The 72,089-nt window shown below is 41.2% G+C and overlaps 1 protein-coding gene across 1 annotated transcript; it reads right to left on the bottom strand.

Annotated features, from left to right (window-relative positions):
- Positions 1-48,326: 48,326 nt before the first annotated feature.
- Positions 48,327-49,439, bottom strand: ATP5PB (ATP synthase peripheral stalk-membrane subunit b). Its single transcript, XM_070477230.1, has one exon. It carries the CDS (start codon positions 49,370-49,372, stop codon positions 48,602-48,604), a length of 771 nt encoding a protein of 256 aa, XP_070333331.1. The 5' UTR covers positions 49,373-49,439; the 3' UTR covers positions 48,327-48,601.
- Between the last annotated feature and the right edge of the window lie 22,650 nt (positions 49,440-72,089).

Genomic DNA, 72,089 nt, shown 5'->3' with positions numbered 1-72,089 from the left:
GTACTCTCCTCCAGGGGATCTTCCCAACCCAACCCAAACCCCGGTCTCTTGTGTCTCCTGCATTGGCAGGCGGGTTCTTTATCATTAGCGTCACCTGGGAAGCCCAACTCTATGGATCTTCCCACAGTATGTTGTTGGAAGAAAATATTTTATTGAGGGAAAAAAATACCATTGTGGGTAAAGAAGAATATGTAGAACCAGAGAAATTGGGGTTAGAAGGGAATAAAATAAAAACATCACTTAGAATAATAAGAAAACAAAGCACATACATCTAAGATGGGTGTCTAAACGGTATTCCTCAGCTAAGGCAAGATTCTAGAAGCGGACCACCCATCAAGCCGTTAAGGGGAAAACACTGTACATGCCATGGTGGGGGAAGCCAGATTGTGTTGTGAGAATTTAAAAGAGAAAGAAAGTTAGACAAGGAAAAGATGGGGTGAGTTAAATATAATAAACCCAGAGTCTTCTTTCTGGGAAAGGAGCTCCTTAATAATTCAATTCACTGTGGACTCCGAAGTTGCAGGTGAAGCCAGAGAACACTCAGAGGAAACCAAATTAAATTTTTGCTGGAGAAAGAAAAAATGGAAGAACTAGACTGCCATCCTGAGGCAGAATGCTAGGAGACGGTGGCTAAAGTGCTGCCGGAGATTTTGCAGCCCAATTTGGCACCTACTGTGGTATCGAAATACCCTTAAGCTGTTCTATTTTCCTAAGCAGTAGTTTTATAAAATTGATCTTAAAGATCAATGTGGATATATGGTAAAAAAAAAAAAACTATATAAACAATGCAAAAAAGTCCACAGGGTAATTTAAGACTCTCTTTTTCACTCCAAGTTTCCCTTACAAGAGGCAGTTATTCTTTCCAGTTTATTGTGCATCTTTTAAAACGGATTCTGTGCACTTATAATTAGCTATGTACTGCATACATTCCTTTGGAACCACCAAGGATGTCTACTGCTCTGCACTCTGATTTCGGTTTAACTGTAAAGTCTTGGAGCTTGTTTCCTTCCTTTTCTTGATTGCTTCTTCTTTTACTAGATGAAGATACCAGAAATTATTGACTCATTGTTACACTAATGCACAGTTTAGTTTACTTTCAGGATTTTTGCTACCATAAGCAATGCTGGGTATAACTGTTGAAAAAATTCCTAGAAGTGGAAATATTAAAAAAAATAGTGTATTAAATTTGTAACAGGTGTAGTAAGACTGCACACCAGAGAGATAAAGCTATTCTATCAATCATGTTTGAGAATGAGGGTCAACACCCAACAATCTTAAGGTACTTTGCCCAGAATTATTTTCTTTCTGCATTCTCTGTATTTTTCAACACAATTTTCCCGTGTGTGTGTGTTCAGTAGCTCAGTTGTGTCTGACTCTTTGTGATTCCATTGTCTATAGCCCTCCAGCCTACTCTGTCCATGAGATTTTCTAGGTAAGAATTCTGGGGTGGGTTGCCATCTCCTCCTCCAAGGGATCTTCCTGACCCAGGGATCTAACCTGTGCCTCCCGAGTTTCCTGCATTGCAGGCAGATTCTTTACTGCTGAGCCCCCAGGGAAGCCCCAGTTGCCCTGTATAGTGAATCAAATGACCTTAAACTAAAAGAGAGCAGATTATTTGGTCAGTGCAACCATTTCACCAGCATTTGGCTCTTATGGTTTAAAGGAATCACTGAGGAAGCATCAGAAATCATTCTTGGCTTTCAGGAACTTCCAGTGTGGTTGTAGAGTATTTGAAGCTGCCACTGATGAATGGAAGGCAGCGGCTGCTAAAATAGTAGATGGATAAGCTAGAAGCCCCCAGATTGGGGTGGGGGAGGAATTGGGAGAGTAAATCCAGAAATACATATGGAGCATCTCCCCTCTGACCTAACTCAACAGATAAATGAAGATCTATATGTTAATTATTCAGACAATCTTGTGCACCTGTTATGTACCAGCCCCTGTGCTGGATGTTGAGGCTAGAAGAGTGAGAAAGATATATTTCCTGCCATAATTTTACTTGCTTATTCTTTCTGAGAGCACACTTGTTTTCTTGTCAATAGCACAGTGCTTAGTTATATCTATACATAATTTATGTTGTATATATTATTATATATATATTATATTATTTATGGGCTTCCCAGGTGGCACATTGGTAAAGCATATGCTTGCCAGTTTAGGAGATTCAGGAGACGTGAGTTCAATCCTTGGGTTGGGAAGATCCCCTGGAAAACGAAATGGCAACCCACTCCAGTATTCTTGCCTGGAAAATCCCATAGAGGAGCCTGGTGGGCCACAGTCCAGGTGATTGCAAAGAGTTGAACACGACTGGGCACCCTACACACACACACTACATTATTTATATTGTTACGTATATGTTTTGTCATATGCATTTTTATTTTTGTCTTTTCTTAATAAATAAAACTATCCCAACAGGCAAATATTCATCATCAGTTTTGCTACTTCTTTACTTCTACTCTGCACATTTCATGGAGTTCAAGTCCTACTTCACTCTTGAATCCAGACATGTATGACCACAGTAACGTAGGCCCCAAACCTTATACAGGCATGTGACACAGCTGTCCTGAACTCACACCCTCCTTGAACTCCAGTTGCTGAGATCAGGAAAAGACTGTTGAGGCCTTAAATAATACCCTGGTCCAGAGGTCCCCTGATGGCAGTGGCTATGTGCCTAGTGGAAGGCAGCCATCTGTACACGTTAGCTGAATGAGCACATCAGTCTACTCTGCTTTTGGCACTACTATACTTGAATGACTAGTATGCATATGACACGGTGCTTAGTAAATACCTTCACTTTTTAAGTGTTGTCTGAGATACAAGGCAAAATGGTCTCCAATGCCAGTTTTTAATGGATTTTGGATTTTTTCTGAACTTTTCTGGGCTTTACCATGTCTTTTGGTAACCTACTTTCTTATGTGCCCCCCCCCCCCCACCCAGCCCCCAAGAAAGATGCTCTCTTTAGGTTCTGATGCTAACATTTCTGCACCAACACCTGAAATTCAGGCTTTACAAGTTTTGTCTTAACACATTTTGCCCGGTATGTGCATTCACCCACAGACAGGAGACACACACACACACACACACACACACACACACACATCCCTTTCTTATCACTATGGCATGCCAAATTCATGCCTTTGGAGGTCATTTTTCTGAGAACTTGTAACTAATTCAGAACACAGAGGAGCTCTTAGATATATTTTCATACAAAAGAGAAGGAAGCAATTTGTGACCTAACAAGAGGGTTAATATCAGCTGGTCATAGTTTAGTGAGTTTAATTACTGGAATTTCTATATAATATCACCCCAAATGACATCTGGCTTGGAACTGAGCATGAGATTCCTTTTGGGTGAGCAAAAGAAAACAGGCCATGCCAAGCTTTCCCCTATCTAATCCTTGTGCCTGATGCACATGAGCTGCAGTGACATTTCTGGGACTGATTTGTACTTGGTGAAGATAAGCTTGTTAATAAAAAGGCAAGATAAAATTGGCATTAGCTACTTTTAACAAGGAAGCAAAATATACAGTTGCAAAGTGAGAATGAAAAATGCTTAAGTCAAAGACCAAGGAATTCTTTGTTTTACACCCACCTCATTTCCTGGGTTCGTTGATAATCTATCTTATTCTTCAGTAAATACTGGCCTCAAATGGAAATCAAATGGATTTTATTTTTGCAAACATTGTGAGTTGGACTAATTTCAAATATATTTTAAGTCAAACGTAAGCATTGATTAAATTGCTGGAAATCAAGCCTGGTATAGGGTGACTTGTGTAGTCGCAAAATTGTGTCCGACTCCTTTTTGCGACCCCATGGACTGTAGCCCGCCAGGCTCCTCTTTTCACGAGATTTCTCAGGCGAGAATACTGGAGTGGGTTGCCAATTCCTTCTCCAGGGAATCTTCCCAACACAGGGATTGAATCCACGTCTCTTAACATTGGCAGGTGGGTTCTTTACCACTGAGCCTCCAGGGCAGCCCGTAGGGTAAGTCAACCCTATGTTTTGCTAATCCCTTTCATTTCAAAGTGTGGCTCATGAACCTGCACCATGAGCATCATCTGGGAGTTTGCTAGGAATGCAGAGTCTTAGGCTCTACACACAGACCTAATGAATTAGAATATGCATTTAGCAAGATATCTATGCACTTGGAAATTGAGAATCACTGGCCCATAATGTTGCCTTTATTTTCTTTAAATCTTTTCAAAAGCTGTCTTGTATTGGGATACAGTCGGTTAACAATGTTGTGCTAGTTTCAGGGGAGCAGTGAAGGGACTCAGCCACACATATACAGGTATCCCTTCTCCCCCAAACTCTCCTCCTATCCAGGCTGCCACATAACATTGAGCAGAGTTCTCTGAGCTATACAGCAGGTCCTTGTCGGTTACCCGTTTTAAATATAGCAGTGTGTACATATCGATCCCAAACTCCCTAACTGTCCCTTCCCCCATCCTTCCCCTCGAATGTGGCCTTTCTTCTAAAGGGCCTCCCCCCATAGAATAACTGAAAGACCATTTGCCTGGGTAACATAAACCAAGGGCCAAATTTGAGACGTTTCCAGCCTTCCAGCCGCATGGAGAGGAATGCACAGATGCATGCTCCATTCTGCAGTGCCAAACTGAAAGGCTTGCCATTTGTTCTGACTGTTTTATTGCCCTCAAACTCTGCACTCAGCTTCTTGTGAGGCTTCCAAAACACGGCAAATCCATGGAAAAATTAATAATGTAAAGGTTTTCTAAGGCTCTTGGCAGCAGAAGGAATTTCCAGTGGGTTCATATTGAGGTGGGGGTGGAAAAGGAAGGAAGTCTGACATACAACATAATAGCAAGGAATTCCTAAATATTTGTCCAGCTTTCATCATCTCAGCCTGTTGAATAATGAATTTGTATGTGATGGTTCTAGGATTTGTCCTTAAGAAATTCTGACCACTTAGCAGACAAGAGGATAAATATTTTGAGCAAAGGTCTTGTGCATATAAGTTGCTTTATATCTTGAGTTTTGTGTGCTTTAGTGAGAAGTAAGTTGATTCTGCCATCCCCATTAAGATATATTTAAGTTAGTATCTTCATCTCTTCCTGCTTCTAGCATTTTCATTTGGAAAGTAGACAGGTGAAATATTGGCCAGTGAAAGAAAACTGATTTCCCAATGAATAGTTGTAGTCCATGAAAAAATGAGGTTAGAGGGATGCCCAAACTAATTCCAGGTTATTACAATCTTCATCTCGAGCCTAATTTTCTGTGGTTTCACTCCTGGTTTACAGACAGAAATTTAAAGCCAGTATATTTTATCATCTAAATCATTTAGTTCCCCTTTGACGGAAGCCTTTGCAATGTTCTCTTCAATTTCCATGAGGATGAATTTCACCTTTTATGCCATTCAAAGACAATTATGGTGTCTTTATGAAAAATGATGTCACTCTGATACCAGCAATAAAATAACAATGTCCTAGTGCTGATAAATGTATTAATCATACCAGTCATCTTTCAGCTTTTCTGGTTTTGCTTTGGGAACTACAGAAAACCTTAAGGTTTTTAATTTGTGAGCTCTCTAGAAATATGGCCAGAATACTCTACTCTTCCTTTGATCGAGTGCTCAGAAAATGGAGTAGAATGGAGTGACCATCCTACTAACAGGCAGGGTTATTTGGTCACTGCCTAAATCAGAAAGGATGCTGCAGACTCCCACACATCTGTATCTGTGAGGTGGGGCAGTGATGGGGAATGGCATCTCAGGTGTCCTCTGGTCTGTTTCCATGCAATCCACTGCTATTCCATCCCTTGCTTTTAAGATGCTTTGAGTATTGCCCTCTGGGAGACACTGAACTCCTGTTAAAGTGCTAGCCCGAAGTCCTCCTGGGACCAGGAAGAGGCCTGGGACTGCTCAGATTCTTAGGTCCAACTCTGTTCTTGTGATAAGACTGCCAAGATTTGGAATAGGCTAAACAATGATAGATTTTTTTTTTTCATATGAATCAGTCAAAGTACAGATTGAATAGAGTGGCTTGCTCCAAACAAATCAACATATGGAGTGCTTACTTTATGCCAAGACTCAAATAACAAGCTTCCTGGATATCAAAAACATGTAACACAAAGCCTTCTATGTGTAGCTTATTGTTTTGGTTGGGGAGAATATGCTTATGGCAGGAAATAATTGCAGAATGAACAGTTTATACTTCCAGTTAGCATGCAGGCTTTTCTGGGATCCAAGCATAATCCATTTTAATCTAGCTGAGATTTTTATTTCAGAAGTCACAGTCTCTGGATACAGAATTTCAGGTGTAGGCTTTCAGAGATGAGGGATCACTGTGGGCTTCAATACAGGAGAAGCTTCTTGGCAGAGACAGGACCTAAGCACATTTGTGAGACTAAGTGGGAACTTCATGAATAGACAGCAGGGAAGTCATCCAAAATGGAGTGGTCAGAGCAAGTCACAAATGTGAGAGGAGGCTGGCATATGTCTGGAAAAATGAGAGAGTTACCTGATAGAAAAAGTACCAACTGGACAATAACGGTGGAGGTAAAGATAAGGCCAGATTTTAGAATTCATCAACTGCTGAGCAGGGAATTTACTTGATCCTGTGAGCTGTTATTCAGACATTTTTTACCCTATAGAAAAATATAATGCAGATGATACTGTGATGCATTCCCATGAGTTACTCAGAGATTTTCGCAATTCTCTGTTTTCTAATTATAATCCCCCCACTCAGTTAAAACAATACATTGAAGGTCAAGTGAGAGCTGTTGAAAATAACAGAACGGATTCATAGTTAGGTTTTTTTTTTAAAAGTAAGTTCTTCACCATCCACTTATGATAAAAACATGCAAAAAGTGGGCATAGTGGGAATATACCTCAACATAATAAAAGTCATGTATCGGAATTGCACAGCTAACATACTCAACAGTAAAAAACCTGTAATTTTCCCTCTTAGGAACAAGGTAATGGTGCTCACTCTTACCCCTTTGCTGTTGGCACTTTGTTACTGAAAGTTCTAGCCAGAACAATTAGGCAATAAAAAGAAACAAAAGGACTCAGAATTAGAAAAACTAAAAATGTCATTATTCACATATGACAAGAGCTTACAGAATACCTTGAAAATCCATCAAAAAACCATTAAAACTAATACATGAATTCAGTAAAGTTGCAGAATAAAAAAAAAAATCAATATATTAAGTTGTCTGCGTTTCTACACAGTAATAATGAACTATCAGAAAGAGAAACTAAAAAAAAAAATCTTCCTTTGACTGAGTGTAATCTACAGTTATAGCACAAAGAAAATAATACCTAGGAATAAATTTAACCAAGGAGGTAAAAGACCCATATACTAATGTGTAAAAGACATTAATGTAAGTAATTGAAGAAAATATAAGTAAATGGAAAGATATTCTGTGCTCATATTAGAAGAATTAATATGATTAAAATGTCATACTATCCAAAGCAATCTACTAATTCAACGCAATTCCTGTCAAAAATCCCAATGGTGTTTTTCACAGAAATAGAACAAACAATCCTAAAATGTGTATGGAATCATCAAAAAAGACCCCAAATAGCCAAAGCTATCTTGAAAAAGAAGAACAAAGCTGGAGGCATTATACCTTCTGATTTCAAGCTATTCCAAAGCTATGGTAATAAAAACAGGATAGCATTGGCATGAAACAGAAACACAGATAAATGGGACAGAATAGAGAGCCTAGAAATAAGCACACACATATATGGGCAGTTAATTCATGATAAAGGAGCCAAGGATACACAACGGAGAAAGGACAGTCTTTTCAATAAATGGTGTTGGGAAAAGTGAACAGCCACAAGAAAAGAATGAAACTGGATTACTATCTTATGCCATACAGAAATATTAACTCAACATGGATTAAAGACATGAACATAAGACCTGAAGCCATAAAATCCCTAGAAGAAAACATAGGTTCATGATAAAGGTCTTGGTGGTGATTTTTTGAAGCTGAAACCAAAAACAAACAAGTGGGACTATATAAAAAAGCTTCTGCACAACAAAGAAAGCCATCAGCAAAATGAAAAGCTAGCCTACTGAATGGGAGAAAATTTTGCAAATCATACATCTGATACATTGAAAATATATAAGCACTCACACAACTCAATAAAAAAAAAAACACCCAATTTGATTTAAAAAGAGACAAGTAGATGTATTTCTAAAGAAGACATATAGATGCTCAATAGACACATGAAAAGATGCTCAACATCACTAGTTATCCAGGAAATGCAAATCAAAACCACAATGAGACACCATCTCACATATAACAGCTATTATCAAAAAGACAACAAATAACACGTGTTGGTGAGGATATGGAGAAAATGGAATTCTCATATACCATTAATGGGAATGTAAATTGGTCAGCTGCTATGGAAAACAGTACATAGGTTCCTAAAAAAAAAAAGAAAAACAAAACTACTGTATGATCCATCAATTCCACTTCTAAGATTTACCTGAAGAAAACAAAACGCTAATTTGAGAGCACACATACGTCACGATGTTCACTGCAGCTCTATTTACAATAGGCAAGATGTGGAAACAACAAGAATGCCTAATGAATGGATAAAGAAAATGCACTATCAATCTATTTAATCTATCTGCCTAGACAATGAAATGTTATTCAGCTATAAAAAGGTGAAATCTTGCCACTTTTGAAAACATGAATGGACTTTGGGGGCATTATGCTAAATGAAATAAGGCAGACAGAGATGACGAATACCGTATTATCTCACTTATACGTGGAATCCAAACACACACACACACACACACAAACCCATAAAAAAGAAAACAAAGGAAACAAGTTCACAGATACAAAGAACAGACGGGTGGTTGTCAGGGGCAGGGGTGGGTGAAATGGGTGAAGGGGGTCAAAAGGTACACACTTTCAGAGGTACACACTTATAAAATAAATAAGTCACGGGGAGGTAATGCACAGCATGGTTAAAAATACTATACTGCATATTTGAAACTTACTGGAAGAGTAGTTCTCGAATTATCACAAGAACAAAAATTTGTCACTATAAGATGATGGATATTACTTAGACTTGTGGTGATCAGTTCATAATATAAACATTGAATCATTATGTTGCACGCCTGAAACTACTAGAACATAATCTGTTAATTATCCCTTAATAGAAAAATAAGGAAAAAATGAATTAGACATTTATGAACACCTACTACGTGCCACATACAAAATACTTGACTTATGTTGTTTTTTCCTAATGTGGCAGAGAGTTTTTGAAACAACAGTTTTACTAAAATATAATTTATAAGCCATACTATTCACCTTTTAGAAGTGTACCATTCAGGGATTTTTAGTATATTCACAGAAGTAACTTTCCACACTATCTAGAACATTTTCATTACCTTAAAAAGAAACTTCATACACTTTAGCAGTCACTTTCCACTTTCTCCAACATCTCAGCCCCTGGCAACCTCTAGTTTACTTTCTCTGTGATTTGCCGGCTCTGGACATACCATGTCAGCAAAAGCAAGCAAACCATGACCTTTTTGTCGACTGACTTCTTGAATTGAACATGGTATTTCCAAGGTCCATCCATTTGCAGCATGGATATACATCATTTTTAAAATCCTACGATTATTTTCTAAACTAGACATAATTACCTGTTCTTCTGATAAGGAAACTGAAACCGTAAATGCTTTGCCCAAGGACTCACAAAGTTAGCAGAGAAATATTCACACATAGGCCCCTGTCTCGTGGTTCAACCATTCCCATCACACCACACTGATTCTCAAATGCCTCAGCATTCTCCCTATTTTTAAAGTGGAAACCACAACACCTTGTAATACACAAGAACTAGCAAAATGATCTTTTTTCTTCCTGGCTCCATGCTCTCTTAAGACGAATTTGCATCCAAAAACAAGGAGACTGGTCTACTATTCCTGGGGGTGCCATGACAACCCCGCTACTTTTGAAATTGCGCTGCAACTCAAACCCAATAGAAGACTGCGGGTAGCACCATGCTGTATTCTTTCAGACAAGGGGGTATTCACTACTCAGACCAGCAAGTAGCTTAAAGTTCCAATAAGAAAACAACAAACAATGAAAAAAACCAGCCTTTAGTTCATCAGTCACTCACCAGGCAGCTGAAGCGTGAAGCTCACAAACACCATGAATTGAAGCCATAAACAGAACCAAGACTCCTCCACTGCACATCAGCATGCTCTCTGCCAAAATGAACCTTGTAGACAGTATCTGTATCCTTCATTCTCACCTCCTTGTCTCCCATGTGCCCTTTCAGATGCACCAAAGCCCTTGGTGAGTTTCCTGCATGGCTTCCACATCCTCAGGATCCAGGTCAAGGTAATCCACCGCATGGCGACCTGCAGGGCCCGGAGCCCAGTGCTCTGAGCTTCATGTAGATACAAGCATTCCTTGCAGTTCTTCTTCAAGCCAGGCATTTCAGGAAGGCAAATGGTAGATCCCTCCATGCTGGCAAAACACAGTAAACAATTACATATGTTGAGACTTCTTAAACTCTCAAAAATGGGAACTGGCCCCTTATTATTATGAATTTTAAAAGTCTACTGCTTTTCAAATAGCCTGACAACTCTGCCTGAAGTTTCAAACCAGCAAGGTTAGCTGATGCCATGACTAGGCAGACTTCAAGGGGAAAGGAGACTGGATCTTTCAAAACAAGCAGCAGAACACAAGTGATCTTAATTCACTGCAGCGGGCTAAAGGTCACAGCAGATTCTTCTAGAGCTTGTAATTAGAGGCAAAGTAGGCTTTGCATCATATTGCGTGTGTACTGAAAATTACACAACAGAATAAAAAACATTAGGAGGTAAAAGAATAAGCACATGGGCTGCAGATAGGTTACCAAAGTAAAATATTTCTTCAAATTATAAAAGTAAGTTCATAAATTTTAGTATGCTTTTAATTCTACAGTTGTTTTTTTTTTTTTTCTCTAATTCAACAACTACTGATTAAGCACCTTCATGCTGTGGGCTGTTGGGCAAGCTAAGCCAGGTGGAAATGCCTCTGTTCAGCTTTAATTCTTCGATGAGGGAAGGGAGATAGACCACTGCTTCACCAACCTAAGGTTGTTCATCAACCTAAGGTTATTCCATAATGTGAGAAGGACTGAGATGATGAAAGTTCAGGCTGTTACAAGAGTCATGCGAAGGCCATCTCATCTGGACTTGGCCTTGACAACTGACATACCTAGCAAAGGAAGTGACACTTAGATTGAGAGCTAGAGAAGGTGGTGTCATCAGCCAAGGGAAGAGGGGGCAGGAATGCTTTCAGCAGAGTGCAGCTGCACACGCAAAGTTCTGGAACTTAGAGTGAGCTACGTCTGAGGATTCTTCTGTGTTTGGGGGGCTGCTGTTACAAGCAACAGGGAATCAGTATGGAAGGAGGCCATGAAAAGAGTAATATTGCTTATTTATTGAACAAAGAGCTAATACACATTTGAGGCTATGTATCTTCATTAAGTGATGCTATTACTTGAAAAAAAAAAAAAAAAAGAAAAGGCAACGGAAAATCTAGTCAAAGAAGCTTGAAGCCAAAGGGCAAATTCATCACCTTTTAAAATATACCAACTAGTCCTGAGAGGAAGGTGACAGCAGGTGATTCTTGTTCCATAAACAAACAATTGGGTTTGGAGAGAAGGCTAAAACCTCCCTGGGGGAAGATGACGGCTTCCTAGTGGCCTGTCGGCGGGTTAACACAGCACTAGCATTGCTCCTGACAATACGGAGTGCCTTGCAGAGAACATGTTTGTCTTTGGGGTATAATCACTTGGCCCACTTAATAGAAGCCTCTAATAGGGCTCTCTCCTTTGAGCAGAGCTTGAACAGAAGGAAACTTAAAATCATTTAGAGGGAAGGAATGAAACCTATATTTGTCCTTCTGGAGACAAAGGATGTAATGCAATTGGTTAAAATTCAGGGGAGTAAAAACCTCTGGGGTGGCGGTGGTGGGGGTGCGGGTTGCCGCCCTCAGGCACAGCCTTCGCTCCAAATGCAGGCTCATGCTGCCATCTCGTGGTGCAAAGCCTCGCTCCCCCTCAGCACCGGCTGGGAAGGCCTGCTGTTTCTCCTTGTGCTCCTTCTGGCTCCGTCAGCAAGACGCATTAAACAAACACAAGGCAGAGAACCCAGCAGGGGATTTAACACTTCGTGGCCTGCCAGGAGTTAAATTCCCCGCTGACAATATTCCCTTCTTCATCCACTTCCTTTGTCTTGAAAAAGCAGAATTTCGTTCTTTCAGCAGCGTGATTGGAAGCCAGCCCGGGCTTGCTCGATGAAGCCACAATTTGACCTTCTAGAGCATGCTGGAGGGTGGTAGTTCAGGCCGTTAACTTCACTCTGCTCCCCCTTAGGAAGGGCCTCGTGTTTTGCCTGAGGGGATCTCCTGAGGGTGCTGTTCATGGCCTGAATTCAGGAAAGCTGAAATGCTCTATGGAGAAAATCCTGAAAGCACATTTTCCCTCCCTCTCCCCACCAAGCTCTCCTTTTATTGTCCCATCCTATCTTTGAGAGATTTTCACCTATCCACCAAATTAGCTCTAATTTAATCGAATGATTCACTGACTGCCTGTTTGGTATTAATCAAAGATGCCCCTGTTGCCAAGTCAGGTTTCTAGTTACTTGGCAATGACAAACTCAGCCAGCCTGTTAATAATCCATTTCAGGCCAAAGTGAAAAGGTTTGAAGTTCTGGCAGCTTGTGCAGCCTTACTGTGGCTACACAGGCTGGATCTGTCAGGCTCGGGAGATGCTGATACAGGCCACCTACTCCCAGCGGCATCTCTGAAGAAGCAGGTTGGAGCGTCTGACCGAGGCGTGCGGACCCCAGGCCTCTGCAGGGGCGGACCACGACATCTATTCTGCTGTCAGCGGCAGTTCTTCTAATGCATGGCCAATGCGGAGTGTGAGACTAATCACCATTCACGAGGACAGCCATCTGTCTAACATGTGGACGTGAGCTGGTAGACCTCTTCAGGCCAGCCGGTTACCCCAAGATCTCTGACACTGTCTCTTTGTGCCTCTGGGTCTTTACCTCTCTTTAAGAGAGACTGAGAAGATTTTCTCCCATTTTCCCCCCTTTCTTTTTTAAACCCCGAGGAAACTAACCCAGAGAATTAAAGCAGGTTTATTCCGAGCTGTCAACATCCCTGTGACAGATGATGGTATATGAGGAAGTCTGAGGAACGAGCAGGAGAAAAGAGACGTTTTATGAGCCATGGAGGACAGGATGAGAGGAAGATGTTGTAAAGGTCCCTCTCTGGGGCTGGGCATGTTGGGAGAGACATAGAAGAAAGAGTAGTTTTAGATCTTATCCTGGCCGTTTACTCTGGGCTCTGGGGCTGATGTGGAAGCTCGCTGGGCTCAGCTGCTCAGAATTAGAGAGGGTGTCCCTCGCCCCCGTCCGGGGACAATCTAATGCGCCTTCCACTAATTCTCTAAATATCTCCCTTACCATGACAGTCACTCGTATATCTTGTCTTTCTCTCCTATGCCCAGATAAATGCAAAAATAGCATTTGGGAAGGTTACAAGTTAAACCCTCAGAATAAATATGGAAGACATGATATATCTGGAACATAGTAGGTGGTCAAGAATTATTTAATACATAATTTAATGAAAGTGTTAGTCACTCAGTCGTGTCTGACTCTTTGCGACCCTATGAACTGTAGGCCCACCAGGTTCCTCTGTCCATGGAATTCTCCAGGCAAGAATATTGGCGTGAGTAGCTATTCTCATCTCCAGGGTATCTTCCCAACCCAGTGATTGAACCCAGGTCTCTTATACTGTGGATTCTTTACTGTCTGAGTTGCCAGGGAAGGATGCATGAATAAGTGACGAGACAAGCAACCAGATAAGTAAATAAGATGAGGGAAGTAACACTTACTGAGTGCCTAATCAGACCTTGTTTGTTCCACCCAAGTTAGCTCAATAAAAAACGAAGCTGTTCTAAGGATTTCCATAGACTGGAAATGGAATCAGAACAGAAAGCTCAGGAACTGAGAGAAAGTTGCGTCTGTTTTTCATTCTCTTTTTCTGCAGGTCTACTTTGTTCTCTTTCTATAGATGTCTTTCTTAGTCTCCAGTCTCAATTTTCTGCTTGTTCATAACATATGCCTATCCATGATTTTGGCATGTCACACCACCAAAACAGCCCTCTTGCTCTCTTTTTTAAACCTCCTCCTTCATTGTTAATTATTTCATCCTCCTCTTTTTCCAAATCTAAAAATCCAGAGAGAAGAATTTGATCAGCCCGACTCGCTAATTTGTATGCTTCCTTTTGAATTGTGCCAATGGGCTATGGCTGCTGATTAGCCTATGCGTTGTCTGCTTTGGGGTCAGATGACTACTTTGGTCCAATCACTGTGGACTAGTGGAAGGTGGCATCCCAGAGCATCAACACAGACGTTATACAGTGAAACTGCAGAGACTACAGGGACCCAGTTTCCCTTTGTGGGAGGGATGTGGGGGGATGGGTACTTTAAGTATGTCTGGAAAATTAGATGCCAAGGTCTGTGAAAGTATCTTCCCAAGTATTGCCATATTTAATCTTCACAATGACCTGTTGAGTATAGCTGAGTTTGCTCTGCTTTATAGATGAGGAGAGCAAGGCTCAGCTAGTGAAGTAACCTGCTTGAGATCAGAAGGCTGTTAAGTGACAGGTCCTGGATTTGGTCCAAAGTGAAAATGAAAGATAGTGAAGTTGCTCAGTTGTGTCTGACTCTTTGCAACCCCATGGACTGTAGCCTGCCAGGCTCATCCGTCCATGGGATTTTCCAGGCAAGAATACTGGAGTGGGTTGCCATTTCCTTCTCCAGGGGATCTTCCCAACCCAGGGATCTTGCACATTGTAGGCAGACGCTTTTACCATCTTAGCCACCAGGGAAGTCGCTGAAGCTCTATTCCCCAATCCCTCCCTAAACAGAGGGAATAGGATGTAAATAATATTTACAAAGATGCTTTGGGGTCCCATGTAGTCCAGGAGGTTTGGAATCTGAGAGCCCTTCTGAGGAGTCTGAGTTGGCACAGTTTCATGGTGATTGACATCAACTCCCAAGCCCAGCAAGGAGGATGACCTTGGAAAGTACTGCAGATGATCCCTCTCTATCTTTACGATTAAGTAGTCAAAAGGATCTGGATCTGAGAATGGCTCTGCAGGCCGCAGATCTTTCAGGCTCATTTGACCTTGGTGGATCGTTCTTTCCCAAGGGCTGTCATACTGCATGTGTTCAGTGTGACTGACCAGAATGGAAAGAATTGACTGAATGTGTTCATCAGATTTGCTCTCAGGAGGCTAGTAAATGGATAATTATTGGAACAAGAATCAGATGGCTGGGTCGGGGGCAGGAAGGGGTGTTGGGGGAGGAGGAGTGAAGACTAGAAAAGCATCAAGATATTTTCTCATGCTCTCCTTCTATATCCTTAAACTTTTATTTCAGGTGCTTTAATTGGTGTAATTGTTCAAAAATGCATCTTGATGTACCTGTGGTGCTACCATTTTATGTTTCCCATCTTTCTGTGGAATTACCTCATTAATCACTAGATCCTGCTGATTGTGATTATTTTCAGTGTCTTTAAAACAGTCTGACCTTATTCTTCCTAATTTTCTTTTTCTGTCTGGTTTAGTAGGATGGCTCAACAGCTTGTAGGTATTTGGGCAAACATGCTGACCGTTCTGTCCCCGCTACCTGGCAAAGTGCCTGGCACGGGTACACAACCAGTATCTGCTGAATGAATGAATGCAATAAGTCTTCACCTAAAAACACAATGTTCATTGCTAAAAATAAGACTGTGTTATTCTAAGATCATTACCCTTGCAACATTCCCTATTAGATTAGAAAACAATCCCAGCTCCATTTCTTTTACAGGTGGAACATAAGAATAGCAAAAAGATTAATAAATCTTGATCCTAACATGCTGCCTTCATGGAGATAGTTAAATTCCCATCCATGTGGACCTTACTGAAAATTTTAAAAAGGGGCTTTTATTAATAGAAACATACATCTTAATTTAAAAGACTGAAACAGATCACCAGCCCAGGTTGGGTGCATGAGACAAGTGCTCAGGCCTGGTGCACTGGGAAGACCCAGAGGGATCAGGTGGAGAGGGAGGTGGGAGGGGGGACCGGGATGGGGAATACATGTAAATCCATGGCTAATTCATTTCAATGTATGACAAAAGCCACTGCAATGATGTAGGGTAATTAGCCTCCAACTAATAAAAATAAATGGAAAAAAAAATAAAAATTAAAAAAAAATAAAAATTAAAATTAAAAAAAAATTAAAAAAAAAAAAGACTGGAGATTTTTTACTGATTAGCATCATATTAGATAGTTTCACAGGATTTCAGGGTGGGTTAACTAAGATTAAGGGCTTCCCCAGTAGCTCTGCAGTAAAGAATCTGCCTGTAATGCAGGACACACGAAGATGCGGGTTCCATCCCTGTGTCAGGAAGATCCCCTGGAGGAGGGCACAGCAACCCACTCCACTATTCTTGTCTGGAGAACCCCATGGACAGAGGATCCTGGAGAGCTACAGTCCATAGGGTCACGAGAGTCGGACATGACTGAAGTGACTTTGCATGTATGCACGCATGCACACATTGGCTCTTAAAAGCTAAGTTACCATCTGGGGGATAATAATACCGGAATAACGTCTCCAGTGAAGCCTTTAAAAGACCCCTTTTCTCTCCAAGGAGGTCACAGCTACAGCCATTGCAATTTGGAGGCTGCAAACTTCCACTTATCATTTTAGAGCCCCCAGGAATACATCAGTTGTTTGGAGGTTTTGAAAATGCTTTTACAAATTGCTATCTTCTTTACCTGCTGTATGATGTGTGTTTCCAAGTGGGCACTGTGCCCTTCTCCTTCTGAAAACACTGAATAAATCCTTTGACTCACTTCGTGAAATGATAGGTCTCTTTGTCAGAATTAGTAAGAACCCAGCTGCCCCATTAGAAAATGGCTTTTCCAGAAGTGAGAGCTGATGTATAACTGCTCACAAGAATGGCCCACGGTGATTAAGAAGAGTGAGTCCATCGTCATTCACGGAGGTGGTGCTGGGTGGCAGTCCCCCCAAGCTTCCCTTCCTGCTCTGTAAAGCAATCTTCATGATATATTGGGATGCTTCATACAGGATCTATTTTAAACTGTGTGAAGTGACCCTGGCTTGTGTCTTTTTTTTTCCCTTGGGCACTGCATTTTTTTCCAGCTCAGTATTTCTCTACTGGAAAAGAGTAAAAATGTCAGGACCTTGCACAAATTGTACTGACTTGACCCTTGGAAGGCAACAGCATGCTTTCTTCCACATCATTACTTTTTATTACACTCCCAGCCACATCTCTGCAAAGGAGGGAGACGGGAAACCTGGTGCACTGCTTGTTGCCGGGCTGAATGAGTCTGCGGTTTGACCCTGCTTCAGCATATTTGGATGTGTTCATCATCCGCTCCACCTCTTAAGCAGGTTCCATGATGGATCTGCACTCACTGAAGTTGCAGCTTTGGTGGTGGCCAGCAGTTCTCTAAGAGCTAGGGTGCAATTAATCACGCAAACGATGGAGGACAAGAGCTTGGATAAATGGAAACTCATTTGGGGAATCTCCTCCATGGGGAATCTCCTCCATCACTGATTTCTCACCAGACAAGCTGACAAAGAGCCAAACAGCAATTGCGGTTTTACCTGCTGGACCACTCTCTCTCTTTTTTTAAAGTCTTTACTTATTTAATACGTTACAATATTGTTTCTATTTTATGTTTTATTTCTCTTGGCCCCTAGGCATGTGGGATCTTAGGTCCCCAACCAGGGATTGAACCTGTGGCCCCTATATTGGAAGGCAAAGTCGTAACCACTGGACCACCAGGGAAGTCCCTACCCACTCCTTCTTAAAGGGCTAATGAAGTCACAGGTCTATGAGGGAAGTGGGTGGAACAGGGGTTTAGTGGTCAGACCTGAAAGATACAGAGTCTAGTCAATCCTTACAAACAGGTTGTGGCATGACCTTGGGTGAATTATCTGCATTCATCTCCTCAGGCTTCTCCTCTGTGAAATGGGACTAGAATTACTGATAAATTGGGTCCTGGTACCCACTGATCATGGAAGAAGCATGAGTCAGAGAAAAGGCACAGTATTCTTGCTAAATATGATCTCAATGTGTTCAGAGCACAATCTAAGAAGATCATTTAACATAAAAGTAGAGACAGAAAGAGGGACAGTGGTCTGGGACTGTTAGGATGAGACGGAAGCCCAGAGGAAGGGAAGATTATGAAGTTACTTGATTATTATAGTTTTAAATCTTGGTCAGGCTGTACTGACTCATTGGAACAATAATTCTCTATGGGGAGGGTACCACCCCCTAAAGAGTGTTTTGAAATTCATGGAACTGTTTTGGTTATTACAATGACTATGGAAGCTCTTGGTGGTTGGGGCAGAAATACTGGAAATTTTATGATATGTGTTATACTCTTGCCCCCAAATGAATTGTCCCTTACCCATCTAACTTTTGAAAGTCCACCTGGGCATTTATTAGATAAAGAAAGCCTATTTATCATTTTCCAAGCCTAGCAACTAACTTATTTTTGCCAGCACAATGCACAATGCATTCTTTTAATATACACTGAATTTTCTAAGAATTCAGCAGAAGTTACACTTCCACTATATAAACTGAGAGAACATTACATTTTGTCTTTTCATAACATCATTAGGATTTGTTTAGCTCAGAAAATTACATCATCAGTGGCAACACCACTTGTGAAGTGTGAGTTGCCAGTATTATAGACTTGTGGGTCAGCTGGCTTGTAGCAGTGTGATTCTATAAAGAGGTACAAGCTTCTGCTTATTTCATTTAATATCCCAGTGTTATCACCTCCCAGCTGTTACTTTATGAAGTGCAAAGAATTTTATTATAAATTACTTTCCTTTTTACTTCTTCTTATTTCAGGTAGGCCATTTTATTGATTTTAAAAAAACATTATGTACGTAGATAGGTCCTATTATCTCTGAATCTCATTTCAGGATGAAATGAAAAGCCTTCTGTTTTTAGTGGTCAATTGTAGTGGCTCTTTCTCACTAAGATTTTTCTCTCTAGGGGTTCAGTATTCTTTTTCTAGAATCTGACTTCCACCCATACCAGTCCAGTCAGAGAATTATAACTGCATATATTTAACCCCCAGTTATAGACTGGATTCAAGTTTTCTCTGTGTCTCAGGCAAAGAGAGGATGCACACAGAAAACAGAGGCAGTGTTGCCCAGATTCATATTCTGGGATGTCTGAGCCTTAGCCCTAACCCAGCTGTTCTAGGAACCTCTATTACTATGAACTTTATTATTCCCTGGTGGATCAGCAGAAAAGAATCTGCCTGCAATGCAGGAAACCTGGGTTCAATCCCTGGGTCAGGAAGATCCCCTGGAGAAGGTAATGGCTACCCACTTGAGTATTCTTGCTTGGAGAATTCCATGGACAGAGGAGCCTAGTGGGCTACAGTCCATGGGGATGCACAGAGTAGGACATGACTGAGTGATTTTTACTACTACTTATTATCCCCACTCAGTATATGTTCAAATCAAGGTTCTGAGAGGTTCATGACATTCCCAAGGTCTCAGAGGATGTCAGTGGTAGAACTAGAATTGAATTCCATTCTGTCTGGAGCCCAAGTCTGCTACATTATTCTACCACGACTCATACCCTCCAATATGAAGGGAATGACCTCATTGTTACCACACATAGCAATGGCAAGAACGACTAAAATAATTACACACACTTGTGTGTATAGACTTTAAATGTTTTCAAATGTACTTGAGAACTACCAGCATATTTGATCCTTTCTATACATTTGAGAAGACTGAACAGGGATTGGTTCCCATGGTAGAGAGAGGAAGGAGGTCTTTTGGAGTTACACAAATGGGCACTCAATGTCAGATCCACAACTGGAACACAAATCTCTGAATTAATTCTAACTTCATGCTCTTTCTACCATATTGCATCCATGAAAGCTTCATTAAAAATAATACACATTTGAAAGATGCCTAGTGTATAGCAGATGTGCTGCTAAATCCTTTACATATACCATCAGATTTTTGAAATTAATTCAGTTCAGTTCAGTCGCTCAGTCATGTCCCACTCTTTGCGAGCCCATGGACTGTGGCACACCAGACCTCCCTGTCCATCGCCAACTCCTGGAGTTTACTCAGGCTCATGTCCATTGAGTCGGTGATGCCATCCAACAATCTCATCCTCTGTCGTCCCCTTCTCCTCCTGCCTTCAATCTTTCCCAGCATCAGGGTCTTTTCAAATGAGTCAGTTCTTCCCATCAGGTGGCCAAAAGTATCACATTAGGTGGCCAAAGTTAATTACATGTATTTATTTTTGGCCTCGCTGGGTTTTTGTTGTCGCGCATGGGCTTTCTCTAGTTGCGGTGGGCAGGACTACTCCAGTTGCGGTGCACGGGCTTCTCGTCGCGGTGGCTTCCCTTGTTGCGGAGCGCAGGCTCCAGGGCGCCAGGGCTTCAGCAGTTTCAGCTCCAGGGCTCTAGCGCACAGGCTCAGTGGTTGTGCACATGGGCGGAGTTGCTCTGCAGCTTGTGGAATCTTCCTGGACCAGGCATTGAACGTGTCCTTTGCATTGGCAGGCGGATTCTTACCCACTGTATCACCAGGAATATCAAATTTAACCTTCAAACAACCTTACGGGTGGGAACCTCATCTTGTAGGTGAGACAACTGATAAGAGCAAATGATGTGAAATTCTAAATAGAATCCAATTCATCATTATCGACAATGATAATGTTGCAAATAGACAGGACAATGCTCAAATCCCTGCCTTATTGGACTGAACAATACCCAACAAGTTACTAGGTGTGACTGGTGAGAAATTTTTTCCCCTTTCATCTTGGTGAGAGTGGTGAGAGTAGAATAACAGAGGGGAAGGATTAAAATGGTCAGAACTGCAGAAAATATTAATTAGATGTGAAGCATGCCAGGAAAATGGTAAAAGATTGCAGAGGAGAAAGAAAAAAGAGTTTTATACAGAGCTAGTCAGAGTCGCAAGAGTCTATTTTTGATAGCTCGACAGAAAATGTTTGCTATCAAATCTCATGTGGATTCTGCAGAGCATTTTATTCAGAGCCCTAAGACTCCTACCACATTTTTTTTTTTTTTCACTTAACTCTGATTCTCTCCAAATGTTTTGATGAGTGAGGAAAAGAATAGCTTTTGGTGAGGAAAGGGCAGACCTTGATCTCCAGTTCAAGGTCCTTGAAATTCAGTCTCTGGGAGACCATGTCAACTCTTTAACCTCGCTGGACCTTAATTTGGCCATCTGTGAAATGGGGCGGACAAAATTGAACTACAGAACCACTTTGGTGATAATGAGCTTCAATCAGTGCTTGGAAATGCCCAGTTACCGGTCCCTCTCCAGGGAGTGGAACTTAAAAGCTAACATAGGGGCTCAGAGCTGATGATTTTCAGATAGGGCTGGTGGGTGATCATTTTTTTCGTACGTGATCTTCTCTCTAATTGCAGAAAGATGACAGACAATAGAAAAGCTGTGGCATGAGCCCAAGGTTCTGCAGTTCGGATAGAAATCTCCTTGGTTATTATATGCATGTGGAGAGCTCAGCTTCAAATCCCAGTGCCCTTATTCTTAAATTACAGCTATTGAAGCACATCCTAAATTGGCTCCCCCAAACACTGCAGCATTTGTTGGGCTGCATAGAATGACTTCTGATCCCCTCAACAGCTGTCACAGGGCCAGCAAGTTCCCCTCTTCCGCTCCTTTTAGGATATCACTTTGCTTTGGATCCCAAATGTCACTTCAAATCTACATTCCTTGTTTGCTACTTCTTCAGTTAGCTAGCATTTCTTTTCTATGTTCTGTGCATTCTTACCCTATTGTGATCATCATTATTGTTTCAGTTCAATAGGACTTGTGAGAGACATTGGCGCATCCCACATGAAATGTCGAGATGATGAAAAAAATGAAATGATCACTAATATGAATGAGTGTAATACAGAATATATGTAAATATGTCCTTCTGTAAGGACATTCAGTAGGGTCTGTGGTATAAAGGCATAAGGAAAAAGCATAAAGGAATTCTTCGTGTATTTGTGGTTATAAGATGTAGATCAGTTACCCTGTGATTGAATCCACATATATACATTCTAATACACTCTCATGTTGACCTCCCAGCTGTAGCTTGTATTTTCCTTCAGACAGGTAGAATATCAGATTTACCTCTATCCTGTAACTTACCAAACAGAATGCAGAATAGAAGCACAATGCAACTGAAAGCTTGTTTTTAGTGTTACTGATTGCATGTCTGTAGTACCAGCATCTACCTGAAAAAAAAAACCGATGCCTGCCCTGAGGGCCTAATGTAGAGTATGCTATGGACAAGAAAGTTCAAATGTAAGTTCCCTAAAAAGAGAAGGTGGCTAAATCTTAAGTGAGGAGAGGAATACATGCAATGGAGGGGAGGGAAGTCCATTTAGCCCCTTCTCCAGCTGAGGGTGAGAGGTGGGTCTGGAGAATAGGCTTTGGATCCAAATCTGACTGGAGGCAGATGAAGGTCAAGGACAAAATTCTGACCAAGGGAAAAGACTAAGGGTCAACACAGGGGGAAAAACAATTTCTTGTCGGGTCCAATCCAGAAATAGAGAGTCAGGAGATTCTAGCAACTGTCTCTGTTTTTTTCAATGTGTGATAGTAGTCAGGTCTCCAGAGAGACATAGATCAAAGCAAGGCCAAGGTTAATTAGAGGATCTCTTGGGCATGACCAAGAGAATTGCTGTTCAGTCGCTAAGTCGTGTCCAACTCTGCAACCCCATGAACTGCAGCACACCAGGCTTCCCTGGAGTTTGCTGAAACTCACAGTGCACTGTCAGTGATGCCATCCAACCATGTCATCCTCTGTGGCCCCCTTCTGACCAAGAGAAGGACCACACCATTTTCAGTCCTCCCCACTCCCTGACACAAGTGTATACAGACACAGCCCTGATACCCAAATTCACTTATGCAGGCTCTAAACATGTCTAAGCATTTCTCCTTATTAAAATAATATTATCAGACTCTAAAATAGTTCATTGTCCTGATACAGGCCACCGGATATCATTAAGATTTTTATTGCCTGGAACTAATTTCTTGACCTTTAAAAATTTATATCATGCAACTTGGTGTAAACTTGCCATTAACAAGTGGGTGGGTGGATTACTTAAAACACAAAAAGCTGACAGCATGGTCTAGGGAAGCCTGTTTTGGGAAAACACCGAAGTGGAAGGAATGGCTAGCAAAAGGAGTCAGTGAAGCAGCTCTTCCATTCAAGGAAAAGACTCAAAATTAATACAGAAATAAATGAAGAAGGATCTGCAGACCCTAATCGTGGACATGCTCTTCTCGGTGATTGGACTAGTCAGGACTTTTACAATAAGTCCATGTCCATAGCAGTAGTAGCCTGGGGGATCAAACCCCAAATGTGTCAGGAAAGTAATGATTTGTATTCACATAGCTGTGCAGTGTGCCCTCAGCATGTGCAGTCTGTTCTTCCTCCATGTGCCTGAGCAGTATCTCTAGAAAGCCCTGCTTGTGTTGACTTAAGCCCACTAATGAAGGATATTAGTGCATTCTCTATATTACCAAGCCCCATTTTCAAATGGGAGTGTAGCATCTGACTATGAACGATGAAATCAATCCTGTCAAGGGGAACCCTTCAGGTTCAGGGTGATTCTGGAATACCCCTTCTTCCAGTCTCCTACCCTGATCTCCATCACTGACATCCAAGTTGATGCTAACCAGTTAGTTCTGCTGCTGTCCCCATCCATGCTCATTTTCCATCCCCATGGTGGTACCTATTAGGGTAACGGCTTCTGGCCAAAGTTAGGGCTCTGTGCCATTGGGCCTTTAACACTCCCAGTCCCTTTGGAGGGTGAGTTTACCATCCTGACTAGAAGACTGGGTAGATCCCAGCAACAGCACAAGCTCAAACTTCCTTTTCCCCCCCTCCCCTAAAACTGGGCATGGCGGGCAAGGGCTGCAGGCCAAGAATGAGGTCTAATTGAGGAGAAGATCCAGAGGAGCTGGGCTAAAGTCTGGTCAAGGAGGGAGTCTTTGTTAATGAAAACCCACACATCATTTTTGCATTTAGTTTTGGGGAGATGTCACAGACCACCCATGAGCATTTTGAGGGAAGATGAAATATTGTGATTCTTTGATCTTGTTTCAGATGCTCTTCTCCATGTTGGGTGTACCGTTCCTTGCTTAGAAAATAGGCAGCTACTCTTAGCTGTTTACAAATGTAGGGAAGCATTGCTGGAGAACCAGGGCATAGACTTCTGGTCAGATGACATGGCCTTGACACCTAATACTGGTGTCATCTTAAATGATTTCAGACACAAGTCATTTCAACTTCTGAGCCACAGAATCTCATCTGTAGATTGAAGAAAGCGCTATGACCAGAAAGTGAAAGTGAAAGTCACTCAGTTGTGTTAGACTCTTTGTGACCCCCATGGACTATATGGTCCATGGAATTCTCTAGGCCCGAACACTGGAGTGGGTAGCCTTTCCCTTCTCCAGGGGATCTTCCCAACCCAGGGATTGAACCCAGGTCTTCCGCACTGTAGGCAGATTCTTTACCAGCTGAGCTACAAGGCAGGCCCAAGAATATTGGAGTGGGTAGCATATCCCTTCTCCAGCAGCTCTTCCCATCCCAGGAAGGAATCACACTGAGGTCTCCTGCATTGCAGGTGGATTCTTTACCAACTGAGTTATCAGGGAAGCCCTGGAGTTGGCTAACTTTGGCTCATGGGTGAAATCCAGTCCACCTCCTCTTTTCATATGGTCCATATGCTAGGAATCTTTTTTATATCCTTAAATGGTTGAATAAAAAGAAGAATGATATTTTGTAACATATAAAGATCAAATTAAGGCACTTCCCTGGCAGTGTAGTGGTTAAGAATACATCGTGCAATGCAGGGGATGTGGGTTTGATCCCTGGTTGGGGAAATAAGGGGTTTCCCAGGTGGTGCTAGTGGTAAAGAACCCACCCGCCAAGAGATCCCTGGGTCGGGGAGATCCCCTGGAGGAGGGCATGATAACCCACTCCAGTATTCTTGCCTAGAGAATCCCATGGACAGAGGAGTCTGGAGGACTACAGTCCATAGGGTCACAAAGAGTCAGAAATGATTGAAGTGACTTAGCACGCATGCACACAGTTATGGGGAACTAAGATCCCACATGCCTTGGTGCAACTACTGAGCTCGCACACTCCAGAGCCTGTGTGCCATGACTGGAGAGCCTGCATGCTGTAACCACATCAGAGCGTCTGTGCACTGCAATGGAAGATCCCGCATGACTGAAGATGTGACACAGCCAAAGACATAAATATTAAAAAAAATTGTAAAACAAAAAAATCTGATGGAATTCAAATCTCAGCATCCATAAACAACATGTTGGGGGAAACACAGACATACCTGTATCTTTACATATTGTCTGTGGCTGCTTTTGTGCTCCAAAAGGGATTGAGGGAGAGACCATCCGGCCCACAAGCCTAAAATATTTACTACTTAACCATTTTATAGGAAAAGTTTGCCAAACCCTTCACTATACCCTCTTTGCCTAGCTTAAAAACTAGTTGATGGGAGAAAAGTCTGCAAAGCTTGTGAAAGAATTTTTCATCATGCAAAGCACTTATGACTCTGGGAAATTATAATTATTACTGTTGCTTTTGTTTTTATATTGGAATCACATTTATGGGAGTCTGAATATCCAACAGTATGACTAACTGATCCCTAAACAATTTGACTCTGCAGACTCTTCATTGACTTCTGCATGAATTGTTTGTTGAGAGATGAAAGAGAGAAGGACTGCTGTTTTTAATCTGGCTGCGGTGAAAGTCATTCCTTCTTCCCCATTAAAAATATAGCTGAGTCCTTGCCTGGGGAATGTATTTGTAACACAGTGCATATTAACAGAAAGTTGAGAATAATAAGCCACACTGATTTATAGAAGCATAAGAAAACATCTGCTCTTTGATTGAGATTTGTCCAAATGTAACATCCTAGCTTAAAATGTAGTAAAAGCAAGTTGCTTAGCAAGAATTCCTGGAGTGTCTACTGTTTCCAGAGTAATAGGCTGAGGAAAGAACTATGCAATTGGCAGGTCTTGTCTTGGACAACCCTCTTTGCCTTTGGGCCACTGCTTGACGTTCCCACACCCCTACCCATGAATAATATGCATGCCTGAACTTCTAGGCAAAAGCCCAATTCTGGACTTTTCTTGAGTTCTTCCCTATGACATTGGTTTAGATGGGCAATAAGGCAGTAGTGGTTGATAAATCTCAATAGATGGGTTGAAGTTCTATTGTAAAGTTACTTGAGTGGCAGGATGAAATGTTTGTGCTTCATTCCAAAGACAGTGAGGTGTTTTAAAGTTTTATAACTGGGGGTGGACAAGGAAATTGGGGCTGTATTTCAGGATGATTAATCCGATAGCTGTGTGTGTAGGATGGACTGGAGTGGGTGAAGGTAGGAAGATCAATGGAGTGGTTTTGCCCAGTAGACCAGGTGAAGACTAATGAGGCTCTGAACTAGTGTGGGGGCCGAGGGTATAAGATGGAGGGAACAGATATTAAGAATCACTGCAGAAGCAATTGATTGAACGTAGGAGTTAAGGAAAAAGAGCTTTGAGCTATGGATGCCATTAATGGAAGCAGGGGAATGAGGAGGAGCTGGTTTGGGAGGGAGATAGTAAGTTTCGTTTTGGATAATGTTGAGTTGAAAGTGTCAGCAGGACATGCAGGTTGAGTGGTCAGAGCAGAGGATGGAGAGGCCATTCCAGAGCCCAGGAGATATTGGCAGAGGATGGAGAAAGAGGGGCAGGTCTACTCTGACACTGAGCTCAGATGCTGATAGCAAGACAGGAAGAAAGAGACTGGGAACAAAGCAGGAAACCAGGTAAAGATGAAAGAGTTTCACCTTGAGAAACCCAATGACAAAGGGAAGGACAAGCTGGAAGTGTTAGTGCTGATCAGAAAGAGAAATTGTGGAGGAGAGGATGGCATGGGGAAGGAGAGCTGTAAAGAACACAAGGCCAAACAAAAGCAGGTCAGCAGAGGGACTCCACAAAGTCGAAATATAGATGTACGAAACAAAGCCAGTTTGTAGTAAACATCGCAATAAAAATTTCATTACCTAGTAGCTCATCAATGTTCCAGAGAGAAGTAAATAATGTTCTCCCAACGTGCTCTATAAACCTTCTTCCTCCCATTTCTCCACTCTAGAGACAATTTGGCTTTTCTTAAATCTGATTAGACTGAAATCCCCTGTTGACTCAGTTATGCCTTTGTTTTATCACATATGTTTCCCAGTTGCCAAAAGTTGGGGAAGCGAATTTTTTAAAGGAAGACATTCCTTTTCCAAACCACCGGGTAGTTCATAGGAGTTGTTTTCCCCTGGTACTCTGCCTCTCATCACTTTATTTTTGTTCTTTTAGTTTGGAGTACATTTGGGGAACGGATATATTACAAATGAGCTTCACGCTCATATTTCTTTTTCCATGCTTGCTTTTTTTCCCTCCCCTATTTTCTGAGTGACAATTGAGGTTTCTGGGACTGTAAAGAGTTAGAAGGCTTCTGAGGTCCTGCTATTTACCATGCTTTACTCAGAAAGCTTGCTCTTTTGTTTAGAGAGATAGCTAGTATTGTTTTAATCAATAGATGAAGCAGCAGAAATTGATGAGCTCTTTGGTCAATTACAGCAGATCGTGGTTTTCATGATTAAAGTCTTTTTTTCAGTAGTTCTCACTATGACTCTAGTTTGATTTTTCAGTGATAAAAGTCTAAGTAGCAAAACCAGAAACCATCTAACTACTCATCATCTATTTGCATATACTCAGTGGATTGGGAAAGTATATGGGTGTGCATGCACACATACAGACCACACAAACACACAAGTGTGTGAGCATGCATGTATTCATGTGGTGTCAGGGGCAAGAGGTGTGCAAACCTAGCCGGATAAGCCTTTTCAGCTTCCTTATTACTGATAAGTGGCACAGTACAGAAAATTCACAGACCAAGTTGTTGCCTCTTTATCTTTACCCTACAATTGAGTCCTACAAATATGAACTTGTTTAAAATAAAGATCATCTCAGAAGCAGCTCTTCAGTAGTTCAAAAAGTATACCGTAGGCATTTTCCATTTGCAAAGATGAAAATAACATTATTTCCATTTTAAAATAATATCAAAATATTAAAAAGCCCCTTGGACAATGACCTTCCTTTAGGTTGTAATAACCAGTACGAGTCTTTCTCATTTATAAGCCCAGATCTTGGCTGTCCAAGCTGTGGACTACACTGCCAAGACCCTTAGCAGAGACCTGGGTGTGTGTTCAGCTACTAACTTTGTCGGAGATCTAGAAGGAAGTATCAGCAAATGGCTAAAATTTTACTGGTCCAGGTTCTGAGAGTCATCCTAGTAATACTGAGCTTGGAATCATGGGTCTGCAGAATGGTTAGTTACTCTCTCAGCCAAATTTACCAGCCCAGTCACGAAGGCAGAAGTCTCACCCCACTGTGGATCCTCTAAGTCCCTGCTTCTCATAATTAAAATGCAGCACAATAAAATAAGATGTGAAATTCTTTTATACAGAGTTACATTTATGGAAGACTGAATATCCAACAGCATGACTAACTTTTCCCTAAACAGTTTGAATCTGCAGACGTTGCGTTGACTGAATGGCTGCATTGTTAGTTGAAATTTACACTTCTTATTTATACCACTAAGCTGAGACACAAGTTCTTGGTACAGAATACTGATACATTACGGGATAGCAGAGCAACAATCAACGTCTTCACAAGGCAGAGTGAATCCTGTGGTGGGGTGTTATGTTATTGAGACTAGGACTAACCTCCTTCCTGGCCTTGGTCCCCATCTACCTTCACACTTTCCCCCACATTCTTGAAACCATTTAGGTGTATATTACTGGACTTCCCCAATGGTCCAGAGGTTAAGAATCTACCTGCCAATGCAGGGGACACAGGTTCGATCTCTGGTCCAGGAATATTCCACATGCTGTGAGGTAACTAAGCCCGCGTGCCCCAACGGCTGAAGCCTGTGCACCCTAGAACCCATGCTCTGCAACGAGAGAAGCCACTGCAATGAAAAGTCTGCACAACTCAACTAGAGCATAGCCCTTGCTCACCACACCTAGAGAAAGCCTGTGCACAGCAACAAAGACTCAGCACAGCCAAAAAGAAAATAAATAAAATAACAAACACTTTTTTAAAAAAAGAAATAGGAGTTATTAAAGCAGAGACATAGCTTGGGAAAGAGCTGGGTCTTCATAAAGAAACCCAAGCAGGTAGGTAAATGTTGATGGGGTTCAGGCAGGTAGATGTTGATACTGAACCACTGGACCCAGACAGCTGGGCTTAGGGCTGAAGGTGAATTTCACTGGATGCGAGGCAGAGAGCCGGCAGCAGGAGCGACACGGGAGAGCAGCAGCTTCTGTGCAGAACGACACACAGATGTGGCCATGAACCTGAGGTCAGAGCTAGGAGACTGGAGGGAGGAGAGGCAGCAGGCGTGTGGATTTCAGAGTCCAGTTCGACCCTGGGGGTGGCTGAGTGGGGTTGTCCTCCTCTCTTACTTCAGGATGAAGTCTCTTAGATGCCTCTGATCTCTTCCTGGACTTAACCTATGCTTTTTGTCCATAATGGTGGTGTTAGAGGGGATTTAAAGCTCCTTTGGCAGAAATCATCTTTTCCTGATTGAAGACCTCACTTAAAACAGATCCCCTCCACTCTCCCAGTGCGAGACCTTGCCTGCGAGGCACCATTAGAGGTCTCCAGGCAACAGCTGCTACTGACATAATGCTTAATCACTTCACGCCCAACAACGTGAGCTCTGGGGAAGTATTTAGAGACCAACACCGGCCAGATGATAATCAGGGGCTAGAGTGTCCCATCAATACACAAGTGCATAAATATTTATTCTTGGCAGAAATGCTTTGGATGGATGCTCACCTTTGGAAAGCATCTTTCCCAAATGCTGCCTTTTCTCAGTTCACTTAATTACTATAGGGAGAATGTCTCATTTTTTTCTTTAGCAGTTGCTAAAGCTCTCTTTTTATCAGAGAAGTTATGAGCCAGGAAGAGCTGGAGTAAGAGAAGGTCAGCCAGAGGACTTTTCTTTGGTGTCCATTATAAAAGGATATGAAAACCCCACAGGAATCAAATAGAAATGCCTCTTTTATCCAGGATTCCACAGGTGACTTCTTACAAAACAGGCAAAATATAAAGCAGGCTAGCTCCTTCCAAAGGAGGCAACAACTTCACATGAAAAGAAAAGGGCAACTTGAGAGCAAACACCTATGTCTAAATGGGATAATACCTTGAGCATATTAAATAGTGTGTTTTCCTATTCCTCACTCTCACATGTTTTGTTCCCAGGTAGCCCCCTGATGGTACAGACTCAGAGAAAATAGCATGGGAAATTCTAGTTTGTGAAGAAGAAGGAGGGAGTGCAGAGGGAGTTCTGATTTGGAAAGAAGAGAATGTAGAAACCTTAATTCTTTCACTTCCCAGTTTATCATCAAAAGGAGAATGGAAGTAAGACATATTTGTCCTGACTTTCTCATTCTGCATTAAAAATCTAGCAGATACAGACACTGTGGAAAAGAGTAAGGAGGTCTCTCAGAAAACTAGAAGTAGAATTACCAAATGATCCAGCAATCCCACTCCTGGGCATATATCCAGACAAATCTATCATTAAAAAATGTACATGCACTCCTATGTTCATAGCAGCACTATGAACACAATAGCCAAGACAAGGAAGAAACCTAAATGTCCACTGACAGATGAATGAATAAAGAAGAAGTGGTACATATATACAATGGAATACTATTCAGGAAGAATGAAATAATGCAATTTGCAGCAACATGGATGCAACTAGAGATTAAGAGATTACTTATTAAGTGGAGTGAGTCAGAAACACAAAGACAAATCCCATATGATGTCACTTATATTTGGAATCTAAACTATGACACAAATGAACCTATCTATGACAGGGACACAGAATCATGGGCATAGAGATGAGACTGGTGATTGCCAGTCTCAATCTGGAGGGAGCTGGGGGAGGGATGGAATGGGAGGGTGAGGTTAGCAGATGCAAACTTTTATATGTGTGAGTGTGTGTTAAGTCGCTTCAGTTGTGTCCTACTCTTTGAAAACCTATGGACTGTAGCCCACCAGGCTTCTCTATCAGTGGGATTCTGCAGATAAGAAAACTGCCCAGGGATTGAACCTGTGTCTCTTATGTCTCCTGCATTTGCCAACGGGTTATTTACCACTAGCCTGGGAAGCCCAAGCTTTTATATAGAGAATGGATAAACAACAAGGTCCTACTGTATAGCACAGAGAACTGTATCCAATATTCTATGATAAGCCATAATGGAAAAGAATATTTAAAAAAGAATGTGTGTATATATGCTAAGTCACTTCAGTCGTATCCAACTCTTCTGCACCTCTGTGGACTGTAGCCGACCAAACTCCTTTGTCCATGGGATTCTCCAGTCAAGAGAGGGTTGCCATACTCTCCTCCAGGGGATCTTCCCAACCCAGAGGCTGAACCCACATCTCCTGTGCCTCCTGCACTGCAGGTGGATTCTTTACCACTGATCCACTGGGGAAGCTATATATATATATATATATGATAATCACTTTGCTGTACATCAGTAATTAACACAACACTGTAAATCAACTATACTTCAATAAAAGAAAAACTAAAAAAATATCTAACACCAATGTATTAGGTGAGTTAGGTAAGATCTAAAAGTTGAGGTACTTTTGGACTTACTTTTCCATCACAGGGTCTGAGAAGAGACCAATTTTCATAGTAACTCCTCCCATGCCAACTGTGGTGGCCATCTCAGAATAAAATCCTAGATGGACAGTGTTTATGCAAAGGGAAGACTCCACCTCTGCACTGTGGAAGGTATCAAGACATTCTCACACATTCTGGAGGGATGTAGGATGCTGGTGCTTGTTGAGGGGTGGTGAACCAGGAGGGATGTCACAGAGTGTCAAGTGAGCCTAACAGGTGACTACTGCTATGAAGACCATTCTGCTTGGGATCAGAAGAGAGCTACACTGAGATCTCAGGGGTTACACAACACCAGCAATTGCCAAGGAAGGGCCAGTTCAGCGGGAATGATCAGAGGACACTGATCAAAGTCAGAGAACCACCACAGATCTCATCATTTGATGCCAGCAGGGTGATTCGCAACCAGGCTGCCAAAGACCACTATCCCCGTCATCCGCTTCGCCAGAGAACACAAGGGTTTATGTGTGGGAAAATGGTACTTCCTCTCCCTGCCTCTAGGAGGCAGCGTGAGCCCTCCTTCCCCATCCCCTTAATAGTCAGCGGCCATCTTGGAAAGAAGCAAGGGCGCGGGAAGGAAATCTGCAAGGGGAAGGAAATTTATCTGCCTAAGTTAGGATCATGTAAAGAGACTGTTTATCAGGCTGGGTCAAATTTAATAGACAAAATTGATTTTATTTCTCCTCTACCATCCAATAAGTTAAGGGCCTGTGAGAAAGATAACTGGGAAATGCAGAAGCTCAGTGTCTTTGTACATCTGAATGTGTTATTAATTTTTACCTCACTATGTCAATCATGTTTTCTACTTATTTTTCTATTTTATTTTATCATCTAAATGTTAAGAACATTAATATATCTCCTAGGAAGTCATCTGGGTAAGAAAAATTGCAAAAGTAAACTGGAGACTGTGAGCTACAAAGAAGTGAAAGACATGCCTTCTGAAAGTGAGAAAGATGTTTCAACGTTAAATCTGGAAATGAAGTTAAAAAACCTTACGCTTGCATTATGTGTATATATACAGAGAGGTATATATACATACTTAGTAAGAATGTGTGTCTAACATTTGTGAGTTTTCCCTGATAGAAAAATTAAGGGAGTTAAAAATCATGCAATAAGTTACTTAGGTGCTAAGTTGCTCCAATCTTGTTTGACTCCTTGTGACCCCATGGATTGTAGCCCGCCAGGATCCTCTGTTCATGGTATTTTCCAGGCAAGAATACTGGAGTGGGTTGCCATGCCCTCCTCTAGGGGATCTTCCCAACCCAGAGATTGAACCCGCATCTTTTAACATCTCCCGCATTGGCAGGCAGGTTCTTTACCACTAGCGCCACCTGGGATGCCCAATAAATTACTTATTTGGAACTTAAAAAGGAAGAATATGATTCATATTAATACAAAATATTTATTTCCTTTTACAGTAAATAAGGGCTTCCCTGGTGGCTCAGACAGTAAAGAATCCACTTACAATGTGGGATACCTGGATTCAATCCCTGTGTTGGGAAGATCCTCTGAAGAAGGAAATGGCAAACCACTCCAGTATTCTTGCCTGGAGAATCTCCATGGACAGAGGAGCATTGCGGACTACAGTCCAACGGGTCTCAAAGAGTCAGACACAACTGAGTGACTAAGCACAGCACATGGTAAATAAATGAAAGGACCCCGAATTATTAGCTTGCTGCATAGCTTGTCCTGACCTAAGATCTAGAGTTTTCTGCTGGCAGGAGTCACAGGAGCAGCAGCCAGAGGCAGTGGCATTGCCCTGACCTGGACACCTCCTGTACTAGCTGCTCTTCTCTCATTCCAGTTGTTTGAAATCCTCTCCCTGGATTCACACTGTCATCATGAGAGCAACCAGTTTTCCCATTTGGATGTCTATGTTGGACAAGCCATACAGGCTGGGCTGACTGGCTCCTTCTCCAGGAATGCTGAAACCAAGAAGGAAGAGAGAGAACTCAGTCTCCTCTATGGCTAATCCAAGCCTTAAGAAGCAGGTCAGCATATGATCCTGTGTGTGTGCACGGAATCAGAGGCAGAGGTTGAAGATGTCCTGTGGAATATAGAACTCCCAATTATAAACAGGACTAGGGCTGGCAGAGGCTGATCTGACTGGCCCTCAGCAAAACTGACAAAACTGGGAAGCTTGCCACTGATGGATCCCATTGCCCCATCTGTCACTGCTACCATATTTTCCTCAGCACTTCATTTGGGTCCCCTGTTTGCTCTTAATTGATGTTTCAGCTCTCTGCTTTTACTTATTAAATCATATGATAGTGAAATACAGAATACAGGAAGGTTTTATCTTGGGTATAAGGGGAACCATCTTTCTAACTCTCATAGACCCACTGATGTCAAACTTGCACCCTCACATTGAGTGGAACAGCAATTCAGGGGAAGAGACACCAGCCCAGCCCAAACAAGACTAGGAAGTGAGTGCAAGAAGGTGAGTCCTTTCTTTCCCTGTCCCACTGCTCAGTGGTCTTGAGGAATAAGCAACCTAGTTAGAGAGCTCTGTGGTTTTAGGAATTAGTCTACCGAGTCTTCCTACACCATCCACTGATTGCTGATTTGCTATCTTCTCTTTCTCAAAGCTTATTCAGAGATTTTTAGTCACAAGATAAGGAGAAGTGGTGGAAATAGCTACTTTCTTCAAGTCAGTGACCGGGTGACCCAGATGCTTCTTGCTGTAGGCTTCTGTGATTTTTGTGTGTTAGTCGCTCAGCTGTGTCTGACTCTTTGTGACTGCATGGACTATAGCCCACCAGGCTCCTCTGCCCGTGGAATTCTCTAGGCAAGAGTACTGGAGTGGGTAGCCATTTCCTCCTCCAGGGGATCTTCCTGACCCAGAGATCAAACCTGCATCTCTTTTGTCTCCTGCTTTGGTAGGCAGGTTCCTCACTGCTAGTGCCACCTGGGAAACTGCCAAGCATTTTCTGGTAACAGAATGATGCTTTCCTCTTAAAGAACCACTCTGATCCCAATCTTACTCCATGTATTTCAGATGGAGTTGACTCCCAGTGGATCAGGGAGAACATGTGACACAGACCAGACCAATCAGAACATCCAATCTTCTGGCCAGAGTGATTGATGGAAGACTGGTCACATGACCCACCAGTGTCAGTGAGATCCAGTGAGGCTTGTTCTATGACTTCTGGGGAAGACACATACTTTTCCTATTTTCCTTCTGGAACTTCTAGCAATGAAGAAGAAGCTGGCCTAGATTTTTAGGGATTACATTGTGGAGGCTGAAGCTAATTCCCAGTGATCTGGAAAGGCAAAGTTGAGAGACAAAGAGAAGCCAGTGCTTGATAGCATCTTTTGAACACTTGCATCCCGTTTTTCCTGCAAACCTCCTCTGCTGGATTTTAACCACACAAATCAACAGATGATTTTCATGCTGGAGTCACTTAAAAAAAATATCTATTTTATTTTTGGCTGCCCTAGGTCTTTGTTGCTTTTTCACCGGGCTTTCTCTAGTTGCAGAGAGGAGAGGCTACTCTCTGGTCGCGGGGTGGGGCTTCTCGTTAGGGAGCACGGGCTGTCAGTGCGCAGGCTTCAGTAGTTGCGGTTCGTGGGCTCCAGAACTCGGGCTCAGCGGCTGTGGCTCACCAACTTAGCTGCTCCGAGGCATGTGGAATCTCCCCAGACTAGGGATCAAACCCATGTCCCTTGCGTTGGCAGGTGGATTCCTACCTACTATGCCACCACGGAAGCCCTGGTTTTACTTTAAGAAAAATCTCTCTAAAAAGAGTTCTATCCGTTTATCATCTTACTGTGACGTTGGGAAAAATATGCCATCTCTGCAGGGTTCAATTTCTTCATGCCTTCACTCGATATATAAAACTTTAGTACATACTAACAAACGTGACTCACTCACTATGCTCAGAACTTTTGTAAACTGAAGAGGACAGCACCCCACAGTCCCAGCTTCAGTCCTCAGGTGTCACGGGCCAATCCTTGGCTCACTCACCATGGCCGGGAGAATGTGGCGCTCTAATTGCCCAAGTCAGACTGTGTGATTTCTATGGGCCCTTCTCTTCTACCCTTTTAAGTCTGTAAATAGTTGGCTTTCAAGTTTAACAAGAATCCATTTTAACAGCACAAGGGAGGTTTTTACAGTCCAAAGTGGTCATGGACACACATCTGACACCCTGAAAATGCAGGTGCTGATGGGCAAGGTCTTAATCTGATGAAGCTTTTCACTCTTTTGTTGACACTTAGAAAATGTTAAGTAGTCATTTTGTGAGTTTGGGTGGCTACATATGGGCAGTGTAGTAATTGCATTGATGACTGTCTTCTGTTCCTCATTTCTTCTATAGAAGAAAAAAAGAAATTATGCAATGTCCTAGTCAAACCAAATGTCCTTTTCAAAAGTAATATTTTAATGATCAGAGGGAGAGAAGTGAGGGGCTTCTTAATGGAAAGTAATTTTAGGTGACTTATTTCACCAGCTACTGGCATATTCCAAATTGACTACAGTGGAGAAGAGGAGAACAACTCCATAAAAACTTACCTACTGTTTCTAAGCAGATCAGAAATACCTTGGACCTTATAAGACTTCGAACAGATTTATTTTTTATATAAGAAGTAAAAAAAAATGTTGAAAGTCATTCCTAATGAAAATCAATCTTTTTGTTCTATTATGCATTGATGAAAGAAGTTTCATGATCATTAGACCGATTGAAGTCTGAATTCTTTTTAATGAATATTGCATTTCTACCCATTAATAGGAGGCACTGCAGCCGGCCAGACTTGAACCCAGTTTTCGTTCCCTGCGGTGTTTCCATCAGGGGTTCTAGGAGTCAGCTCCACAGAGCCTGCCTACAGTGTTGCATGGGGAGGAGATTTCACTAGCAAAATCTAATGTCAGGCCAAATAAAAGCAAGAAAGGGCTTCAGATCCAAATAGATTTGCTAAAAGTGAGCGAATGGGGCAATTATTTTAAAATGAGGATGATTATGGCTTTAAATAATTGGAAGGAGTCACACTGTGGTGGTATTCTCTCCCACCTCATCTGTTCTGCACAGGGAGCATTTGCGGATTTAATTATTATTTTTATTTTCTCAATCACTTTCTGACTCACTGTCTGCCCCGTCTTAATGAACCACTCTATCTTCTTATCAGCTGCCCTTGACTCCTCTCTCTCCTTTTCAACTCTCACCTTCTACTCTGTCTCCATGACATGTCTGACTTTCTCCCCAAATATCTCTTGAGTCCTTCCTTTCTTGCTATCCATTTTGATACTTTCTTGGCTCAGGGAATTAGTCATAGAATACTCTCCTAGTTTTTTATACTGTTTGAGTGTTTTTTTTTTACCTTTTTACTTTATTACAGAGCAATGTAAATGCATTATTAAAAAACATACAGGAAAAACACACACAATAATAGAAAACTATAAAGAACAGCTATAACCCCATCTACATTTCAGATTCCTCATTAAAAAGGATTAGAAATCAGATTATAAAACAAACAAAATTGCTTAAAGTTATATAAACTATTGCAAAACTAACTTACAGTTTTCCAAAATTTAAAATGTGGAGGTATTTACTTTTTTTTTTCTATTTATTTTTACTAGTTGGAGGCTAATTACTTTACAATATTGTAGTGGTTTTTGCCATACATTGACATGAATCAGCCATGGATTTACATATGTTCCCCATCCCATCCCTCTGGGTCTTTACTTTTAACCAAAGAGTTATTTCAGTAATTATCAAGTACTACCCTTCAGAATCTTCAGCACATAGCAAGCTCTAAGACAGTACTTGTTCAACTGAAATTCAAATGATGGAAAAGTTATCACTTGAACATGAAATAATATTTTTATGGGGTCTTAGGGGTCAGTGGACCCTGATTTAGGGTTAGGGACTACTTCTAACACTTGTGGATGCCTGGAGAAGGGTAAAATGGAGGCCTGGAAAACATAAGTTTAAATTAAATGAACAAACTTCAAAGGTTATTTTTTCATCTTGGTAAGTACACCTTCATCATAACTTGCAAGGCCAGACTGGATTTGGAATTCTCAAATTCTTTGGGCTTCCGGTCTGGAATTTGATCGTGCTGGGGGAAACCATGAATCACTGGCTTCGTCTCCCCATAGTGGCTGTGTCCTGAGCTCCGAGGCACCTTGGTTGCCTAGAGTTGAGTGCACTGGCAGGGTGGTCTGCCCGTGGGCAGATAGCCCCCAAGAAGCTTACACACACCCTGGAGGTGGGTTTACTCTTCAGTTGTGGTGTGGTTTGCACATATAATTAACTTTATTAATCACTCCTTCCTCTCCCAAACTAACACATCTTGCCTTTTATTTGCTTCTACATAATTCTTTCACATTCAGGTTCTTCATTTACTCCCGGGAGAAAATTTTCACGCTCAACAGTTTCCAATGTCTGTATTGCAGGATAAAGCTGGAATTAATCAGTGGCTCAGATGTCCTCTTAGGAGATCTATATCTGTTAATGACTGCTGAGAAATAGTCCCCTCCAAAATCGAGCGGCTGAAACAATGACTTTTTTTTCAATTATTCTGTTGACTGGTGGTACATTTCTACTGCTTGTTTTGCCTGAGGTGGTTCACAAGTTTGCATTCAGTCGCAGAGCAGGCTGGCCTGGAAGATCCACTACGGCCACACTCACATGCTTGGCTATTGGTGCTGGTTGCAGACAAAAGTGCCCAGTTCTTCTCCATGTAGCCTCTTAGCCTCTGCTAAGCTAAACCAGCTTCCTTTCATGGCCTGTCAGGGTAGTGTTTCAAGAGGCAAAAACAGAAGCTGTGAAGTCTCCCGAAGCCTAAGCTCTAGAATCCCCATAATATCACTGCTGTCACATTGTATTTATTGGTCAAAACAGGGCAAAATTAGCCCATAGTTAAGGGTGGGGAATATATTCTGCCTTTTGATAGGAGTAGTCACAAAATACCGTGGCCATGATTTTCCAACCTGTCATAGGATCTTAGTTTCTTTCTTTGCTTACCTGTAGAATAGATTATTTAAAAGTATAATTTAGATGGTTTCAGCAAATCACCTTCCCATCATCATTCTATATTTCTACCTTCCTAAATGTAAAGTAACTCATTTCAGAAGTCAGTGGTGGATTATAATAGCAAAATTATTATTCAATGATTACAAAATAATATGGAATTTTAAGTTTCTAAGATTTTTAAAAATTGGAATTCACCTATAAATATATGGGCTTCCCAGGTTGTGCTAGTGATAAAGAATCCGCCTGCCAATACAGGAGACACAAGAGATGTGGGTCTGATCCCTGGGTTGGGAAGATCTCCTGGAGAAGGAAATGCAACCCACTCTAGTATTCTTGCCTGGAAAATTCCATGGACAAAGGAGCCTGGTAGATTATAGTCCTTGGGGTCACAAAGAGGCAGAAATGGCTAAGCTCAGCACACCTATGTTTTGAACATTTAAATAAAACCATAATGGTAAAAATAATTTGTGGCAGCAAGATATTTATACCTAAAACATCTAGAGAATACATTGACACTGAAATATTTTATTTCAAATGATTTCTTGTTTAAAAGAAGACTCAGGAAAAGACAGGAATTGATTCTCTAGAGAAGAAACAGTGAAACTGAAAACATTTTCAATATTACTAGTAATAAATGAAAATTATAAAATGAGATCAATTTTTTTCACTGATTGATGTGGCAAAATTAAATATATAAAAATGCCTGCTATTGGTGAATTTGTACTGAAATGGGCACTCTAGTGTATTATATGGAGGAGAATTTGGTATATGTGCTAAGAATTTTAAAATGTGTTCAGATCTTATAATCTAGTAATGCTAGGAATTTATGATACAATTATGGGATAAATATAAAAATTTTGATGCATGATAATAATTGGAGGAGAAAATTTATACACTTCAAATAAATTATGACATATTCTGTGGGCAAAATGCTACAAGTCATAAAAAATTCTGCCACAGGAAAACTTGTAATACCATACAAAAATGGTCATTGATGTAATGTTAACCAAAAGTGTAATTTGCAAAAGTCTCTGCATATTTTATTTCCTATTTTTATGTACATACTAGCTGATCCTTAATTTCCTGCCTCCTGTCAGATTGGTTTTCCACTCTCATGTCTACCTTGCTGTGTGCCCTGAAGGGTTGGCTGACTTCTGTAAACTGCATTTTGGGTGCTTCTTCATCAATGGCCTTCCAATTGGTTGCGACCAGTGGAAGGTATGGGCTTAAGATTGGATGGTTGGAGAAGAAAGTGCTCTGACGTTTGATTTCTGTCTCCCTTGGCATCAAATCTGTGACTCTCTGACTACAACTCCTGCCGAGCAGCTGTATTCTCTTCCTTTGGCCTTTGGCTAAATGGATGCAACAGCTTGTCCTTTTTGCTATGTTTGGTGTGCCTCACCTTCCCCGTCCACACTTCCGAAAGCAGTCCCTTCATGAAGTCTGTTTGTTTGAACCATCTTTATTTGAATTCAATTTTCTACCAAGTTTGTGACTGACACAACATTCATATATAATAAATATATAAAGGTAAAGAATACATGAACAGTAGTTTTTTTTTTTTTCTGGATGGCAGTATTTATGGTTGATTCTTATACATTTTTTTTTGTACTTTCACATTTTTATTTTACACAAGAATACACTATAATTCATTATAAAAAGAAAACAAGATAAAGATTTTTATAAACTGACTCTTTCAGATTGAGCTATTGTGCATTTTAGTATTGTTTATACCACAACTAACACTTTGTAGATGGTGCTGTAGTTGAAAATACAGATTATCCTCTGTTCTTTCTAACTCTACGAAGTGAGTGGGTTACCACTGTTGTCCTGATTTTACCTATTAGGAAACCGGAGCTTAGAGACTCAAAGTGATCTACCCGAATGAATAGCTGGTTAAAGGCACTGGAAGTGGATCTTCCAACTCATATTCAGTTCTTTTCTGCAATGTGGAGGTTGTGGAGGCTAAAGCTCTGGGCTGTTCCATTATTATAAAAAGCTGATGATGACTGAACTTTAAGATTTTACTTAGAAAGTAATCATGTATATTTAAATTAAGTCATTTTCCCATCATAGAAACAAACAGCCTTATTTGGAAAATGCAAATTATAGCAAAGACATTAAAAAGTCTATTCCTAATGACACTATTTGGGGAAGGCACTGGCAACCCACTCCAGTACTCTTGCCTGGAAAATCCCATGGACGGAGGAGCCTGGTGGGCTGCAGTCCATGGGGTTGCTAAGAGTCAGACATGACTGAACGACTTCACTTTCACTTTTCACTTTTGTGCATTGGAGAAGGAAATGGCAACCCACTCCAGTGTTCTTGCCTGGAGAATCCCAGGGACGGGGGAGCCTGGTGGGCTGCCGTCTATGGGGTCACAGAGTCGGACACGACTGAAGTGACTTAGCAGCAGCAGCAGTGACACTGTTAGAATATGCTTGTACTTATTTCTTTTTGTATTCTGAAAGAGACAGCTCTTATTTAATACCATCATATATCTTATCAAGAATAAAGTTTACCAAATCACCACACAAAGATTGTCCATTTCTTAATGTTCCTTCTGGGTGCGTGTTTAGTTGCTCAGTCGTGCCTGACTCTTGGCAGCCTCATGGACTGTAGCCTGGCAGGCTCCTCTGTCCATGGGCTTCTCCAGGCAAGAATACTGGAGTGGGTTGCCATGTCTTTCTCCAGGGGATTTTCGCCACCTAGGGACTGAACCAGGGTCTCCTGCATTGCAGGCATCAGGGAAGCTAAATCCCTTTTCTGACTCTCCTTCAATGTTTCCCACAAAGTATTTTATTTTTTTGTCACTGCCTATCTTTAATTTTATTTTCCTCATTCATCTTCCATCTAAATGAGCTGTTTGTCAGTGTCTACATTAAAGGGATACAGCGATAAAAAAGGGAGTCCAGGGCCTTCCCTGGTGATCCAGTGGTTGAGAATCCGCCTGCCAATGCAGGGGACATGGCTTCTATTCCTGGTCCGTGAAGACCCACATGCTGCGGGGCAGTTAGGCTCACAAGCCCTAGAACTGGTGCTCCTCTATAAGAGTAGCCTGGCCAGACACACCTAGAGAAAGCCCGCTTGCAGCAATGACCACCCAGCATAGCCAAAAATAAATAAAAAGTTAAAATAAAGGAAGGAAAAAAATAACAATAAAATAAAATAAAGGAAGTCTAATTGAGACTATCCTAATAAACCAATAGCCCAATAGCACTCACTCCACCCCTATTAAGAAAAATGGCTCATGTCCCAAACACCTTTCCAAGTTTGTAGAGGCCCTTCTGATCTATTTTTGGTATTAGCAATTGAAATAATTGTTTCTTGTACCCAAATTCCAGGGCCTTTGTGCATGCAAAATTCCCATTAAATTTAATGGCACTGTATGTACAGTGACTGACATTTACTTGTGATGTGACAGCAGTGTCATGTATGGACCTTTATTTCAGTTGCTTAAATTGCTTTATATCTTTTGATTTTCGATCATTTTACTGCTGTCCACTAGCCACCATTGTGGCTCTACTTGAAAAACGTTCACTTTGCACTTTTGAAAGTAGATGTAGTTCTTCATGGTTGAGCACACATTGCTTCTAAAACTAGTGGGTTTGGGGGCAGGGTAGTCCTGCTTTTGTTTCCTTCTCTAAGCTGCCTCACTGCCTCTTCCTACTCCACAAATAGTTCTTGCTATTTGCTTTGAGATAGGCCAATTCTTAAAAAAAGAAATTCCTTCTGAAATCCTATTCATCCCATTCATTCAATACCATTACACCTCAAATATTCAAAACTCTTTCTCTCTGGAAAATAAATAACCTTTTCCTTAAGAGTTGTAACTGGTTTCTCATGAAATATATTTTAGGTTAGAGAATATTCTGATCTGAGTCACTTGAATCTTACACCCAATGATTCAGTCACTAACATTGCCCTTCTGGGCACCTAAGCTCCCTGTCAGGGCTTCCCAAATGACTCAGTGGTAAAGAATCTGCCTGCCAATGCAGGAGATGAGGGTTCAATTCCTGGGTTGGAATTGGAGAAGGAAATGGGAACCCACTCTAGTATTCTTGCCTGGAAAATCCCATGGACAGAGTAGCCTGGCCAACTATGGTCCATGGGGTTGCAATGAGTTGGACACAACTTGGCTACTAAACGACAACAACAAGCTCCCCGTCAGCCCTCCATGGATAGAAGGATGGTATGTGGGGTCTGAAAATCTACTCAGATGGTCTGTACTCTCAGCATGTTTATGAATTCAGGTACACGGCACAGGACAACTGGATTCTTCTTGCCACCGGAGAGCAAGCAGAGGGCAACATAAAGTGAAAAAGCAAGTGTTAGCTGTTCATTCGTGTCTGACTCTGCTACCCCATGGACTGTAGCCCACCAGGCTCCTCTGTCCATGGAATTCTCCAGGCAAGAAGCCTGGAGTGGGTAGCCATTCCCTCCTCCAGGGGATCTTCCTGACCTGGGGACCAAATCCGGGTCTCCTGCACTGCAGGCAGATTCTTTACCATCTGAGCCGTAACACTTGGTTAATTGGGAGATTTTTTCCCCTATGACAGGAGGTGGGAGACTTCTAAAAGTACAACGTGAAGCAGGCAGATGTCAGCTGTGGGAGGAAGGTACAGCACTTCCTGAGGAGGAAGTACCTACAGTACTCTCAGAATGAAGCACGTGGCAGTTTGTGTGTGTTTAAGGGGTTATGAGTTTATGCAATGGAGAATTTGAAATTTGTTTCTGAGTGCTTAGGGTCACCTGTTGGAGAGCACAGTATTTAGGCCTTCCCTACGACTTCACAGACAATGGTTTCATTATGAGTCAATATGAAATAATAAAAGAACACTGGAATTGGATCCAGCACATCTGAGTTCTGGAGTGGACATGTGAATTTGGGCAAGTATTAAGCTGTTTGTTCTTACTGTACTCATCTGTAAAATGGGAATCACTGCTTTTGAACCACATACCTCAGATGGATATTATATTTTAGATGTGCTTAGAAAATCACCACATGCCATCAAATGCAAAGGATTCTTACCTCAGTGGGTATCGATGTCAAGATATCGTTATCACTGATACATTGAAGATCTTCAAATCTTTGTGGCTAACTCATTCTCCCTGCTGAGCTCTAGCCCATACTTTCAATTTTCTGTACAACATCCCCTTGAATGATAGTAACTAAAAGCACTTTCAATTTGATATGCCTCAAACAATGTGCATTTTCTTTTTTCTTTTTGTCTTTGGTTTCCTTTAGTTTTTTAACTTTTTGAAATTAATTTTTATTGGAGTATCATTGCTTTACAATGTTGCATTAGTTTCTACTGTACAACCAAGTGAATCTGCCATATGTACACATACATCCCCTCTTTTCTGGATTTCCTTCTCATTTAGGTCCCCACAGAGCATTGAATAGAGGTCTGAGTTATACTGTAGTCTCGCATTGAAAGGAAATGGAAAGTCACTCAGTCTGTCCAGCTCTTTCCGACCCCATGGAATATACAGTCCATGGAGTTCTCCAGGCCAGAATGCTGGAGTGGGTAGCCTTTTCCTTCTCCAGGGGATCTTTCCAACCCAGGGGTCGAACCCAGGTCTTTTGCACTGCAGGTGGGTTCCTTACCACTGGAGCCACCAGGGAAGGGTTCTCTGAGCTGTACTGTAGGTTCTCAGTAGTTATCTATTTTATACATAGTATCAATAGTGTATATGTATCAATCCCAGTCTCCCAATTCATCCTACCTCCATCCTACCTGCTGGGTGTCCATATGTTTCAGCAATCTCACTACTGAACATACACCCAGAGAAGACCATATTTCAAAAGGATATATGCACCCCAATGTTCATTGCAGCACCATTTACAATAGTCAGGACATGGAAGTAACCTAAATGTCCATCAACAGAGGAATGAATAAAGAAGATGTCATACATATATACAATGGAATATTACCCAGCCATAAAAATGAATGAAATTGGGTCATTTGTAGAGATGTGGAGGGACCTAGAGACTGTCACACAGAGTGAAATAAGTCAGAAAGAGAAACATAAATATTGTATATTAACATATATGTGTGGAATCCAGAAAAATGGTAGAGATGATCTTATTTGCAAAATAGAAGTAGAGACACATGTTGTCTTTTGAAGCTTCTCTTGCTTCTGTATTTTGGTTAATGACATCACTGTGTTCCTCATCACTTGTTACAGGTCCCTGGGAAGTATCCTCTACTCTCTCTTATCACTCATCATCTATAAATGAGTCAGACCCACTTATCTGCCTCCATAATACCACTTAACTCCATCTGTTCCTCTCCATTACCATCTGTGTTCTAGGTTAGGATCTTTGTTATTGTGGAAGAAATAGACTTTTTGGTTTAGAATAAATCTCTTAGAATTATGCATTTTTCAAAAGAAATATGTCTATAGGGAAAAGGCAAAAACAAGGATCAACATTTTCAAATTCATAGTGGATAGTGAAAGTCTCTCAGTCATGTCTAACTCTTTGCAATCACATGGGCTACACAGTCCATGGAGTTCTCCAGGCCAGAATGCTGGAGTGGGTAGCCTTTTCCTTCTCTAGGGGATCTTTCCAACCCAGGGATCAAACCCAGGTCTCCTACAGTTTAGGCAGATTCTTTACTGCTGAGCCACTAGGCTCATAACACTTTTCTTATATTCAGATTACCTAAGAAAGAAGGGAAATATGGATTGGGCACTTCCAGGAAGAACCAGGCTATAATTAACCACAAAGAGTATTCTTTTCTCTAAGACAGACTTATTCCAGTTCTTAAGTGTGTGATCAGTTAATTCTTTGCCTCTTCCGCTTCTTTCTAGCAAACCACACACCACACTCTTTTTAAATCATTATCTTATTTTATCTGTCCCTACTAGACTCCAATCTCCTAAAGAAGAAGGGTCAACTCTTGGTCATTTTTCTATTCTGGCACCATTTATTACAGTGTCTGGCAAAGAGTAGGAATTTAAAGATGTTTGTTGATGGACCAACTGACTGATGGACTAAATTAATTAAGTGCAGCAGAAATTAATAAACATGATCTTGAGATCTGTGAAATATTTCCTGAAGGGATATCTTGTTATTAAAAGAAGAGACATTCTACTCATGAAGCAGGATATGTTCTATTTTGCTAAATCTCGGCTGAAACAGCTAATTACAAGACTTTAAAAGAACTACAGAGATGTTTTTGAACTCTGCAAAGTTATTAACAGATGTGGCATTTAAGAGACCTGTCTATTTTTATGCATCTTGAGATGTTGGTAGTTATATCTGTCAGACACTGGTATTGTCCTACCTGTGAACTTCAAAATTTGAACTATCCCAATTTCTCATTCAAAGGACAGATCTTAAATCTTCTCATTAAAATATCTCACAGTAAGTCAGAAAGGCAATTTACTATTATTTTACAGAGCAGGTTTTAAAAAGTAAACGTGAGAAGCAATGTCTTCCCTTCTCCATCAGTTCTCTGTGAACTAACGCATTGAGGCAGAAGCCCCCTTCTCACTGGGTTGTTCTGTCAAATGTGTCCTGGCTCAGCTCCCCCGCGTGGCTTAGCTTAGCCCTGGCCCCTGGTGGTCCATTCACCCTACACAGGTCTAGCCTCACTGTCTCCTGAGGAGCTTGTTGAAAATACAGATGTCAGGCTTTCCCTGGAAATCCAGTGGTTGAGAGTCCGCCTGCCAATGCAGGGGACTCGGGTTCAATGCCTCGTCTGGGCAGATCCCACATGCCTCGGGGCAACTAAGCCCATGTGCTGCAACTACTGAGACCTAGTGTGCTAGAGCCTGTGCTCCGCTACCCTAGAAGCCACCACAATGAGAAGCCTGCGCTCCACAACTAGGGAAAGCCCGTGCCCAGCAACAAAGACCCAGTGCAGCCCAAAGTAAATAAATAAGTGTCCTTTTTAAACAAAAATACAGAGATCAGGGCTCTTGCAGGGGTGGGCTTAGATGGATATTTCAATGCTTCTGCACTTCAAGTTTTTGATTCCTTTCACTATTTACAAAAGAAAAAAACAGTCTCAGGATGACTTGTTAGAGTCAGTCTCTGCGCTTATTGTCTCTAACCAATAAGATAAGCTACTTCTCCGATGATTTTTATTTATTTATTTTTCTTTTTTTGTAGTTTGATTTATTTTTATTAGTTGGAGGCTAATTACTTTACAATATTGTAGTGGTTTTTGCCATACATTGACATGAATCAGCGATGGATTTACATGTGTTCCCCATCCCGATCCCCCTTCCCGCCTCCCTCCCCATCCCATCCCTCTGGTTCTTCCCAGTGCAGCAGGCCCGAGCACTTGTCTCATGCATCCACCCTGGGCTGGTGCTCTGTTTCACCCTTGATAGTATACTTGTTTCAATGCTATTCTCTCAGAACATCCCACCCTCGCCTTCTCCCACAGAGTCCAAAAGTCTGTTCTGTACATCTGTGTCTCTTTTTCTGTTTTACATATAGGATTATCGTTACTATCTTTTAAAATTCCATTTATATGCGTTAGTATACTGTATTGGTCTTTATCTTTCTGGCTTACTTCACTCTGTATAATGGGCTCCAGTTTCATCCATCTCATTAGAACTGAGTCAAATGAATTCTTTTTAATGGCTGAGTAACATTCCATGGTGTATATGTACCACAGCTTCCTCATCCATTCGTCTGCTGATGGGCATCTAGGTTGCTTCCACGTCCTGGCTATTATAAACAGTGCTGCGATGAACACTGGGGTGCATGTGTCTCTTTCAGATCTGGTTTCCTCGGTGTGTATGCCCAGGAATGGGATTGCTGGGTCATATGGCAGTTCTATTTCCAGTTTTTAAAGAAATCTCCACAGTGTTCTCCATAGCGGCTGTACTAGTTTGCATTCCCACCAACAGTGTAAGAGGGTTCCCTTTTCTCCACACCCTCTCCAACATTTCTTGCTTGTAGACTTCTGGATGGAGAGGCATCCTGACTGGTGTGTAATGGTACCTCACTGTGGTTTTGATTTGCATTTCTCTGATAATGAGTGATGTTGAGCATCTTTTCATGTGTTTGCTAGCCATCTGTATGTCTTCTTTTTTTTTTTTTCCATTTATTTTTATTAGTTGGAGGCTAATTACTTTACATCATTGCAGTAGTTTTTGTCATACATTGTAATGAATTAGCCATGGATTTACATGTATTCCCCATCCCGGTCCCCCCTCCCACCTCCCTCTCCACCTGATCCCTCTGGGTCTTCCCAGTGCACCAGGCCCGAGCACTTGTCTCATGCATCCAACCTGGGCTGGTGATCTGTTTCACCCTAGATAATATACATGTTTCAATGCTGTTCTCTTGAAACATCCCACCCCTGCCTTCTCCCAGAGTCCACAAGTCTGTTCTAAACATCTGAGTCTCTTTTTCTGTTTTGCATATAGGGTTATCGTTACCATCTTTCTATTTTTTTTTTTTTTTTGTTTCAACTGTCATTTTATTGTTAAGATGGCTGAACTAATTACAAATTTTAACTATAACTTTTGACAATTTTTAGCCAGGTACCAAATTTTATTCAAAGAAACTGCTTATTTAAAAGTGATCACAGGACAACTCAAAATGTACAGCAAGATGGATTAGAGAAAGATCTTACTGGCCAACAGATTGTTTTAATTCTCTCATTATATCAGACTCAAAACTTTTCATTTATAGTAAATGTAAACTGTAACTTCAGTAGATAGCAATATAGAAAGATTTTATCACATTGACTAGTTTCCATTTAGTCTGTTAACTGTTTCTAGCTGTCTTAATGGGGATAGATGTGTTTATAGAACTGGCTGAGCTTGAGCCTTCTTTGCGAGCAGCTTCAGATCTGCAATGCACTTGGCGATTGTTTCCTTCTCCTGCTGTGCAGAGATGCTCTGCACCACACGCTTCTCCACCCAGTTTATCATGTGCTCTTGTTCCTTCTGACGCATCATATTCTGCACAGAGATGTGGTAGTCCAGGCGATTCTTTACCTCTCTGTATACTCTATGCAGCCGTTCCCGGTAAGTAACCTCCAGCGCCATAGCAATGTTATTCCTTTGGACATCAAAAAGGTAATGGCGTTTTTGAACCAGTGCCTGCTGTGACTTCTCCATATTAATAGCATCCTGGATTTGTTTGATGGACGCCTGTTTCACCTCTTCCAGTTGGGCAATTTTTTGCTCATTGAGTTTATCAGCAAATTCCCCAACAGAGGCACCATATTTTTTAACCACGTAGACAAGGAACCCTATTGTTGATATGGCAGAAAAGGTCTCTGGAGTTATCACATATATTTCTTTGGAGAGTAAATATAAGATAAGCCCGGTTCCAAGCACATAGGGTCCTGTTACACCAGTTTTAGGATAAAGGAACTGGAAGAACTCCTCAGGGATCAGCCCAAAACGAACTTTTCCGCCATGTTCAGGAAGAGGTGGCACAGGGGCAAGACTTGGCTGCCCTGTGTGCAAGATCCTCGCTGCCTGCAATGCCCCTGGACCGAGGAGGGCTGCGTTCTTCAGAGAGGGGGCTGCTGAGGCGGTGGCAGAAAGTACCACCCGGGACAGCATTCTCAGGTAGCGTCCACACAGCAATCTACCCGCCACAGTGACCCCGACCTATCTTTCTAAATTCCATATATATGTGTTAGTATACTGTGATGGTCTTTATCTTTCTGGCTTACTTCACTCTGTATAATGGGCTCCAGTTTCATCCATCTCATTAGAACTGAGTCAAATGAATTCTTTTTAATGGCTGAGTAACATTCCATGGTGTATATGTACCACAGCTTCCTCATCCATTCGTCTGCTGATGGGCATCTAGGTTGCTTCCATGTCCTGGCTATTATAAACAGTGCTGCGATGAACATTGGGGTGCACGTGTCTCTTTCAGATCTGGTTTCCTCGGTGTGTATGCCCAGGAATGGGATTGCTGGGTCATATGGCAGTTCTATTTCCAGTTTTTAAAGAAATCTCCACACTGTTCTCCATAGCGGCTGTACTAGTTTGCATTCCCACCAACAGTGTAAGAGGGTTCCCTTTTCTCCACACCCTCTCCAGCATTTCTTGCTTGTAGACTTCTGGATGGAGAGCCATCCTGACTGGTGTGTAATGGTACCTCATTGTGGTTTTGATTTGCATTTCTCTGATAATGAGTAATGTTGAGCATCTTTTCATGTGTTTGCTAGCCATCTGTATGTCTTCTTTGGAGAAATCTCTGTTTAGTTCTTTGGCCCATTTTTTGACTGGGTCATTTATTTTTCTGGAATTGAACTGCAGGAGCTGCTTGTATATTTTTGAGATTAATCCTTTGTCTGTTGCTTCATTTGCTATTATTTTCTCCCATTCTGAGGGCTGTCTTTTCACCTTGCTTATAGTTTCCTTTGTTGTGCAAAAGCTTTTAAGTTTAATTAGGTCCCATTTGTGTATTTTTGCTTTTATTCCCAATATTCTGGGAGGTGGGTCATAGAGGATCCTGCTGTGATTCATGTCGGAGTGTGTTTTGCCTATGTTCTCCTCTATGAGTTTTATAGTTTCTGGTCTTACATTTAGATCTTTAATCCATTTTGAGTTTATTTTTGTGTATGGTGTTAGACGGTGTTCTAGTTTCATTCTTTTACAGGTGGTTGACCAGTTTTCCCAGCACCACTTGTTAAAGAGGTTGTCTTTTTTCCATTGTATATTCTTGCCTCCTTTGTCGAAGATAAGGTGTCCATAGGTTCGTGGATTTATCTCTGGGCTTTCTATTCTGTTCCATTGATCTATATTTCTGTCTTTGTGCCAGTACCATACTGTCTTGATGACTGTGGCTTTGTAGTAGAGCCTGAAGTCAGGCAGGTTGATTTTTTTAAAATTATTTATTTATTTATTTCTGGCTGCACTGGGTCCTCGTTGTGTGTGGGCTTTCTCTAGTTGTGACGAGCAGGGGATACTCTCTAGTTGCAATGCTTCTCATTGTAGTGGCTTTTCTTGTTGCAGAGCACAGGCTCTAAAGCATGGGTTCAGTAGTTGTGACACTTAGGCTTAGTTGATCTGAGGCATGTGGGATCTTCCTGGACCAGGGATTGAACCTGTATCACCTGCATTGGCAGGTGGACTCTTAACCACTGTGCCACCAGGAAGTCCTTCAAATAAACTTTTTTGTGGTCTCTATCATTTGACTTTTAAAATTTCTCAGTAAGAGCCAAGTGTAACTCAACTTGTTTTCAATTTTTGTCTGTATTTGATTACTACTTTGTTCCTATTTGGCATCTGATTTTGGTTTTACTGTCAGACTTATATTCTTTGTAGATAAACAGCTAAAAACAAGAATAAAACTAATAATCAGAGTGCTTTGTTTTATCAACTCCAAGAGTCACATCATTCATTTTTTAAGAACTCTGAAACTGGAATACATCTTTTACCTGATTCAGTTCAGTTCAGTTCAGTTGCTCAATCTTGTCCGACTCTTTGCAACCCCATGGACTGCAGCATGCCAGGCTTCCCTGTCCATCACCAACTCCCGGAGCCTACTCAAACTCATGTCCATTGCATTGGTGATGCCATCCAACCATCTCATCCTCTATCATCCCCTTCTTCTCCCACTTTCAATCTTTCCCAGCATCAGGGTCTTTTCCAATAAGTCGGTTCTTTGCATCAGGTGGCCAAAGTATTGGAGTTTGAGCTTCAGCATCAGTCCTTCCAATGAATATTAAGGACTGATTTCCTTTAGGATGGACTGGTTTACTTGATGGCAGTTTATAATCTCTCTTAGGAAGGCAGCTATTGTGAGGCAGTTAGCATCATTTATACATGCATTCAAAGTGTCAGCAGGTATGGCGAAACCCACTATAATATTGTAAAGTAATTAGTCTCCAATTAAAATAAATAAATTAAAGAAAAAGCATCAGCAGCAAAACCTGCTGAATGGGTGTCAAAAGGTTGCATGAAAATCCTGGAGACAGGAGTGGAATACTCTTTCAACTGCTAGAAACCAATTTTTGTTCAGACTATGGGCAATTTCTCTACAGCCAGAGTCCATGAAGGTTACCTCTACATAGCTACAAAACCATGTTAAGGGAGGCCCTCAGAAAAGGCTTTTTATGATTTTAGCAGTTAATTTAGAAGTAAACTACTCTTCACGGTACTGAGGGATGACATCATGGGAAGAACTTGGATACTGATGACTAAGTGGAAAAGTGATTAAGATTATAGCTCTGAATTTTGAAGTAGTTTTAGGAATACCTTAACCAATTTATTTCACTCACATTTCCTTTTAATGTACACACAAAGGTGATTTATGATAAGGAAATCTATATTTCATTAAGTCAAAAGTATTCTGCCAATGCATATAAAATTTTAAGGGATAAGAATGCCTTAGGTTACAGTTTAATTAATAGCTTTCTTTCCTCTTTCTTTCTTTCTCTGTCTTCCTCTCCCTCTCTTCCTTCTTTCTTCCTCTCCCTCTCTCTTCCTTTCTCTTTTCCTTCTTTCCTTCCTTCTTTCCCTCCCTCCCTGCCCCCCCCTCACCAAAACAATGGAGTTTCTTACCACTGATGAACTCAGATCCCATGAAATGAAGTTAGGACAATGCTAGATGTTACTGCGTCCTCACTGTGTACCAGACACTCTCCAAGCATGTCACATGAATTAACTCATCCAGTTCTCGCAAGGCCCTGTGAGATAAGTGCTGCTGCTACATTCATTGTACAGAAAAGGAGCAAAGTCTCAGAGGTGAGACTCTGACTCTTGATGGCTTTTTAGATTTGTGACCCAGGATGCTCCTCTCTCTGGTAGTTCCTTACAAAAAGCCCCAAAAGCCCACCTCACAGTACTGATGTGAAGATTAAAATATGGTCTAAGGAAGACCTCAATTCCACAAATTATGATTTCTGTTTCTTTCCCTAAGAAAATATTAACATAGTGTTCACTGTTGGTCACCTGCACAGCTTCTAATATCCACTTCCCTCACAGCAGGCCTCAGATTTTGTTAAGGCATCTGCCACCTCTCCCTCCAACTGATCAGAACCCTAGGAGTGATCTTTGTTTCAAACTACTCATGGTACCATTCTCTTTATTAATGATGGGTTCAGCAATCCACTTCCCTGGAGGCTCAGATGGTAAAATCGTCTGCTTGCAATGCTGGAGACCCGGGTTCAATCCCTGGGTCAGGCAGATCCCCTGGAGAAGGAAAGGGCAACCCACTCCAGTACTCTTGCCTGGAAAATTCCATGGATGGAGGAACCTCGAAGGCTACAGTCCATGGGGTCCCAAAGAGTTGGACACGACTGAATGACTTTGCTTTCACTTTCAGGAATCCAGGGCTAAGCCAATCAGATAATGACATTTCCCTAGCAACAAGGAAATGGCACCGGCATTTTTGACTCAATGGGGCATGAAAAAAGTTTGTAGGTACTTACAGAGAAAGTCATAGGAAAAAAACATACTTGTTTCCTCTAGACATTTTAGAACCCAGACCTGCGATAGCCATTTAGCTACCAGTCTGAGGATGAGGTTGACACATGGTAATGAGACTAGAATTAAGGTAACTGCAGAGAAGCCGAGCTTGTTGGAGCTATTGGATTAAGTCAACCCTGAAACCCACCCCGATTTTGTATTTCCAGGCTTTGAGCCAATTCCTTATTATTCAGACCACCTTAAGCTGGAATTTCTGCTATTTGTAATTGAAAGCATCCTAAGAGAATGAGTAGGTTCAATTACTTTGCTCTTTCATGCTCCAGGCCCTTGCTAGGTCCTTGTATGGCTAACACACATCCCTGTACTACTATTTATTTTTTTCAAGCTGAGGAAATGGAGATCAAGAGCACAGAATCAGAAGGTGGCACAGACAAGACATGGACTCAGAATTTCCTCCACTTTTTGTTTCAAAATCAATGATTGTAACTGCTATATTCTTCTGAAACTTAAACTTGATATAATTTTACAAACTGTTAAAATTTTGTTCATGGAGGTGTGTTTTGTATGAGGGATGTTTGCTTTTGCTAAAACTGTTTTTACCTAAATATTCAACTTGATTTTCATTTTTTACTTACTTCAATATCTTCTCCCAAAGTCACTTCTTCTTCTTCTTTTTTTTTTTAAACTGCAGCACCATCTACATTTTATTGCTGTTCAAAGTACTTGTCCCCTGGGTCACAGATGAGATTCCTCCTGGACCCAGAGGGGGAATGAGTGAGATGATTGGGGGCGTGAGCGAAAACTCTACAGCACAGGCCCAGTGATGGACTGTGTGGATAGCACAGTGGGTGTCTTGGTCGGCTCAGGCTGCCATTACAAATTACCCCATGCTGGGCAGCTTAAAGGGCGGAAACTGATTTCTCACAGTTGTGGAGGCAGAAAGTCCAACATCAAGGTGTCGGCAAGTTTTCCTCCTGAGGCTTGTCTCCTTGACTTGCTGATGGCTGTGTCTTGCTGTGTCCTCTCGCGGTCGTTCCTCTGTGTATGCATCACTGGCGTCTCTTCCTCCTCCGAGGACATTAGTCTGAATGGATTAGGGCTCCACCCTGCAGACCCTCATTTAACCTTGATTATCTCTTCAAGCATCCAATGTCCAACTATGGTCACACTGGGGGTTAGAGCTTCAACATATGGATCTGAGGGGGACACAGTTCAGTCCGTAACACGGGGGAGTAGTGGCACCCTGGTGACCTGGAGAGTGAGTGTCCTGTGGGAAGCGCCACTCCTTGACCTCTCAGTTTCTGCCACAAGGATGGCTCAGCACTGTCCAGGCTGACTTTTCAATTCATGCTTGGAATACAAACCGTTAAGAGAAAATTTTCCAATTTTAAAGATCGGCACTAATCCAAAACTATGTCTGTGGCTGGCTACTCGTTTGTGAAATCTGGTTTAAGTAGGCAATCACAGGAGATTTATAATGATGGCCTGTCCCATTAGACTGTTCTGCTCCTCACACACTCCATCCCTAGGTACCATTTCAGTGGAAATACTCATAGAGCATTTGAGTTGTACTCAATCAGTAGCCCAGCCCCTCTCATCCATGGGTCAGAGGTCACTTAGTTGTCATTCATTATCTCCCAAGTCCCTGAGATTGAGTGAGTTGAGTTTTGACGAGTCAGCTATTCAACAGACTTATAAACTGTAATTGGTTCCACTAAGATAGAAACATATACTATATTTAAAGAATCAATAGTCTCAGTCAATTATTAAAGTAGGTTAATAGCTACTGCATGTCCAAGGACTAATGCTGTGTATGCAGTGATCCGTACCCTGCTTTAATTATGATTGGTCTAGGTCCTTAAAACACAGGGCATTGTCTAGATGAAGTAAGTAATGACTCTCTAATGATAAAAAGTAATGTGTATATACAGGGACAGTGAGAAAGAAGCAGGTGATTAATAGAAAAAACTAGTTCATCACAGAAATGCACTTTCAAAGAATGTTAAGGTGGAGAAGTTTTTCTTTCTTTCCCAGTTTAATGGTCTTGGCTGAATTCTGGGGTTTCAGGGTTTGGGGTATCAGAAATTCAAAAAGATACTTGGTTAGGGAGACCTGTCTGAAAGATGCAAAAGAAGGTAATTGGTAGGTGTCCAGGCAAAGATGTTCATCATGATGATGTGAAGTAAGAGAGTAGGCAACTTGAAGAGAACTGAAAGCCAGGTGACAGGACCTACTAGAATAATCCTGGGTTGGCAAGATCCCCTGGAGAATAGGCTACTGACTCCAGTTTTCTTGGGCTTCCCTTGTGGCTTAGCTAGTAAAGAATCTGCTTGTAATGTGGGAGACCTGGGTTCAATCCATGGGTTGGGAAGATCTTCTGGAGAAGGGAAAGGCTACCCACTCCAGTATTCTGGCCTAGAGAATTCCATGGACTGTATAGTCCATGGGGTCGCAAAGAGTTGGACATGACTGAGCAACTATCACTCACTCACTCACAGAATAATGTGGGGTCCAGGACTCTGAATTGATGGAGAGGGTTGATGTGGGCTAAGAAGTGCTCCGATCCTTTGACTTAAGGTGAAACAATGCTGAACAACCATTTCAGCTCTAGAACTCCCTGCATGCTGCCAAGACCTTTGTTGTTACTTATGTTCAGTAATTCTTTTTGCTCAACCAATTTCCCCTTTTCTCATAGACTTCAATTTTGAATTAACTCTGTTATGCACAGAATCATCTTGATCTGTTTCCAGGGTAGCCTGACCTGAGATATTTCTCTTCTCTTGCTGATAAGAGAGGTAAGTGTTCCAGATGATACAGCTATGAAATGGCAAAGCCTCAGTTCATCTGGGTCTGTGAGTGGAACAGAGCCTTGTAGATCTGCAGTGGACATGTGACATAGTGAGAAATAAACCTTATTGTATTAAACCACTGAGATTTGGTGTTACTTGGCCACTGCAGCCTAACCTTGCCTGTCTTGACTAATACATATATTCATAGTATTACCCATGTCCTTGGTTCTCTGGGTGGGTTTCTGACAGAAGCATCGAGTCCCTATCTTCAGGCCACCTTCAAAATGTTCCCACTAGCTTTTGTCAGTCCCAAGACAAGGATAGAGAGATTAAGTAATAGAGCCTGTATATAACTCAGTTCTGCCATGAGACTTCAAATAATTTTGGCTGTAATTTTCTCTGTTAGTGATGTGATGATCTACTTACTAGACAAGATCACTGCAGGCCAACAAAGTATACCAGGGCTCTCTGTCTGTTCTATATTGTGTGATTCTCCCAAGTTTGTTGGAGGAGGGGGATAGGTGGAGAAGAGGAGAGAAATAGGGCAATTGGCTCCCTATGCCTCAATGCTTACAGCATCTGACAGTCAGAATTTCTTTCTGAGTTATCTGTAGGAAGAACTTTGATGGCCCTTCACCCAAGTGTGGCAGAGTAAGTCATCCCCAATGTTTGCAGTAGGGCTGAATTCCTGAGCAGTACAGGTGGGGTATTAAGACTTTATATATCTAATGTGGCCTTTGTTTCACACTAAAATAAGTAATAAGGAAAAGCGTGCAGTCTTATTAGGGTGTTCCAAGGGAATATACCATCTGGTTTCCCCCACCCACAGTTCTTCCTTGTATAGCCTTGATCAAGCCAAGCTGTGTTCTCTAGAAATTCCATTCTTGTCCCCTTAAGGAAGGACTATCTATTCCAGGTAGAAGTTCAGCTCTTTGGTTCTTCTTGTGTTTTGTAAACCCTTGCATTTTAGTCTTTTCCTAGGTGCGAATGGTTGCTCCAAAGTAGGCAGATGGGAGAGTTAAAGCCGATAGGAAGATTCTGTGATTCCAGTACCATCTCTTCACCGAAGACTTGTAACTGGGTTCTACGTGAGCTATTTGGAATCAAGTACATTTTACCACATGGATAATGAAGAAGGGAGAGTCCTTATGTGAATCTAACTTTGACTCCTCTCCTTTGAAATAATAACTAAAGAATTACTGGATTAAGGAAGTCTGATTCCTTCATGATGACATTACAAAGGTTCAGACTAGGCAAAGAAGTTCTGAGCTATGTGAAACAAATGGTATCAACTCCAAAGAGATTGATTATTTTTCTACATTCAAATATTTCTTTTGATGAGGTGTTGGGAATTCATTCTGTTTCAGCAACAAATGTGTACATTACAGAGAAAGAGAAACAGCTTAGACTACAAAATCTTCATTTTTTCTCCTGGATCTTTAGTAAGTTAAGAAACAATTATAACTTTATTTATTGAGTGGTTGCTATGTGCCAGAAAGTGTGTGTGTGTGTGTGTGTGTGTGTGTGTTGCTTAGTTGTATCTGACTCTGTGACAGCCAGGCTCCTCTGTCCACAGAATTCTCCAGGCCAGAATGCTGGAGTGGGTTGCCATTTCCTACTCCAGGGGATCTTCCCAATCCAGCGATCAAACTCACATCTCTTGTGTCTCCTGCACTGGCAGGCAAATTCATTACCATTGTGCCACCTGGCAAGTTTACATACACTTTATTATTAAATATACACAGCAACTCATTTTTACAGATGGGAAAAACCAGAGGTTAATTAAGTTTCTTAAGGTCACTCTATTATTCATTGTACTCAGCATAGTGAGTGTTAAAACGCATGTCTCTCTTATCTACTAATCAATCCTTCTCACCATTATACCCACTCACCTCTCTGTAATGAATAAAGTTTGTAGGAATCACTTATCCTTTAGAGATTTCATTATTGATGTCTACATTAAATGGGACTGCAAGTTATTTCTGAGTGTGAGAAGTACAATTACAGTTACTCAAACCTGAAGCAACTTACTTTAAAACCATTTTTAGACTGTCATAGGACAAAAGAGTATGTACAGAAAAAATATGGAGAAAAATCTGAGACTTCTAACTGGACAAATGCCATCAACTGCATAACTTTCACTTACTGAGTTGTTATTCTGTGGCTAATGCTGTGCTAAAGGGTTCTTATGAATTGTCATTTAATTATCAGGACAATCCTAGAGGATAAGAACTGTTATTATTCCCACTTTACAGGTGGGGGAACTGAGATGCAGAGAGCTGAATTATATAGGTCATACAGCTAATAAGGGGTTTTCCAGGTGGTTCAGTGGTAAAGAACCCACCTGCCAATGCAGGAGGCATAAGAGATGCAGGTTTGATCCCTGGGTCTGGAAGTGGTAACCCTGGAGGAGGAAATGGCAACCCACTCTGGTAGTCTTGCCTAGAGAATCCCATGGACAGAGGAGCCTGGCAGGCTACAGTCCATGGGGTCTCAAAGAGCTGGACATGACTGAAGCAACTTCACATGCATGCATACAGAGCTAAGAGGTGGACCCAGAATTGAACTTGTGCAGTCTAACTCCAACCGTGTGCCCTTAGTTATAAGGAGCTTCTGCAGGATAAATGTACAAAGATAATTTAAAAGTGCTTTGGTTTTTAAATCTGAATAATGGATGGACTTTCATCAACAGTAATGTATCAATATTGGTTCATTAACTGTGACAAGTGTATACTAGTATACACTACAAAGAGGGGCAACTGAGTGTGAGGTACATGGAAACCCTCTGTATTACCTTCACAATTTTTCTGTATATCAAAAACTGTGCTAATGTAAAAAAGTTTATCAAAAATTGAATTCATTCACAATAAAATTCAGTCTTTCTTATCTCAGAAAAGAAAAGAAAAGTTCTTGTGGATACATAAGAAAGATTAAGATACTGTTGGGCAAGCATGAAAAACAAAGTAATTCCAACAGAATTTGAGGATTTTTGACAAGGGATGATGGATAAATGAACACTCTGGAACTTCTCTCTCTTCCTTATACATGAAATGAGTCAAGTCATGGCTCTTTTGAGAATGTTTCTCACATTTGATGTCCAAAAGTAGAGGGTTAACTAAAATTCAGGGCTTCCCTGGTGGCTCAGACAGTAAAGAATCTGCCTGCAATGCAGGAGACCAGGGCTCAATTCCTGGGTTGGGAAGATCTCCTGGAAAAGGAAACAGCAACCACTCCAGCATTCTTGCCTGGTGAATTTCATGGACAGAGGAGCCTGGTGGGCTACAGTCCACGGGGTCGCAAAGAGTCAGAAATGACTGAATGACTTTTACTTTTAGCTAAAATCAGACACTCCATTTCTGAAACCAAATTTTGTTAGAAGGATGGGTTTGTTACACTTAGTCCTTGACTGTCTGAAAACCCCAGAGACCCCAGGATCATCTCTCTGATGTTCTTTTTCATCTTTCTGGCAACTAATTGTTTTTACATGTGTGTGTGTTTTTTAGTCACTCAGTCGTGCCCGACTCTGTGACCCCATGAACTGTAGCCCACCAGGCTTCTCTGTCCATGGAATTCTCCAGGCAAGGATACTGGAGTGGATTGCCATTCCCTTCGCCAGAGAATCTTCCCGACCCAGGGATTGAACCCTGGTCTCCTGCATTGCAGGCAGATTCTTTACCACTTGAGCTACAGGGAAGCCCTATGTTTTCACAAAACCCAGAGAAATATCCCTGTTATTTTATAAGATTTGTCTATATGGCCAGATGTAAAGAGGAGAAAGACAATGAGGGAAATATATGACAAGAGATTGCTCAGCAAGGAAGCTTAATCCTGCTGAGAGAAGATGAGGGTTCCTTCTAGGGCTCACTGCAGAGAGGAGTGTGTTAGTTCCTGGGGAGAAGTTAGGAGAAGGGAATTGAAAGCCTTGTGACATTTTGGCCATTGCTCTCCAATAGTGCCCACCTACTTTAAAAGTCCATACTCCATGCTGTAGCCAGAGTGAGTTTCCTAAATAACCAATCTAATCACATTGCTTTCCTGCTTTTGTCCTTTCAGGAGCTCTGCCTTGCTCTTTGTATAAAGTCCAGTCCCATATTTATGCATTTTTTTTCTAATAAAAAATTCAATTAAAAAAAAAAGTCCAGTCCCTCTTAGATGACATCTAAAGCTCACTTCTGTGGGCATGTCTCTTATCTCTCACCTTCTCACACCTTATAATCCACCATAGTGATCTCTTTGGATTTTCTCTGACATATCTTTCTGTCTTTGGCACCTGGGATTTTGCACTTGTTCTTTCTGCATAGAACAATCTTGATAACTCCTAATACATTTTGAAAGACTAACCATAACTACTAACTCCTCTGAGAAGCTTTTTCTTTACTTGTTCATTCATGCATTCACCAAATATTTGTTAAGCATCCACTCTGCTGGAAGCTACTAAGTGCTGGGACAAGGGTTTTGGGTCAGCCCTCAGGATGTCCTATAATGCCCATATTTAGCTCTATGTACTTGTTACATTGTATTGCAATTGCTTTTTATGTAAACATTTCTCCGCTAGCCTGAGAGTACCATCTTGGAAAACACAATGTCTTGTTTGAAGTTGCAATGCTTGACATAAGGATAGGAATTCAGAAAATATTTCTATTCATTCATTCATGAATGAAATATTCATTCATTCAATGAATGGAAGAACCATTTCTTCTCAAATTCTGTCTTCACTTCTAGAAGATAAACACTCAGATTATGTTCACAGTTAATCTGAAAATGTCTTTTTTCATTTTTATTGCCAGTAGGTTAGGAGAACCCTTTATTTCAGCAGAAGTTTGGCCACCTGCCCTCCAGATAAAACCATAGCAGTCCTTCCAGAATTTCTAGCCAGCTATTCCTGATGTAACCTTCCTAGCTTTAAGAGTCTAAGGACAGGCAGGAGAAAAAGATGGTGGAGGAATAGGTGGATATGGAGTACATCTCCCTCAGATACATCAGGAACACACCTTCAGACACAGAAGTGCATGCAGAACACCAGTTGAGAGCAGACAGGAGGACCTGACCAGTGGAGAAGAATATACAGAACCACTGCAAAACTCAGTAGGACGAAGGAACTAGGGGGAAAACAGGAGTGTTAATAGGACTGGATCTGCGCTCAGCTGGTGGGGGAACTGAAGCAGGGGTCTGATCCCCATATCGGGGCACTTGTCTGAGTCAGGGAGAAACACTGAAGGCTTAGAGTGAAACAGCTGATCTGTGGCAGCCTAAATGGAATGACGATCAGACAGTCCGTGCTGCAGCCATACACACCCCGGACGGGGACACACGTCCCCTGGAAGGTGCAGCGGCTGGGAGCTGGAGTTTGGGGATTGTGGAGCAATCCCAGGGGGAGGGCTGCTGTTGACTGTGGAGAGACAGATCGAGGGGATGTGAGGGAGGAGACTGTGGTGGGAAATGCTGGTGGAGGAAAGCCAGGCAGTTATGGAAGCAAGGAGAATACTGCTGAGTCATGCATAGGGGGTGGAGCCATCACCATAGCTCTCTCTCCCCACATGCCAGCATCCGCAGCTGAACAGTAGAGAAACAAACACCTGCCGGGCTAACTACAGAGCAGGACCTCACCCAGGACGCTCCTTTAAGTGACTGATGGGCCAAACTACAGAGTAAGACCCGGTCAGGGGGGCCCCCCATGTGCCTGATAGGCCGAACAACAGAGAAGGACCCCAGGCAAGGGAGCCCTCTAAGTGCCTGAACGGGCAGAGCTATGGAGAAAGACTGGCCAAAGAGGCCTTCTGATGGCCAGCTACAAGAGGCTCGAAAAAAGACTCTGATAGGGCCAGAACTCCTGTGGCAGAGGCAGGTCGTGTCCCTGCACACTTGCCACCAGGGTCCCCGCAAGCCAAGCAGCTGTGCCACCTTCATGCTCAGCTCTCACTGGGGCAGAGCTGCCACAGGCAAAGAAAGTCTTGCCTCTATGCACGCAGGGTTGCTTTGGTAGTGTCCGACTCTTTGCGACCCTGTAGACTGTGGCCTGCCAGGCTTCTCTGCCAGGGAGGGGGTTCTCCAGGCAAGAAGAGTGGAATGTATTGGCCTATACTGGTTGCCATCCCCTTCTAGAGCGCTATATTTCCTGCTGCCCTAGCCGCCAACTCCCCTGAGGACCAGGTGCTGCCAGAACCCCTGCGACCCAGGCAGCTGCACCACCTCCACACTGGCCCTCACAGGGGCAAACCCAGTCCTCCAGGGCAGCCTCAGGAGCAAACCCCAGTGGATGAGTCACACGCAGAGGTGGAAATAAACCACAGTTGAAACCCAGGGGCAGTGTGGCTAAGGAAGAAGACCCAAAACCTTCCCACCGGCTGTACAAGCTGCAGATTAAATCCACACAATCAACCAGGCCGACTCTGTGTCTATGGAATATATAAAAGGTCACTGACCGCTCCCACAAAACAAAACGCACTAGGTCTGATAGCTGTGGACACTGGAGGCAAGAGCACAGAGGAGTAGGACCGGATTAGACTCTGAGCTGCCCCCACAGCAGGTCCAGAGATCAGCGCAGTGCTGGAGGGCATCTAGGGAGAGGGAGGTGGACTGTGACTCCTGGCGAGGGAAAGGACTCTGACAGCAGTGACTCAAGAAAAACATTCATTATTCTTATGCTCTGAATTGTTCTGTAGATTCTTTTGGACTTTTTTTCCCCCTCCCCCTCCCCCTCTGTTGTAGCTGTCGATTTTATTGGCACTGTGAAATCTAATTAAGCTTATATTTTCTATTGTTGTTATAAATCTCTTCCTCTACATTGGGCTTTTGCAGTTCGTGGAGCTTTCCTTTTTTTTTTCTTCTTTTTTTAAATTTTATTTTTTAATATTTTAAACCTATTATTATTTTTTCTACATTTATGCCTTTGTTTGCTTTATGACTATTCTTTCCCCCTTGCAGTTAGTCTTTAATGTATATAACTCATCTTTACCTACCCTATTTAACTTTGCATGTCTATTATTTTTCTTTCCTTTCCTCTCAACATATTTGTTAGTTTTGTTTTCATTGCTTTATTCCCCATTGGTATCTTGCTTTAGTTTTGCTTTCCAGTTTGTGATTTAGTTGGTTTTGTTCTGGTAGATATAATTTTTGGTTTCCTTTGTTTGCCCAGTCAATCTATTGTACTTTATTTTTGTTGGACTGTTTTGATTTTGCTTATGGATGTATATGTATATGTGTATATTCATTCACACTTTTTATTGTTGTTATAAACCTCTGCCTCTACACTGGGCTTTTACAGTTCTGTGGAGTTTTCCTTTTTCCATTATTCTTCTGTTTTTTTTTTTCCTTTTTTTTATAATTAAAATTCTTTTTAAACCTATTATATTTTTCTATATTTATTCCTTTTTTCATTTCCTACTGTTCTTTTCCCTTTGCAGTTAATCTTTAATGTACATAAATCTTCTTCATCTACCTCTATTTAACTTTGCATATCTATTCTTTCTTTCCTTTCCTCTCAATATATTTGTTAGTTTTGTTTTCATTGTTTTAGTCCCCACTTAGCATCTTGCTCTAGTTTTGTTTTCCAGTTTGTGCTTTAGTTAGTTTTGTTTTTAACTGGTAACTATAATTTTTTATTTCCTTTGTTCACTGTGTCAATCTATTTTTGTTGGACTGTTTTGACTTTGCTCACGGGTATATATGTATATGTGTATATTCCATTATTTTAATTACTATTTGCCTGATTTTGTAACTGCCATTTGGGGTTTATCTTTGGTTTCTTGTTTTTGGATATTTGTTTTAATCTCACTTAATGCCATAACAAACCACTTGTGGAAACTTCATTCCTGACCAGAGATCAAGCTCTGAGCCTTTGCAGTGAGAGCACTGACTCCAAGACCCAGACTACCAGAGAACTAACCCTAGGGAGTATCAACTAGTGAGAACACACACAAAGGAAACCACTTGAATACAAGATCGAGCATCACCCAGCCACCAGCAGCATCATGTGCAGGATGCCTCATCTAAACAACAAACAAAACAAAAATACAAACCCAGTCATCAACAGACAGGATTACCACCTCACTCAGCCTTGCCCATCAGAGGAAGTCAAACAGACAAACAAAAACTCAGCACAAATCTCACCCTATACGAAGCTTACACAAACCATTGGACCAACCTTAGGAGGGCAGAAACCAAAAGAAAGAAAGAATTCAACCTTGAAGCCTGGGACCTCAAACATAATAAGTTAAAAAAAAAAAAAAAAGAAAAGCCAGGGAAATACTACACAAATGCAAATGAAGTAACAAACTAGAAACACAGAAGTCCAAATAAATGAAGAAGAAATAGGCAAACTACTTGAAAAAGAATTCAGAATAATGATAGTAAAGATGATCAAAAACCTTGAAAACAAAATGGAGTAAATGCAAGAATCAATTAACAAAGACCTAGAAGAATTAAAGAATAAATATACAGAGACAAACAACACAATTACTGAAATTAAAAAAATACTCTAGAAGGAATCAATAGCAGAATATCTGAAGCAGAAGAACAAATCAATAAGCTGGAAGATAAAATGGTGGAAATAACTTCTGAAGAGCAGAATAAAGTAAAAAGAATGAAAATAACTGAGGATAGTCTCAGAGACCTCTGGAACAATATCAAATGCACCAACATCCGAATTATAGGGGGTCCCAGAAGAAGAAGAGAAAACAAAAGGGTATGAGAAAATTTTTGAAGAGATGATAGTTGAAACTTTCCCCAACATGGAAAAGGAAATAGTCCATCAAGTCCAAGAGGCACAAAGAGTCCCATACAGGATAAACCCAAGGAAAAACACGCCAAGACACATACTAATCAAACTAACAAAGACTAAACACAAAGAAAGAATATTAAAAGCAGCCAGGGAGAAGCAACAAGTAGCATACAACGGAAACCCCATACACTTAACAGCTGATCTTTCAGCAGAAACTCTGCAGCCCAGAAGGGAATGGCAAGATATATTTAAAGTACTGAAAGGGAAAAGTCTAGGAGAGGTTACAACAGACAATGCAAAAATACAACTGATTATAAAAGATTATTATGAACAACTATATAGCAATAAAATGGATAGCTTGGAATAAATGGACAGATTCCTAGAAAAGTTCAATCTTCTAAGACAGAACCAGGAAGAAATAGAAATTATGTACAGCCTAATTATAGGCACTGAAATTGAAGCTGTGATCAAAAAATCTCCCAAAAGCAAAAGCCCAGGACCAGATGGCTTCACAGGAGAATTCTATCAAACATTTAGAGAAGAGCTAATGCCTATCCTTCTAAAACTCTTTCCAAGAATTGCAGAGGAAGGAACACTTCCAAACTCATTCTATGAGGTCACCATCATCCTGATACCAAAACCAGACAAAGACAACACACAAAAATAAAAGTACAGGCCTATATTACTGATTAACATAGATGCAAAATCCTCAACAAAATTTTAGCAAACAGAATTCAGCAACACATCAAAAAGCTCATACATCATGATCAAACTGGGTTTATTTCTGGAATGCAAGGATTCTTCAATAGACACAAATCAATCAATGTGATACAACATATTAACAAATTGAAAGGTAAAAATCATATGATAATCTCAATAGATACAGAAAAAGCCTTTGACAAAATTCAGCAGCCACTTATGATTAAGACTCTTCAAAAAATGAGCATAGAAGGAACCTACCTCAACATAGTAAAGGCCATATGTGATAAGCCTACAGCAAACATTATTCTCAATGGTGAAAAGCTGAAAACATTCTCCCTAAGATCAGGAACAAGACAAGGGTGTCCACTTTCACCACTATTATTCAACATAATTTTGGAAGTCCAAGTTACAGCAATTAGAGAAGAGAAAGAAATAAAAGGAATCCTGACTGGAAAAGAATAAGTAAAGCACTCACTGTTTGCACATGACATGATACTGTACATAGAAAACCCAAAAGATAGTATCAGAAAGTTACTAGAGCTAATCAGTGAATTTAGCAAAGTTGCAGGATACAGAATCAATACACAGAAATCACTTGCATTTCTATATACTAACAATGAAAAATCAGAAAGAGAAATTAAGGAATCAATCCCACTCACCATTGCAACAGAAAGAATTAAATATCTAGGAATAAAGTTACCCAAGGAGACAAAAGAACTGTACACAGAAAATTATAAGACACTAATGAAAGAGATCAAAGATGACATAAACAGATGGAGAGATAGTCCATGTTCCTGAGTAGGAAGAATCAATATTGTGAAAATGACTATACTACCAAATGCAATCTATAGATTCAGTGCTACCCCTATCAAATTACCAATGGCATTTTTCACAGAACTAGAACAAAACATTTCACTATTCATGTGGAAACACAAAGACACTGAATAGCCAAAGTAGTCTTGAGAAAGAGGAATGGAGCTGGAGGAATCCACTTCCTGACTTCAGATTATACTACAGAGCTACAGTCATCAAGACAGTATGGTACTGGCACAAAAACAGAAATATAGACCAATGGAACAAGATAGAAAGCCCAGAAATAAACCCATGCACCTATGGGTACCTTATTTTTGACATAGGAGGCAAGAAAATACAATGGGGCAAAGACAGCCTCTTCAATAAATGATGCTGGGAAAACTGGATAGCTACATGTAAAAGAATGAAATTGGAACACTTCCTAACACCATACACAAAGATAAACTCAAAATGAATTAAAGACCCAAATGTAAGACCAGAAACTATAAAAATCTTAGAGGAAAACATAGGCAGAACACTCAATGACATAAATCAAAGCAAGATCCTCTATGACCCACCTCCTAGAGTAACAGAATCAAAAACAAAAGTGAACAAGTGGGACCTGATTAAATTTAAAAGCTTCTGCACAGCAAAGGAAACTATAAGCAAGGTGAAAAGACAACCCTCAGAATGGGAGAAAATAATAGCAAATCAAACAACTGACAAAGGATTAATTTCCAAAATATACAAGTAGCTCATACAACACAATACCAGGAAAACAAACAACCCAATCAAAATGTGGGAAAAAGACCTAAACAGGCATTTCTCCAAAGAAGACATACAGATGGCTAACAAACACATGAAAAGATGCTCAACATCGCTCATTATTAGAGAAATGCAAATCAAAACCACAATGAGATATCACCTCACACCAGTCAGAATGGCCATCATTTAAAAGTCTACAAAGAATAAATACTGGAGAGGTTGTGGAGAAAAGGGAACACTCTTGCACTGTTGGTGGGAGTGTAAATTGATACAGCCACTATGGAAGATGGTATAGAAATTCCTTAAGAAACTAGGGATAAAACCACCATATGACCCAGCAATCCCACTCCTAGGCATATACCCAGAGGAAACCAAAATAGAAAAAGACACAAGTATCCCATTGTTCATTGCAGCACTACTTAAAATAGCTAGAACACGGAAGCAACCTAGATGTCCATCGACAGATGAATGGATAAAGAAGTTGTAGTACATATACACAATGGGATATTACTCAGCCATAAAAAGGAACACATTTGAGTCAGTTCTGATGAGGTGGATGAACCTAGAACCTATTATATAAAGTGAAGTGAGTCAGGAAGAGAAAGATAAACATCATATTCTAACACATATATATGGAATCTAGAAGAATGGTAGTGAAGAACTTATTTACAGGGCAGCAATGGAGAAACAGACATAGAGAATAGACTTATGGACATGGGGAGAGGGGAGGAGAGGGTGAGATGTATGCAAAGAGTAACATGGAAACTTACATTACCATATGTAAAATAGATAGCCAACGGGAATTTGCTATATGGCTCAGGAAACTCAAACAGGGGCTCTGTATCAACCTAGAGGGGTGGGATGGGGAGGGAGATGGGAGGGAGGTTCAAAAGGGAGGGGATATATGTATACCTATGGCTGATTCATGTTGAGGTTCGACAGAAAATGACAAAATTCTGTAAAGCAACTATCCTTCAATAAAAAGTAAATTAAAAAGAAAAAAAAAAAAAGAGTCCAAGGACAGATGTAACCTTTCTAGCTTTAAGAGTCCAAAGACAGAAAGTCAAAGCTCTCTTAACATGCTCCTAGATCCCCTTTCCTTTCTGTAATTTATCTTCAAAGAGTACTAAAAAGCCAATGTGAGGATGAGGAGATGTGTCACCACACACACACCAAAGACAGGGACATGGTTTCCTGTACAGCAGCTCCTTTACTTTTCAGAAGACTTTTATTCCTCTTTGCTAATAAATATTCGTGTGGTTCTCAGGGAGGAAAGTTTGATTTACAGCCAGCGCCCTGCCTCCTTAGCTGGTCTTGGCAGTCTTACAGCAAGCATATGGTAAAACTCAATAAATATTTGTTGAATTGAATTATCTTGGTGGTAAGGGAAATGAACTCTGTAGAGCTCCAAAAGCCACATTGGTTAGGAGGTATGTTTATATTTAATCAATTTAGAACCCTTGGGACTGGAAATATGATGGATAAAAATTGGCCACAGCAATCTCTTGTCATGTATTTCCCTCATTGTCTTTCTCCTCTTTATCTCCAGCCACATACACAAATCTTATAAAATAATGAAGACATTTCTAGGGGCTATGTGAAAACAATACAGTTGATTAGACATTGGTGGTTATTTGGGGCTGATTCAATTGCTAACATACTATGTATATTACAGAGTATTAGACTGAGTGCTCATAGGGCTCTCACTATGACCGGTAATGGGGTTCAAAGAAATATAAAACCTAAGAAATCCAATTATACATTTTTTGTTCATTTACTTCCCTGTGTTAGCCAATCACCTATGCTGAAATGATAACAGAATGGGGAAAGATAGGATGACCCATTGTTCTTTTTCTTTTCAGTTTCCTTACTCATCCACAATCATCTATAGCCTAAGGTAGAGAGTTGGTTGAATTAAAACCAGGAGGGAAATAAAAACAGTTGAATTCATTTTGTGCACAATTTCCACTGTTCTGTTAATAAAATACAAATGCTTGTATGAGCTACAGAAATAGGAATTGTGCAATTTCAGTGATTCTATGTCCGAGCTAAATGCTCTTATATTTGTGTTTTAAAATTGTCATTGCACCATAAAAGATAAACAGTAAAATTCATGCAAATAATTTCAATTTCAAATTTTTCTTTGCTGAGAACAAATTAAGTAGCAAATAAACATCATGACAAAGTGAGAGAGAAGGTATGGTAGAAAGGGACTTTGCTCTCTGGTTTTCAAACTACAGACCCCATATTTTCAGCTTACACTGGGACTTTCAAACTACAGACCCCATATTTTCATTTTGCACTGGGACTTTCAAATTATGTTGCTGACCCAGGTAACTAGGCTGGTGATGAGAATGTTCATTCACTCAACAGACATTGAATGAGTGACCACTAGTGCCCGGACCTAAGGAGTTAGATGAGAGAGAGAAGGAGAACTGAGTCTATGAAGTAGAAAGTGAGAAACTGAACCTGAGGGGCACAAACAAGTGTCCTTAAGGTGAGACTCTGTCATAAGTTGGGGTGACTGCTTCTGTTGCCCCTGGGAGACACTGAGGGAAGATTCGTATGGATGCTGCCTGGAGCAAGGCTCCATTTAGTGTTGGAATCTGTGCTGAGTCTTCTTGTTTGGAACTGGCATGGGAGACCACTTACCTAAATCGTCAGTGTCTGTCACTGATTGATTATTCTGGCTTCTATTCTACTCCTAGTATTGCCTGCCACCCCGCTGGTAGATATGTTTCAGATGTCTCCTAAATTAACTGAAGGTATCAAGGAATCAATATGGGCTATTGATCCATCTCATTCCTCTAAACCCATCCTTACAAGGAGCTAATAGAATCAAGCTCTTAATAACATGCCTTTGAAAAAGGACAGGACCCTGCTTCCTTTATTATTATTATTATTATTATTATTATTATTTTTTGGCCACATCACATGTGGAATCCTAGTTCCCTGACCAGGGATGGAACCCATGCCCCCTGCATTGGGAGTGCAGAGTCTTAACCACCAGACCATTGAGTTAAAGAGTCAGCCTCCTCTCTCTCTTAATCTCCTTGTGAGAAAGGCTGGGATCTGGGACCTTGGACACTTTGCTGCAGTGCCTGCACCTGGACAAATGTCTTCCAGTACAAGAAAATACAAAGAAATCATATGGGACTAACAATAGCTGTGTGCATGCCCCGTTGGGGTAAACTATAGACGACAAGATACAAAAAGATCAAAAACCCAACTGCCACAGAAAAAGCAGGGTACAGTACCTGCCCCCTGCACATAATACCACCAAAGGGGTTGGCAAACCACCTAAACTACCCCTCCAGCCCAACCCATGGATCAGCCCGTGCCCTCACCCATAAAAGGAACCAGCTCCCTGTGCCCCTCTCAGGGAACAAGCAAGGCAACCTGTTACTTGTCTTTGCTCGCTCCTGCTGCAGCAGGGGCCTTACAGCTTTGCCAGAATTATCTGTGTCTCCTTGTCAATTTCTATTAATTAGGAAAGGTCAAGAACTGTGGTCGGTAATAGTCATGAGGTAAGATACTCTCGGGGCTTAGATGTCCTCCTCTGTTGGAATGAAAGCAGCTGGTGACAACTACATGACCCCCTCTTAGACTGTGGTCGACAGTTTTGGAATCCTTGACTTCAGCAGCTTACTTATTAATAGAAAAAAATTTAAGAAGTTGAGATGGAATTTGAGGCCTCACCAAATAAGCTGAATGTGTCTCCATTCTTATCAGTCCTTATTCGATCATGGTTCTCCTAGCATATTTCTCTCCTCGATGGCTCATAGGGCCCAGAGTTGTTGAATCAGATGCAGGAACTTATATTGCCTTACATACTATTAAAGTTTGATCATTGCTAGTGGTGGACTATTTTTTATTTGCTCAACTGTTTTGTCCTATTAAAATAATTTTCAGTAATACTAAGAATTAAAATTTTCTTGGGACAGGATATATTGTTAGAAAAATGCTCCTATTTTTTCTTAGAAGGGTACTTGCTTGGTATAAGCACACTTGGCATTCGTTCTGCTTTCCTCACTTTTTCAAACTGGGTTAATCACAAAGTGAATCAAAAGACAATGACGCTGTACAAATGATGTCCCATGAGATAGTGAGAGGGTCAAAAGCTCTCAGCAAGCGTTTCTAAAATCCCATTGCTTCATTCATTCATTTAGTCACATACTCAATATTTATTAAGGGCTTGCTGGGCAGTGAGGTGGAAAGTATTCAGACTCTATCAGAGCTTTATAATAGAGTGTGAATAACATTCCCATTGTTAACATTAGGGGAAGGACAAAGAGAACAGGGTCTACTGACTTATCCTGGTTGATCTGAATGCATGTTTATGAACTTATACGTGATCAAACTGTTGGAATACCTTGAGAAAACATTATCCCACAAATCATGTATTCATAAAAAAAATGTGACCATCTTCAGCTCAAATTCTACTCTCTAGAGAAGTCTTCATTAACTAGATACTCCGATTTTAGATTAGATCTCCCTGTCATTCTCTCTCTTGCACTCTTGTTACTAAGCGTCATAGAAATTATGTAACTTTTAAATTATGTGTTTATTTATTTAATACCTCTTCCTTTTCCAAACTGCCAACTCCGTGAAGGAAAAAACAGAATTTATTTTATTTACTATTTTCCTTTACTTCTCTCCCTCTGCATGCACTAGAATGAGAGTTCCCTAAATACGGGGGCTAGGATAATTTTCTTTAATATCCCCAGTTCCTGGTGGCCCTGGAAAAGCAAAGAGGCCAGAATATCCAGGACCCCTGGGTTTTAGGTGTGGAAGGGAGGTGTGGAGAGGTGCAGGCTTCAAGCACAAGTAGAATGTGAAGTTAAAATATTGCTAAGAATTCAATGTCACTAATTATCAGAGAAATGCAAATCAAAACTGTACAATGAGGTATCACCTCACATTGGTCAGAATGGCCATCATCAAAAAATTTACAAACAATAAATGCTGAAGAGGCTCTGGAGAAAAGGGAACCCTCTAAGACTGCTGGAGGAAATATAAGTTGGTACAGCCACTATGGAGAACAGTATGGAGGGTGCCCCCAAAATTAAAAATTCAGCTACCCTATGATCCAGCAATCCCACTCCTGGGCGTATATCCAGAGAAA

This window comes from Odocoileus virginianus, chromosome 15 (assembly GCF_023699985.2).
Source record: "Odocoileus virginianus isolate 20LAN1187 ecotype Illinois chromosome 15, Ovbor_1.2, whole genome shotgun sequence".
Classification (NCBI taxonomy): Eukaryota; Metazoa; Chordata; class Mammalia; order Artiodactyla; family Cervidae; genus Odocoileus; species Odocoileus virginianus.
Note: the sequence above shows the minus strand (reverse complement) of the source record. Positions and strands in the feature narration are given on the sequence as shown.

What these genes read in the sequence shown, in the direction of transcription:
- ATP5PB (XM_070477230.1), bottom strand. Translation starts at nt 49,372, where the DNA reads ATGCTGTCCCGGGTGGTACTTTCTGCCACCGCCTCAGCAGCCCCCTCT.